General features: G+C 55.2%; 5 protein-coding genes across 11 annotated transcripts in view; 3 read left to right on the top strand and 2 right to left on the bottom strand.

Annotated features, from left to right (window-relative positions):
- The first annotated feature begins 7,429 nt into the window (after window positions 1-7,429).
- On the top strand, window positions 7,430-28,537 carry CLTB (clathrin light chain B). Of its 2 annotated transcripts, XM_002710407.5 has the most exons (6): window positions 7,430-7,771; window positions 12,731-12,777; window positions 23,814-23,931; window positions 24,128-24,239; window positions 25,918-25,971; window positions 28,097-28,537. In XM_002710407.5, the coding sequence occupies exons 1-6, from the start codon at window positions 7,594-7,596 to the stop codon at window positions 28,266-28,268; spliced, it is 681 nt and encodes a 226-aa protein (XP_002710453.1). In that variant the 5' UTR covers window positions 7,430-7,593; the 3' UTR covers window positions 28,269-28,537. The 2 variants fall into 2 exon arrangements, with proteins under 2 accessions (XP_002710453.1, XP_002710454.1); XM_002710408.5 differs by lacking the exon at window positions 25,918-25,971 and having other exon boundaries at window positions 7,437-7,771.
- Window positions 28,538-31,295: 2,758 nt separating this feature from the next.
- On the bottom strand, window positions 31,296-32,303 carry HIGD2A (HIG1 hypoxia inducible domain family member 2A). The gene is made up of 2 exons (XM_008255443.4): window positions 32,052-32,303; window positions 31,296-31,716 (listed from the first exon to the last, which is right to left on the bottom strand). The coding sequence occupies exons 1-2, from the start codon at window positions 32,203-32,205 to the stop codon at window positions 31,550-31,552; spliced, it is 321 nt and encodes a 106-aa protein (XP_008253665.2). The 5' UTR covers window positions 32,206-32,303; the 3' UTR covers window positions 31,296-31,549.
- Window positions 32,304-32,424: 121 nt separating this feature from the next.
- On the top strand, window positions 32,425-42,944 carry NOP16 (NOP16 nucleolar protein). Of its 3 annotated transcripts, none has more exons than XM_002710440.5 (5): window positions 32,425-32,584; window positions 32,665-32,773; window positions 33,806-33,875; window positions 36,776-36,882; window positions 37,442-37,839. In XM_002710440.5, exons 1-5 carry the CDS (start codon window positions 32,478-32,480, stop codon window positions 37,583-37,585), a joined length of 537 nt encoding a protein of 178 aa, XP_002710486.1. In that variant the 5' UTR covers window positions 32,425-32,477; the 3' UTR covers window positions 37,586-37,839. The 3 variants fall into 3 exon arrangements, with proteins under 3 accessions (XP_002710486.1, XP_051699607.1, XP_051699606.1); XM_051843647.2 differs by having other exon boundaries at window positions 32,445-32,584; window positions 32,665-32,774; window positions 33,773-33,875; window positions 37,530-42,944; XM_051843646.2 differs by having other exon boundaries at window positions 32,451-32,584; window positions 37,530-42,944.
- ARL10 (ARF like GTPase 10) lies at window positions 41,269-48,448 on the bottom strand. Its single transcript, XM_002710439.5, has 4 exons — window positions 48,175-48,448; window positions 47,491-47,692; window positions 44,920-45,095; window positions 41,269-43,384 (listed from the first exon to the last, which is right to left on the bottom strand). The coding sequence occupies exons 1-4, from the start codon at window positions 48,355-48,357 to the stop codon at window positions 43,211-43,213; spliced, it is 735 nt and encodes a 244-aa protein (XP_002710485.1). The 5' UTR covers window positions 48,358-48,448; the 3' UTR covers window positions 41,269-43,210.
- A 12,692-nt stretch (window positions 48,449-61,140) lies between these two features.
- The window catches only part of KIAA1191 (KIAA1191 ortholog), a 13,655-nt gene continuing 7,470 nt past the window's right edge, over window positions 61,141-67,325 (top strand). The window contains exons 1-4 of one of the 4 annotated variants that reach the window (XM_002710431.5): window positions 61,141-61,444; window positions 62,357-62,461; window positions 62,739-62,820; window positions 65,878-66,056. In XM_002710431.5, coding sequence (XP_002710477.2) covers window positions 62,793-62,820; window positions 65,878-66,056 — 207 coding nt within the window. In that variant the 5' untranslated portion in view covers window positions 61,141-61,444; window positions 62,357-62,461; window positions 62,739-62,792. The remainder of the gene's footprint in view (window positions 61,445-62,356; window positions 62,462-62,738; window positions 62,821-65,877; window positions 66,057-67,325) is intronic. The other 3 variants (XM_008255440.4, XM_008255442.4, XM_070076430.1) reach the window with 3 other exon arrangements.

Below are 67,325 nucleotides of genomic sequence, written 5' to 3'. Positions count from 1 at the left end.
CTGGTCTCCCATGGGGTGCAGGGCCCAAGCACTTGGGCCATCCTCCACTGCACTCCCTGGCCACAGCAGAGAGCTGGCCTGGAAGAGGGACAACCGGGACAGAATCCGGCGCCCCGACCGGGACTAGAACCCGGTGTGCCGGTGCCGCAAGGCGGAGGATTAGCCTAGTGAGCTGCGGCGCAGGCTATGCTCCATTTCTGATCCAGCTCTCTGCTGTGGCCTGGGAAGGCAGTAGAAGCTGGCCCAAGTACTTGAGCCCCTGCACCTGCATGGGAAATCTGGAAGAAGCTCCTGGCTCCTGCCTTTGGATCAACATAAGCTCTGGCAGTTGCTACCATTTGGGGAGTGAATCAGCAGATGGAAGACTTCTCTGTCTTTACCCCTCTGTAACTCTGCCTTTCAAATAAATAAATCTTTTAAAAAAAATGTATTCCAGCACAGGACAGCATATCCAGGATCCTAACTAAATAAAAACATCAGCAAATAGGGTACCATCTTGGTCTGTGAACAATGTTTTCTAGAAGGGAATGAGGGTAACACAAAGAGGCCAGTGGTGAAAACTTCTCTCTGATATATTTCTAAGACACCTGTGAGTAGGTTTAGCATAAAACTGATCGAAGGCGTTGTGTCTTTCAGTAGCTTTTAGAACAAAGCCACTACTTGATAGGAATATTCAGCTCAGCACTCTGTGTTAAAACACAATTGTAGGGGCCAGTGCTGTGGCGTAGGCGGTAAAGCCCCAGCCTGCAGCGCCGGCATCCCATATGGGCGCTGGTTCTAGTCCTGGCTGCTCCTCTTCTGATTTGGCTCTCTACTATGGCCTGGGAAAGCAGTGGACGATGACCCAAGTCCTTGGGCCCCTGCACCCACACGGGAGACCTGGAGGAAGATCCTGGCTCCTGGCTTCTGATTGGAGCAGCTCTGGCCATTGCGGCCAATTGGGGAGTGAACCAGTGGATGGAAGACCTCTCTCTCTGTGCCTCTCCTCTCTCTGTATAACTCTGACTTTCAAATAAATATTAAAAAAAGAAAAAACCACAATTGTATAGCATTTTGTAAAATAAGTGTAATTTTCAGAAGCAGTGTTCACCAACTGTGTAACAGAAATAACAAACTTCTCCTAATGTTTGTTTGGGATACTCTTCACCAACTACAATAGGAAGGAGAATGTACCTGAATTATCTCTACTGGTGTCTGTAAAATGTGAGATAGCCTCAGGGGGCCATTGTTTTATGGAAAGGGGCTAAACTGACACTTGCAATGCAGGCATCTCCTATCAGAGGGCTGGTATGAGTTCTGACTGCTCCACTCAATCCAGCTTCCTGCTAACACACCTGGAAAAGCAACAGAAAGTTGCCACTCACATGGAAGGCCCTGCAGTTTTCATGTGTTCTCAGAGGACCTGAGTTTTTTAGACAGACAGGAAGGTCATAGAAAGAGCAAATCTGGGGGCCGGCTCCATGGCTCACTTGGTTGGTCCCCCGCCTGCGGCGCCAGCATCCCATGTGGGAGGCCAGGTTCTGGTCCCGGTTGCTCCTCTTCCGGTCCAGCTCTCTGCTGTGGCCCAGGAGGGCAGTGGAGGATGGCCCAAGTGCTTGGGCGCCTGCACCCACGTGGGAGACCAGGAGGAGGTGCCTGGCTCCTGGCTTCGGATCAGCCGTTTGCGGGGTGGACCAACGGAGGGAAGACCTTTCTCTCTGTCTCTCTCTCATTGTCTAACTCTATCTGTCAAATGAATAATAATAATAAAAAAAATAGAGCAAATCTGTTAGGGAAATTGTAAAATTCCCAGGATCCACAACTGCGGTGGCTTCTTCCTCCTCCCCTGCCTCCTAGAGACACTGGATCCCATCTGGCACCAGCCAGGACGCAACGAGACTGCCAGGGACCTCCACATCCATCTTTGGAGATCTGTGCGTCATCGTCAACCAGAAAGTCCTCCTCCAATCTCTTCTGAGAAGAAACTTTTTTGTTGTTGTTAAAGAAATAGCTCTGTCCAGTTTGAGCTATTCCATTGATTCACATAGAACCACATCATCTAACAGAGATGAACTCTGATTTTTGTACTAAATGACACATATTAAATATTAATTAATTAATTAATTAAATATTTAATTTAATATTTAATTTATTATTTAAATATTTATTAACATTAAAAGTAAATATATTTATTCAATAATTTAATATTGTGTTTATATAAATATACTTATGTTTAATATATTATTATAATTAAATTGTATTATTATTGAAACAATTATATAATAAAATCACTCGGTGTAGTACAGAAGGGCCTGTCCTCATTCTAATAGCTACCTACAGTTTGCAGCCAACATCACAAGAATGAACGGCTGAAAGCTGCTGCCCTCATACTGAGTCCAAGACAAGGATGTCCGCCCCCGTCACATCTCTAGTCGGGATTGGACTGCAGGCCCTAGCCAGTTCCAAAAGGCTAAGGAAAAAGACATTAGAAACAGAAATAGGGGCCAGCGCTGTGGTGGACAGAGCCGCTGCCTGTGATGCCAACATCCCATATGGGCCCAGTTCCAGTCCAGGACACTCCACTTCCGATCTAGCTCCCTGCTAATGCACCTGGGAAAGCAATGGAAGATGACCCAAGGACTTGAATGATTGCCACTCACTTAGGAGACCCGGATGAAGTGCCTGACTCTTGGTTTTGGCCTGGCCCAGCTGTAGCTGTTGTGGTCATTTGGGGAGTGAACTAGCGGATGGAAGTCATCTCTCTTCTGTCTCTCTCTTTCACTGTCTGTAACTCTACTTCTCAACTAACTAAATAAAATCTTTTAAAGAAAGAATATATGATACAAGGTCAGTATACAAAGAGATCTATTGAATTTTTTATGTACTAGCAATGCATAACCAGAAAGAAAAAATTAGGGGGCAGCATTATGGCATCCCATACAAGTGCCAGTTCAAGTCCCAGCTGTTCCACTTCCAATCTAACTCCCCACTAATGCGCCTGAGAAAGCAGCAAAAGATGATCCAAGGGATTGGGTCCCTGCTACTGACATGGGAGACCCAGATGGAGTTCTAGACTATTTGGGAAGTGAATCAGCAGACGGATGATTCTCTCTCTCTCTCTTTTTCTCTTTCTCTTTCTCTCTCTCCCCTGTCTCTCACTCTTTCTCTGTAATTCTGCCTATGAAATAAATAAGTATTCATTTACAATAGCACAAAAACCATGCATAATTTAGATAAGCAAGATCTATCTTTTGGAAGTCACAAAACACTGCAGAAAAAAACTGAAGAAGACCTGCATAAACAAAGAGCTGTACCATGCTTGTTAGTCAGAAGACTCGACATTGTCAATGTGCCAAATCTTCACAAGTTGGCCTGGACTTTCAGGACTTTCAGTTCCTCTCTGTGTCGTTTGTTTGTTTGTTTTGGCTGGGGTAAGAGTAGAAATTGACAAAGTGATTCCAAAATTTACCTGTAAAGGGACAAGAAGAGCCAGAACAGTGTTTTTTTGTTTTTTTGTTTGGTTGTTGTTGTTGTTGTTGTTTTTTTTGACTGGACAGTGAGAGAGAGAGACAGAAGGGTCTTCTTTCGGTTGGTTCACCCCCCAATGGCCGCTACGGTGGCGTGCTGCGGCCAGTGCACCACGCTGATCAGAAGCCAGGAGTCAGGTGCTTCCTCCTGGTCTCCCGTGCGGGTGCAGGGCCCAAGGACTTGGGTCATCCTCCACTGCCCTCCTGGGCCACAGCAGAGAGCTGTACTGGAAGAGGAGCAACCGGGACAGAATCCGGCACCCCAACCGGGACTAGAACCCAGTGTGCTGGTGCTGCAGGCAGAGGATTAGCCTATTGAGCCGCGGCGCCAGCCAACCAGAACAGTTTTGAAAATGAGAAATACAGGGGCCTGCGCTGTGGCATCACAGGTAAAGCTGCCGCCTGCAGTGCTGGCATCCCATATGAATGCAGGTTCAAGACCTGGCTGCTCCACTTGTGATCCTGCTCTCTGCTGTGGCCTGGGAAAGCAGAAGATGGTCCAAGTCCTTGAGCCCCTGCACCTGCGTGGGAGACCGGAAGAAGTTCCTGGCTCCTGGCCTTGGATTGGCCCAGCTCCAGCTGTTGCAGTCATTTGGGGAGTGAACCAGTGGATGGAAAACCTCTCTCTCTCTCTCTCTCTGCCCCTCCTCTCTCTGTGTGGCTTTCAAATAAATAAATAAATCTTAAAAAAAGAGAAATACAGGTGGAGCACTTAAACTCTGTTTAAGTCTCTGACTCCAAAACTGACATAGCCAGTCTAATCAAGCATAATATTGACATACGACAAATAATTCAAAGAAGTAAAATAGAGTCCAGAGGCGTCGGTACTGTGGTATAGCGGGTAAAGCCGCAGCCTGCAGTGCCGGCATCCCATTTGGGTGCCAGTTCGAGTCCTAGCTGTTCAACTTTTGATCCAGCTCTCTGCTATGGCCTGGGAAAGCAGCAGAAGATGGCCTAAGTTGGGCTCCTGTACCCACTGAGAGACCCAGAAGAAGCTCCTGGCTCCTGGCTTCAGATTGGTCCTGCTCTGGCCATTGCAGCCACTTGGGGAGTGAACAAGCAGATGGAAGACCTCTCTCTCTCTCTCTCTCTCTCTGCCTCTCCTTCTCTCTCTGGATAACTCTTTCAAATAAATAAATAAATCTCTAAAAAATAAAATAGAGTCCAGAGATAGACCTACATACATATGGTCAATTACACTCAACAAAACTGCAAAGATAATTTGATAAGGGAAAATATAGTATTTCCAACAAATGAAGTTGAACCACTGGACATGTATATGGGAAAAAAATGAACCTCAATCCTCATTTCACACCATATAAGAAAATTATCTTAAATGGAGTACCATATGGGTGCTGGTTCGAGTCCCAGCTGCTCCACTTCTGATCCAGCTCCCCACTAATGAACCAGGGAAAAGAATGGAGGATTGCCCAAGTTCTTGGGCCTCTGCCATACATGTGAGAGACCAGATGAAGCTCCTGGCTTTTGGCTTCAGATTTGCTCATCTCTGACTGTTGCAGCCATCTTGGGATCAGCAGATTAAAGACTGCTCTCTCTGTCTTTCATTCTCTCTGTAATTCTACCTTTCAAAAATAAATAAAATAAATCTTAAAAAGAATTTGAGTGTATTTTTTTAAGATTTTATTTATTTATTTGAAAGGCAGAGTTACAGAGAGGCAGAGGCAGAGAGAGACAGGGAGAGAGGTCTTCCATCTACTGGTTCACTCCCCAACTGACTGCCACAGCCACAGCTGAGCCGATCCGAAGCCAGGAGCTTCCTCTGGGTCTTCCCAGGCAGGTGCAGGGGCCCAAGGACTTGGGCCATCTTCCATTGCTTTCCCAGGCCATAACAGAGAGCTGGATCGGAAGAGGAGCAGCTGGGACTAGAACCAGCACCCATATGGGATGCCGGCGCCTCAGGCCAGGACTTTAACCCGCTGGTTCATTCCCCAAATGTCCGCAACAGCTGGAGCTGGGCTGATCTGAAGCCAGGAGCCGGGAGCTTCTTCCAGGTCTCCCATGCGGATGCAGGGTCCCAAGTACTTCGGCTATCTTCTACTGCTTTCCCAGGCGATAGTAGGGAGCTGGATCAGAAGTGGAGCAGCAGGGACTTGAACTGGCATCCATATGGGATGCCAGCACTGCAGCTGGTAGCTTTACCTGCTATGCCACAGCACCAGCCCCTCAATTGCATTTTTTATGACTTCCTTGCAGTACCCTCATACACAAAGTTACTGACAGAGGAGTGAAATAGAGTTTGCGTGGGCATTCGTGTGTTCCTCAGTCCTTCTGCTGCCACAGAACCTGGCACTGACATCTACTATTGCTTACCTACACTAACTTTCTAGATCTTTCAGCACCCAGGCCTGTAGGTGGGGACTGAGGAAGAGGCGTGAGATGGTGCTGCATTGGCAGTGGGGGCTTGGAGCACAGTGTGCAAGGCCTTACCTGTCTTTCATTCACACCGCTAATAGACACCTACATTCTCATAACGAGGCTGCACGCGACATCTAAGCATTACGAGGCGAAATGACAAATTCCCTTCCCTCGACTTTCACTCTCTGCTGCCTGAGGGAACCACGACTCACAGCTTGGGGCACAGCTTTGCCTTCTCTGTTCTGGTGCGTAACTCAAAGTCAACCTTCAAGTCTCACATCAGAAATAGAGGGGCTAGCATGTGGCCTAATGTTTTGCTTTGTTTTTAGATTTATTTATTTATTTGAAAGGGAGAGTTACAGAGACAAGGGATGGACAGAGAGGGATCTTCATTCACTGGTTTACTCCCCAGATGGCTGCAGCTGCCAGGGCTGGGCCAGGTAGGAAAGCCAGGAGCCTGACTTCCACATGAGGGGCAGGGAGCCCACTTTCCTAGGCTCCACCTTCCCAGGGAGCTGGATTGGATGTGGGGCAGCCAGTACGAGAACCAGCGGTTTAACTGCGTTGCCATAAGGTAGGCTCTTGGCCTCATGGTTAAGCTGCTGCCTGAGATGTCTCCATCCCACATTGGAGTGCCTGGATTCAGGTCCTAGCTCTTCCGGGGTTCCAACTTCCCGCCGTGTGCACCCGAAAGGAAGCAAGTGATGGCTGAAGTAGCTGGGTCCTTGCCATCCACCTGCATTGGGTTCCCCTGCTCCTGGCTTCTGCCTGCCCCTTGCCTGCTGTTGCATTTGGGGAGTGAACCAGCTGATGAGAGATTTCCCGCTCTCTGTGGTTTTCAATTTAATAACAATGATGATGATAATGATGATGATGTTGATGATGATAAACAACCGAAATTCCATGGTGCTGCTCTGGTCTCCCAAAGTCTTGTGTTTAAAAGTCTGCCTGCTTTGCCGTGAGTCCGTCTGGCTAGCCTGGGATCGCCCTGGTACCTGGCAAAGCAGAGGTAGAGAGGTGACATTCAGGGACAGATTACCGAGCGTGGCCCAGTAGCCTGCCTGGATAAATTAAGTGTGCCTTTCTCCAGCACTTCTTACCCAAAGGCCGTCGAAGGGGCCGCGCTGGTCCTAAGAGCGGGCGCCTCCTCCAAGGAAGAGACACGGAGGGCAAAAGCACGAAAGCGACACGGCCGTGCTGGGAGCGACGCGGCGAAGGCTTTGCCAGCCTCCTTCCCAACCTCCAGGCGCAGGTGGTAGGGTTCCCAACACCGACCCCGCCGAGGCTAGAGGGCTTTGGCCGAACGAGTCCTGAGCGAACTCTGCGCAGGCCGGCCGCGGCCCAGCGCGCCCTGCGGCCACTTTGCGCCGTGCGCCCCGCCGACCGACCCCACCAGAGCGAAACGCGCTCGCGGCCGGCCGAGGAGCCAGGAGCCAGCCCGCCGGGCCCCCAGGCGCTCCGGCGCCGTTCTGCTGCCGCCCTCCTGTGGCCGTCGCGAGGCGACCTCCGGGCCGTCCCGGGCCCCCTCCCTCGGCCGGTGACATCACCACATTCCCGCTCCCGGCTCCTCCCGCCGCGGCGCCTGCAGCCGCAGTGACAGGCGCGCCGGGCCCGGTGGCGGAGAGAGGAAGTCGGGGCCGCCGCGCCGAGGCCGGTCCCGCGGTGGCTCGGGTGACAGCGCCAGGTACGGTTGCAGCAGGCACCGGGGAAGATGGCTGAGGACTTCGGCTTCTTCCCGCCGTCCGAGAGCGGGGCGGCTGAGGAGGACCCGGCGGCCGCCTTCCTGGCTCAGCAGGAGAGCGAGATCGCGGGCATCGAGAACGACGAAGGCTTTGCCGCACCTGCCGCCGGCCAGGTGGCCGCGGCGCCGCCGGGACCCGCGAGCGGGGGTGAGTCAGCGCCAGGGCCCGGGAGCTGGGGGCTTGGGGCTGGCCCCCGGGGGCCCCTGGCCTAGGGCCCCTGCCGTGCAGTGAAGCGGGCCTGCGGTAGGCCCGCCAGGGGCCGGCCGGGGGCCGTGCGTGGGTAGGGAGCGGGCCTGCGGGAAGTGGGCAGGCATTTCCCTGGAGGTCCTCACGCAAGACCTCAGGGAGGGGCAGGAGCTGAGCGCTCTCCCGGGACTGTGGGTCGGGTCTGGTGACTCTCAGAATCCGGCATGACATTTCACCCCCCAGGCCAGCTTCGCCGCCAGGCCTGGCTCTGGAATCCAGTTCCTCCCGAGCCTTCTAATGGCCTGGCCGTCCCAGGCTCCCCGGTGAGTGGTGCAGATGTGGGCGGAACCAAGCCACCTCCTGGCCCTTCAGCATAGCTCTGGCCCACAGCGGGGGAAGCCAGGGACACTAGTACTCCAGGAACTCGCAAACCTCCTCCGCCACCCTACAGTCCCTGGGGGCGGACAGGGCAGTCCCGGTGAATCATCTCGCAGGCACTGCTGAGCCCATTTCCGAGCCAGCTACACGGAGGCGCGCTATTGAAATGACTAAGAAGTGGCAGATGAAGAATTTGAATCTGTTTCTGTCACACTCCAAAGCCTCTCCAGCCGACCCTGCTGTCCCCAATGTGCACCCCCTGGGGTTGGGGCAGGGGCACCCCTCAGCTTTTTCCTGCCCTTCAGGAATGAGTACTGGCAGTCCAGAGCTGCTGTGGTTGGCTCTGGGGCCTGGACCCTGGGGTATAGTATTTATCATTGGTGTTCTTGCTCTGATTTTAGTTTGAAATTTTTTTTTCTCAAAAAACTGAATAAGAAAGTAGATGGCATCTTTGTGAATACATCCAAAACATACGTTGCTTCTGCTAAAGCTGTCTTTCTGCAGGAGTTTGTGGGGCTGTTGGGATAAGTGCTCACATGGATCCCTACATGCAGCGGCTTTCAAAAAGTTGGTGGAAAATGGAATTTAAAGAAAAGAGTTTTTTGGTGCAGAAAAAAAAAACTGAAATCCAGCCATAGAATTTTCATAATACGCATTTTCCACCAACTTTTTGAAGACCCCTCATATGCATGCATTTCACATTTTTTTGCACCCAAATAAACATTTCTTTGAAATTTCTGCAGTATTCTCATATATAATGTTTACAAAGCTCTTTACAGTAATATGTGTGATTATTTGACTGTTTGCTGAACACCTAGTGTGTGCCAGTCCTGCCCCCACCATCCCAAACCTGGGGGATGTAGAACTAGGCAGTTTCTGTGACCCAGGAATTAGAAGCAACCCTTAGGCCTCCATGTAAGAAATGTAACAAATCTTTTGTAACACGTGAGGCACTGGAGATCTCGAGAGCCTGCCTCTCTTGCCAAAGCTGGGCTGCTTACCTCTGGGCTCCATGCTGTGGCAACCTCCCTGGGAGACCAAGAGATGTGGAAATACCATGGGCAGGTGTTTCCTTACCTGAGCATGCCAGCCTCAGAGGTCTTCGGAAGCAGCAACTCCCAGCACCTCAAGTTCATGAGCCAAACATTCATTTATCCAGCCTCCTCCCTGATGAGCCCATTCCTTTCCCCCAGTCTGGCTCAGCCCTGAGAGGCCCTGCTGGGCCCAGCAGTTGTCAGAGAGAGAAGGGCAGGTGGGATGCAGGCCCAGGGCAGCCAGAGGCACGGGAGAGTTGAGGAGGTTGCAGCCTCTCCCAGAACAGTGGGGCTCCACCGACCTGCAGGCCTGGGGTACCGACTGGCCCCAGATCCAAGGTGACAGGGAAAGAAACAACCAGGGACTTACAGGGAGCTGCTGGGGACACAGCCCTCGGGCAAGCAGGCTCACCCACTGAGGCTGCCTTCCTGGGTGGCTATGGGGATGGCGGTGGTGGGCAGCTCAGCGGGCGGCTTCACTGGGGAGAATTGATCTGGCCCCTCTAAGCGCAGGCAGCACGGAACAGACAATCCTCCCCAGACCTGAGATGAGGCCAGGGCGCCTGGATGGGGCAGGGGAGGGTCTGGGCCTCCCCGGAGCTGAGCGGAAGCTGGCTCCAGCCTCAGCAGCTGCCACTTAACACCTCTGCCCCGCCTTCTCTTAGATGAGGGGGTCGCTGTCTGAGCAGTGCCACTGTTGTGTGCTCTGATGTTGGGCTTCCAGTGCCCCTGGGGACAGAGGTGTCTGGGGTGGGCCTGCGCCCTGAATTGAGTCTCTGCTGGGGATGGGGCGGGTGGGGCTGAATCTGTAGCCAGCCTGAGCACCGGACACTTTGTTTCCATTCATCAGCCTTGGGGAGGTCCCAGAAGGTTTACATTTTCACACCCAGCTGTCTAAGCAGCCAGCCTGGCTCTGACTTGCCAGTCAGTTCTGGGCAAGCCCAGTTTCCCTGCTGGGTCTGGGTAAGCTTACAGGAATGTTCTGGTCCCTCTCTGCCCTTGTTGCAAAATGGGTCAGACACACATGCCCGGGGTTTATCCCCGGGATGGAAACATAGCGATGGATCAGACAGCACTGTGGGAACGCTCCGGTAATGCTGTGTGTGGGTGTGTGTGGGCTCTCAGCGAGGCCAAAACTGCTTCTCTAGAGCAACTAGGGCACAGAGGCTTTCCCCAGGAAAGCGCCAGCAGGGAGGTGTCTGAGACTGGGTCTGTCAGGGCGGAGTGGGGTGGTGCACCTGCTGCCGAAGGCCAAGTGCACAGACCAGCACCACAGTGGGTGAGATCCTGCTAACACAGACCCTGCAGAGATGTCCCAGGAGAAGCAGCCCCTTTGCAGAGGACGCCACTGAGACACCATTGGTCCCACCATGATTGAGAGGCCAGGTCACCATGGCAGGAGCAGGTGGAGGTGACAGGTGACCTTGTGGGACCGAATCAGTCTCTGCTTCACCGGGAAAATATAGTCCATTCTAATTTATATCCACCAGTGAGTCTGCGCAGGAGATCAGGTATCCCTATCTTCGGGCCCCAGGCAGAAAGCACTGTCCCTGCTGCTCACAGCCCTCTCTGGCTGGGACAGGGAGAGTGGTGCACTGGTGATTTGCTGGGGCCCCTCGAGCTGTTGCTAGGAGGCCATGCAGTTTCTGCCAGGCCATAGAGGGAGGAGTGGGCCGAAGCAGCAGTTCTGCTTGTCTGGGCCAGTGGTTACTGCTCACCAGGTCTGCACAGGAGTCCCCAAGTGCTGAAGCGGATGCAGAGCCTGGTAAGGCAGTGCGTGGTCCCTGGGGTTCCCGCACAGCGGAATGCTGGCTGCAGTACCATGTTTAGGGGAACCTCCTCCCACTTCAGTGCCTAGGGAAGTAGAGGAAATTAGAGAGGGCTTCCCAGGGGAGATACCTTGGGAACCAATCCTCAGAGAATGAATGAGTCCCCAAAAGCATTCCGGGAAACCGGAAGAAGGGCATGGGGTTGGGAGTGGAGTGGGGAGGTTTGGGCGAGGAAGAAACCAGAATTTAGGGAGGGATTGGGTTGTCAGTGAGTCCGGGAAAAATGGGCGGGGCCAGACGCTAAAGACCCTCAGGTACGACAGTCAGGATTTGGTGAGCTCACCTGGCCAGTACCCACTGAGGCCCTCGTGGGGCCTCACTGTGGATTAAATGAGCTCCCTGTGCTCATGGAGGGTCCATCCAGGCAGGGAAGACAGATAATAAATCGGTGCCCAGGTCAGCAGACGAGGCCGGAGCAAGCGCCACAGAGGAAACTTGCAGAGGGGGGATGAAGACCTCCAACCAGGCTGCGGTGTGTGGGTAGAGGCTGGAGGGAGTGAGGTGGCAGGTGACAGAGAGGCACCTGTGAGGTCCCCAAGACAGGAACAGACCCTGCAGGCCACTGTGGTCCACAGGAAGTGGGTTTCTTTTCCATGTGTTTTCATCTGAAGCATGACCTAGGTAAATGTATGTTTTACAAAGCATCAGCTTTGGCAATTGGTTTGAAAGAGGGGGCAGGGAAGAGCTGGGGAGGGGGGAGGGGGCTGTGCATTCATTCATTCTTTCCTTCCTAACTTACTGATTTGTTTATCCAGCCAGTGGTCATTGAGCTCTCACAGAATCACAGGTGCCTAGCACTGCGCTGGGAAAGCACCTTCCAGGTGTTTGCCTCTGGCTGGACAGACAGACCAAAGCTCTTGTGCAGGCGAGAGATGGTGGGCCCGTGGCAGAGGGTGGGCAGCAGGGAGAGAGTGGAGGGGCACAGAAGCTGCAGGAATTTGTGACTAATCAGGGAAAGGAACAGGAGGAGTCACTGTTGCAGGTAAAATAAAATACCAATGGGAGGGACACTAAGAGGAAAAGTAGGGCAGGCGCTGGCTGGTGGGAACTGTGATTCCTGCTCTCCCAGGCGGGGCAGTTGTCAAGGCGTCACCAGGACAGGCAGAGGTGCATTGGCCCCTCTCTCTAATCCCTCGAGGCCCCCACCCTAAGCCTCCAGCGACTCTGCCTACTCGCAAGGCACAGGCTCTGCAGACAATCAGGCCATTCCCAGCTGCAGCTCCGTGGGTCAGTTAATTTCAGGAGGTAAGGAGCTATTACCGCCTGGGAGATCTTGGGCAATCAAGTCGTCCCTCTGAGCCTCAGCTCGAGAATCTATAAAATGGGTTCGTAACAACTTCATCATAGGGCTGTGGTGTAAATTAGATGTGATAATGGCTGTGAGAGGTTTGTGAATAGTAGAGGATTGAGCACAAGTTATTTAATGCCCCCAATATGTCTCTGTTGAGGGAGGGGCAGTATACAGATAGGCATCTATGGGGGTCATCAAAAAGGTCGTGGAAAAGGTATGTGATAAAAAACCGCGTGGATTTCAAAATGTGTCGCAACAAAACAAACTTCTCTTTTAGTTCCATTTTCTGAGAACTTTTGGAAGTACGCTTGTACAGGGATTGGCTTGGGGACATCCCGTGCCTGCTCCAAACTGAATAATTAGTAATACTGTCTCCTTGTTCTCCTAGCTGGTCCTGAGGACATGGGGACCACAGTCAATGGGGACCTGTTTCAGGTGAGTAAAGCTGTGTCTTAGCAGTGGTGGGGACTGAGTCTGGAGCCCCGTGTTTTACAGCTCCGCCCGCGCTAGGCGGAGGGCCCCAAGGTCTTTTGCTCCGTTGTGTCTGATGCATTAGGATGCGAACCTAGAGAAAGGTCTTGCACCTTTCTTTGTCATGCAGGTGGAAGGGATGAAGAGTAAGAATCACTAGGGATGTGGATGGATGGGAGCAGCCTTAGGTTGCCCAGATGCTGTCCAGCTTCAGAGGACAGATAAAGCGGCCCTCACTGGGATGAAATGTAGGGAGTGCAGGGCCCTGTCGGAACATGCTCCATGGCCCGCAGGCCGAACCGAATAGCCGTCTCCAGCCGGTGTGCGCACTTTAACTGGGAAGGCCCTTCGCGGCAGAGATTCCACTTCTGGGAATTTGCCTTAAGGAAGGAACTGGACGAGGACACCTGGATTCTTTGCAGGATTATTTGTGGTAGCAGGCAAGCTGCAAACAACCTCAGTGCCCCACATCATGGGATTAGATAGATTGGAAAACCATGGTTAAAAAGGTAATCAGGGGTCAGCACTGTGGTGCTCTCTGCTATGGTCTGGGAAAGCAGTAGAAGCTGGCCCAAGTCCTTGGGCCCCTGCACCCATGTGGTAGACCCGGAGAAAGCTCCTGGCTCCTGGCTTCGGATCAGCTCAGCTCCGGCCAATGCGGCCAATTGGGAGTGAACCATTGGATGGAAGACCTCTATCTCTCTTCCTCTCCCTCTCTGTGTAACTCTGACTTTCAAATAAATAAATAAATAAATAAATCTTTTTTTTTTAAAAAGTAAATAAACAATAAAAAGGGCAACCAGAACTTCCCGTCTGGACATGCAAATATGCCCACAACATGTTAAGCAGAAAATAGCAGCTTGCAGAATAATATGCACAGTATGGTCCTGTTTTTTTTTAATTTTAAAAATAGATTTGCACAAAATATCTGACAGGGTGTGCAGCGTAGGCTGACAATGGTGGACCTTGTGGGGCGGAGCTAGGAAAAAAGGCTTTCACTTCCATTGGATTAGAAAAAAATTCCTTTTTTAAAATTTTGTATTTATTTTTTATTTTTTGACAGGCAGAGTGGACAGTGAGAGAGAGAGAGACAGAGAGAAAGGTCTTCCTTTGCCGTTGGTTCACCCTCCAATGGCCACCGCGGCCGGCGCGCTGCGGCTGGCGCACTGCGCTGGTCCGATGGCAGGAGCCAGGTACTTATCCTGGTCTCCCATGGGTTGCAGGGCCCAAGCACTTGGGCCATCCTCCACTGCACTCCCTGGCCACAGCAGAGAGCTGGCCTGGAAGAGGGGCAACCGGGACAGAATCCGGCGCCCCGACCGGTACTAGAACCCGGTGTGTCGGCGCCGCAAGATGGAGGATTAGCCTAGTGAGCCACGGCGCCGGCAAAAAATTCCTTTTTTAAAAAAAGATTTACTTACTTATTGAAAGGCAGAGTTACAGGCCGGCGCCGCGGCTCAATAGGCTAATCCTCCGCCTGTGGCGCCGGCACACGGGATTCTAGTCCTGGTCGGGGCGCCGGTTCTGTCCCGGTTGCCCTTCTTCCAGGCCAGCTCTCTGCTGTGCCCCAGGAGTGCAGTGGAGGATGGCCCAAGTTCTTGGGCCTTGCACCGCGTGGGAGACCAGGAGAAACACCTGGCTCCTGCCTTTGGACCAGTGCAGCGGCCATTGGAGGGTGAACCAACGGAAAAAGGAAGACCTTTCTCTCTGTCTCTCTCTCTCACTGTCCACTCTGCCTGTCAAAAAAAAAGAAAAAAGAAAGAAAGGCAGAGTTACGCCGGGGTGGGGGAGATCTTCTATTCACTGGTTCACTCCTCAAATGGCCACATGGCCAGGGCTGGGCCAGGTCTAAGCCAGAAGCTTCTTCCAGGTCTCCCGTGTGGGTGCAGCAGCCCAAGCACTTGGGCCATCCTCTGCTGCTTTCCCAGGCACATCAGCAGGGAGCTAGATGGGAAGTGGAGCAACCAGGACTTGAACCAATACTCCCATAGGATGCTGGCACTGCAGGCAGTTACAAATACAATGCCGGCCACTACCCAAATTCTTTACAGTAATCCTATACCACAAAGCTGGGGTGGGGGGAAGGGTAGGTAGTTTATTTCTAGTTGAAGAGTGCTTCTCTTTAACCCCCAAACCCCTCCTCTGTCACACACAAATCCAGCTTAGGCTGCTAGAACGCAGCTTGCACGATCTGGGCATGCCCAGGGCCCCACCAAGGAACAGTTCTTCTCTGCTCTGCCCAGCCCATGCCTGGGTGGGGCACGGCTGCCGCTGGACAGGCCTGAACTCTCTCTTGGATTGGGTTGGAGAGCCTTGCTCCCTGCAGGGGCAGGGGCAGGGGCAGGGCAGGGGCAGGGGCAGGGGCAGGGGCAGGCTCTCCTGGGCCCTGCCCTGGGCAGGAGCTGGCCCCCCGCATCCCCCGGGAGAACAAACAATACTTGGTTACGTAAGCGGGATGGGCTGGTACCTGACGCGGGGAAACTGGCCAGATCCTGGTTCTGGAAAAGTCCTCAACAGTCAGCAAGCTAGAAAAGTCAGCGTCGAGGGCTTCAGCTGCTTCCTGTCTAGTTGGGCCTGAACAGACTCCAAGAAAGAGCCGTTTCTTCCTGGGCCGCTTGGCAGGGCACCGGGGCCCTGGGCTGCCTGCCACGCCTTGGGCATACTCAGAAGGACTTTACTTGACCCCAGAGGCTCTAAGCGCACCTGAAGCTGCAGAGACACCTGGAACCGTAGACGTCTCTAGAACACACTGGGCGAGATAATTGTCCTTTATCATGGAGAGCTCAGGTGGCACGTGCCGAGCCACATGGGGACGTGGGCCCTCGTTTCTGCTTTTTCTCCTCTGCCTGATTGGCCCCCTTGCCTTCTCCCTCCCTGCCGCGACTCCCCAGCCCTGCTTGGCATTTGGTACCTCTGATAAACCTTGGGTTCCTTCCTAACATCAGGAATTCTTGTTCTCATTGTTATGAATAGCCACAGCCATGCTTTTTTTTTTTTGACAGGCAGAGTGGACAGTGAGAGAGAGAGACAGAGAGAAAGGTCTTCCTTTGCCATTGGTTCACCCTCCAATGGCCTCTACAGCTTTCCCAGGCCATAGCAGGGAGCTGTATCGGAAGTAGAGCAGCCGGGTCTCGAACCGGCGCCCATATGGGATGCTGGCACTGCAAGCTGCGGCTTTACCCGCTACGTCACAGCGCCAGCCCAGCCTTGCTTATTTGTAAACTAGTTCACACTGCACCCCGTGCAGCCTGGAGAGGGCTCACTCAGGAGTTTGTTGACAAAGCTCCTGCTCGGCTCCCTCTTCTGTTCCTGGGTCCCCTCTTTTTTTTTTTTTTTTTTTTTTTTTTTTTTTTTTTTTTTTTTGACAGGCAGAGTGGACAGTGAGAGAGAGAGAAAGGTCTTCCTTTGCCATTGGTTCACCCTCCAATGGCCACCGCGGCCGGTGCGCTGTGGCTGGCGCACCACGCTGATCCGAAGGCAGGAGCCAGGTGCTTCTCCTGGACTCCTATGCGGTGCAGGGCCCAAGCACTTGGGCCATCCTCCACTGCACTCCCTGGCCACAGCAGAGAGCTGGCCTGGAAGAGGGGCAACCGGGACAGAATCCGGCGCCCCGACCGGGACTAGAACCCGGTGTATCGGCGCCGCTAGACGGAGGATTAGCCTAGTGAGCCGCGGCGCCGGCCTGGGTCCCCTCTTTTTAAAGAGATTTATTTTTTATTTATTTGAAAGCCAGAATCACACACAGAGAAAAAGATCTTGTATCTGCTCTTTCGCTTCCCAAATGGCTGCAATCATGGGAGTTGGGCAAGGCTGAAGCCAGGAGCCGGTATCTTCATCCAGGTCTCCTACGTGAGTGCAGGGGCCCAAGCACTTGGGCCATCTTCCACGGCCTTCCCAGGTACATTAGCAGAGAGCTGGATCAGAAGTGGAGCAGCTGGAACATGAACTGCGCCCATATGGGATGCTGGCATCATAGGCGGCTTAATCTACTATGCCACAGTGCTGGTTGCTGCTCCCAGATAACTTGATCCGTGATGCGCTAGGTACCTCCCCCTGTGACTCCTGGAAGCTCCAGTCATGGTGGCCGGGCTGTGGGTGGAGTGCCTGGCAAGCTCTCTGGAAGACTGAGCATAATAGGGTCTTCCCTGAACGTTCAGGGCGAGAAGCCTTGGCGTTGGGTGGCCGAGGCATTCCAGCAGACTGGGCAGAGCTTCCATGCTCTCTTTCCTCCCTCCCACCTCCCTTCCTTCTTCTTCTTTTTATTTATTTATTTATTTTTCAGTTTTAGTTATATTTATTTAAAAGTCAGAGAGAGAGAGATCGTCCATCCACTGCTTCACTCCCTAAGTGGCCACAGCAGTCAGGCTGAGCCAGGGTGAATCCAGGTGCCAGGGCTTCTTCCTGGTCTCCTACGTGTGTGGTGTGGATCCAAGCACTTGGGCCATCTTCCGCTGCTTTCCCTGGTGCATTAGCAGGGAGCTGGTTTGGAAGTGAAGCAGCTGGGACTCAAAGCAGCGCTCACATGGGATGCCGGCACTGTGGGTTGGGCGGTGCCGTTCAACCCGCAGTGCCACAGTGTCAGTCCCCACTCTACTTGCTACTCATTTCTGCAGCCTGCAGGCTACTAGGGAGTCCAGTTACAAACCTGATCCCCAACACGGGGAAGCCCATGTATTCCAGGCCCATTTGGTCATGCCAGGGGCAGGGACAGAAGGTCTGCCAGAACTGTCTCCTCCCCTCGTTATGCCCCCACACAATTTGCCTCTCCCTTCCCCCCGTGCTCCCATCCTCCTCCTTTGAGCTATTTAAAGGGATCAGCGGCTCAGCTCAGCTTAGCTTTAGCTGCTCAACCCCAAAGACGGATAGACTTGTCCTCTCGGAGCCGGCACACGCACTGCCAGCTTGGCCTGTTGCTGTCATGGCAGTGCCTGGCAGAGGGGCCCTGCAGGACAGCGGTGTGCCACGGAGCTGGGCCTGACCTTGGCGGTGGCCTCCCGCCGTCTAGTTCTGCCCACTCCTGATCACTTCCTTCTCTGGAGCTTGAGAGGGGGCTCAGAGCAGTCCTGGAGCCTCTGGTGAGCCCCTATGGGGCAGCCAGCCCTCCCAGCAGAGCCCCTGTCTCCCCTTGGGGATGCCCGAGGGGTTACAGATGAGCCCAGAGGGCCCTGATACTCACTGTCGCTGGTAGGGAGGGGTCTGGCCAGGGGATAGGACCTGAGTCCTGAGCAGCCCGGAGAAGAGGAAGCAGCAAACTTGCACCCGTGCGCCACGCTTCTGCTCTATTCCGGGCCAGAAGGTGTTTCCATGGCAGCAGGTGCATACAGGCTTCAGCTCACACCTTGGGCAGGATGTTATCACTCTCATTTCGCGGGTTTAAAACCCAAGCTGCTCAGAGAAGGAACTTCTCAAAGGGCGCACGCACATCCAGTGGGCGGCACAAGGGGCGCTTTAAGCCCAGTCCCACAATGCTGTGTCCAGTGCTTATCCTGCGCCTTCCATATCACTTTGGTCACTCAGGTAGCACCAGGCTCTGTGCTCAGGGTGGGGGAGGCGAATCTGGGAGGGAGGGCAGACGTAGTGGTGGCCAGGGTAGGGGTTTGGATGCCGGGGTAGCAGTTAGGGTTGACGGTCTGGGTTCCCGCCCCATGTCCTCCGCCACCTAAGAGCACCTTGAATCCCCCAGCACCATGTGTGGCAGCTGCTGTCATGCCACACAGCCCATTTCCCCCCTGAAGAAGTGTAAAAGCTTCTCTGGTTAAACGGCCAGGAAGAGATGGGACTTGAATCCAGGAGCAGACGCCCAGGCCTGCATGGAATCAGGGAATGCAACAGGGAGGGGCTGCAGGAAGTGGGATTGGAGACTGCCCAGGGGGATGTGGGTGGTCCGGGCCCAGGGAACAGCATGTGCAGACACAGAGGGCAAGACGCTGGGGCTCACCCACAGCTGGGGCCTGCTGCACAGAGGTCTGTGACCATGCCAGCCTGGAGGAGCCAAAGGTACTGAGCTGGTGCCTGCAGCAGGGCGGGGCGGGGCGGGGTAGGGAGCTCTATGCGGGTTAGTGCCTTTGGTGCGCACATGGGAGAAAAGCAGACTTAGCTTGGGCAGAATCTGCACCCTGTGCCTAGAGGGGGCCGGCTGAGGAAGATGCCGAGCAGTGCCCTGGATGTGCAGCTCAGCTGTTCCAGGAGACAGAAACCCCCGCCCAGGCTGTGGGCTGCGGGCTACAGATTGAAGCAGAAGACCAGGGCTTCCTTTCCTGCTTTGTCCCAGCCTGGCGATCTTGGACCAGTCACTTAATCACCTGAGCCTTAAGTCTCTCATCTGGAGAAATGGGATTGGAGGCTCCGCCTGCTGCCCCCACCGGGCTGTTGAGAACAGGGCTTTGTAGAAATCTTAGACCCAGCTTCTTAAAACTCTTGACCCAGCCACCGTGTGAGTGGAGGGGAAGCCTGTGTGTGGAGACACAGTCTCCACCCCTGGGAAGGCAGACTCATCAGGGGCACAGAGAGGAAGCCCCACTAATCCTGGGATGCAGATGTGACTGGTCCCCCTTGAGCTACTTCCTCTGGGACAAGGACGTTCACACCGAGTTTGAAATCTGGGTTCTGCCACTTCCCAGCTGGGTGACCTTAGCACTTTGGAGTTTAGGGTTCCACTACCTGTAAAAGGAGGCTAATAAAACCGGCCACGTGGAGCTGTAAAGATCAGAGCCAATCATTTGCGTGCAAGTTCTCTGGAGTCATAATTTTAGGGCAGGCTTTATGGAGACGGTGAGCCCTGAAGGGCACCCTGGGAAGTGACCCCTTCTTCAGTGCCCCTGCCCTAGCCATGGAGCATCTATAGGCTTAGTGTGCAGCAGCGGCACTAACCCACGCGCTGTCTCTGGAGCCACCAGCTCCCCTGCCCCACCCCGCTCCCCTGTCCCGCTCCCAGGAGATAGGCTGTCCTGTTCATCCTTGTCCCCAAACCTGCCATCTGTGACATCATTCAGGAAGCATTCCTGAATCCTGCCCCGGGCCCTCCCTGTCCAGAGCCTGTGTGGAGCCTGCAGGCTGCTGTTGCCCTGGAGCTTGCTTACTTAGGGGCAGGGCAAGGCAGGCAATAAGCTGACAAGTCATTTCGCAGAGCGCTAAGGGAGTAAAACACAGTCATCCTTGTGGTATCTGTGGGGCATGGGTTCCAGAAACCTGCAGATAATGAAATCAGAGGATGCCCAAGTCCTCTACGTCAAATGGCACTGGATTTGCCTGGAACCTAGGCGCACCTCTCCTCTACTTTAAATCATCTCTCCTAATCCAGTGTAAACGCTATAGAAAGAGTCGCTACACTGTGTATTTTTTTTTTTTTTTTTTTTTTTTTTTTTTTTTTTTTAAGAAATAGTGACAAGAACTACAAGCCTGCATCCAGGATGGATGCAGTCCCTTGGTGGGTCCACCTACAGGGCGCCACCCGTGGTTGGCTGACTCTGCAGATGCATGGAGACCCTGGGCTGGCTGCAGGGCAATTGCTAGACAAGTGGTTACGGGGAGGTGAGGCTGCTGCAGCCAGGGCCGGGGCGGTGGGGGGAGGTCAGCAGGCCTGGGAGCAGGGGGCTTAGAGAAAATCTCAGGGCTGAAGCCTGAAGAGACGGGGAGCCCTTGCAAAATGTAGGTCCTGGAATCTGTGGGCAGGAAGTTCAGACAGAGACCCTGGGCGGGCACATGCTGAGCTTGCTGCGGCACCAGCCTGCTGGAGAGGCTGTAGCCCTTGGGCTGCCCGCTGGCCGCAGGGAAAGGCCTGTGGACACTCTTGAACTTGTGGTATCATCTAGTGTGGGCTTTGAACAGGTCACGGTGGCGTTGTGTGGAGAGGGAGGCACAGTGGCTGGGTCTGCAGGGTGGCTGCTGGGCGGAGGCAGCAGGGGCAGAAGACAGGAAGTGATTCTATCATGGCAGCCTCATATCTGAGCCATTGCTGATCGGTGGGGTGCGAGCTGGGAAGGAAGGGGAGATCTCGGAGGGCAAGCGTGAGGCTTGGGCCTCAGGCAGGGAATGGATTACAGTGCCTTTTACCAAGATGGGGGAAAGAGGAGAGGAGCGAGTCTGGGGAATGGAAACTCATATGAAGGCGGAGATGCCTGTTAGACTCGCACTCGGGCCAGGGCGGGGATGGGGAGCGCCCCTTCAGCCTGTTTGCTTCCAGCGATCGGCTGGAAGTCAGGTGGATGCCTCTATTTGATTGCTTCCTTTGTTTCATACTTTTGTGACCTCATGGGGGTAGCTTTCTTGGAGCGGGATGGATAGTCCACACAGCTACAGGGCTGAGCAGGGGATTGAAGGGAGCATTGGGACAAAGCCACGCACGCAGCCACTGGGCACGTCTGCAGAGGGAAGGTTACTCATGCATGACTGGGCAGGGCCGGGGCAGGGGGAGGCCCCAGGAGCCAGGGCTCAGCAGACTGGGGCTGTTTCTAGCGAGGGTAAGGGAGTAATCAGCCACCCACCTGCGTTCTCCTCCTATGGCCCTGGCAATTGCCCACTCACTGGAAGTTGTGGGAGAGGGGTCATTCTGCTTTGTGTGGGAGTCAGGTAGTATCCCAGGTGCCCCACCCCTGGGCTGGGCCTAATCAGAGACTCCCTGCCCGAGCTCGCCCTTCCCTCGATCCCCAGACATCAGAGACGGAGGCCAATGTTCCCTGTGCCCCTTCGTCCTGGGCACACGCCTTGGGCAAACACTTCCTCCTGGGAGCCAGCACCAAGCTGGCTCTGCGGGTCCTCACGGATTCAGTGTGCTGAAGACAGAGGCCATGCCAGACCTTGTCCCATGTGCAGAGACAAGACGACCAACAACATGGGCAACCAGGGCAGTTTTGCTAAGTGCCTGAAGGAGGAGGATTGGGGGCAGGGTGCCACGAAAGCACAGGACAAGGGTTCGGGTGCAAATAGTGCCCCCTGAGAGCCCCTGATCCAGCCAGGAAAACTCCAGTAGAAGGTAGGAAAGGCAGGGCGTGTGGAGAGGAGGGGGCCGGGCACATGCCTGGGGGCTGGGAACTAGCCCAGAGTGAGTTCAGCGGGCAGAGAAGGGCAGAGAGATGGGCACAAACTGATCGTGCCAGCAGGCCCTGGGCACTGCGGGCTGCCAGTGTGTGGGCTGCATGCAGACAGGAATGCCCATTGTCTGGCGCCCCAGTGGGTGTGGCAGGACCCAGGGCTCCATGCTTCAGAAAGGAATGCCAGATCGGGGGGTGGAGGGGCGCCCCATCCTTGCTGGGCTGAGCTTGGAGTCCCCCTCTCTGGAAGGCAGTGGGGAGAAATGGGCAGACCCCAGGCTGGGAGTTGGAGGCCTGGGCTCGGGCCCTGGTTCTGCCATTTTATTTTTTAAAGATTTATTTATTTATTTGAAAGGCAGAGTTACAGAGAGAGAGGGAGAGACACACAGAGAGGTCTTCCATCGGCTGATTCACTCCCCAAATGGCCACAACAGCCAGGACTGGGCAGGAGCTAGAAGCTTCTTCTGAGTCTGCCACGTGGGTGCAGGGACCCAAGCACTTGGATCATCCTCTGCTTCTCTCCCAGGTGCCATCAGCAGGGAACAGGATCAGAAGTGGAGCAGCCAGGGATCAAACCGGCACCCATATGGGATGCGGTGCTGCAGGCAATGGTTTTAACCCGTTGTACCACAACACCAGCCTCTCTGCCACTTCCTTTTTTTTTTTTTTTTTTAAGATTTATTTATTTGAAAGTCAGAGTTACAGAGAGAGGTGAGGCAGAGAGAGAGAGGGAGATGCTTCACTCCCCAATTGACTGCAATGGCTGGAGCTGTGCCGATCCGAAGCCAGAAGCCAGGAGCTTCTTCTGGGTCTCCCATGTGGATGCAGAGGCCCAAGGACGTGGACTATCCTCCACTGCCCTCTCAGGCCACAGCAGGGAGCTGGATCAGAAGTGGAGCAGCTGAGTCTTGGGGGCTGGCGCTGTGGCACAGCAGGTTAACACCCTGGCCTGAAGCGCCAGCATTCCATATGGGCACTGGTTCAAGACCCAGCTGCTCCTCTTCCAATGCACCTCTCTGCTATGGCCTGGGAAAGCAGCAGAAGATGGCCCAGGTACTTGGGCCCCTGCACCCACGTGGGAGACTGGGAAGAAGCTCCTGGCTCCGGATTGGTGAATTTCTGGCCGTTGCGGCAAACTGGGGAGTGAACCAGCAGATGGAAGACCCCTCTCTCTCTCTCTGCCTCTCCTTCTCTCTCTGTGTAACTCTGACTTTCAAATAAATAAATAAATCTTTAAAAAAAAAAAAAAAAAAGAAGTGGAGCAGCCGAGTCTTGAACCGGCGCCCATATGAGATGCCGGCACTGCAGGTGGTAGCTTTACCCGCTACCCCACAGCGCTGGCCCCTAAATAAATATTTTTTTTTTAAAGAAAGACAGAGTGAAAGAGAGAAACAGACAGATTTCCCATCCACTGCTTCACTCTCCATGGCCAGGACCAGGCTGGGCTGAAGTAGGAGCCAGAACACAACCCAGCTCTCCCTCATGAGTGGTAGGAATGCCATGATTTGCGGCATCACCACTGCCTCCCAGGGACCACATTAGCCGGAAGCCAGAGTCAGGAGCTGTGGAGCTGGGCATGACACCCAGGCGCCCCCAAATGGCACGCGGACATTCTAACCAGTGTCATACTCTCTGGGTGGGGCGATTGCTTAGCCCATTGCATGTCGAAGAAGGTGGCTGCCGCGTGGTTTCCTGAGTCTCCTGCTTGTGGGGTGTGAATGAACGTGGCCGACTGGGCACAAATGTCAGGCACAGAGAGGTTGAGTAGCTTACCCAGGGTCGCCCAGCAGTAGGAGTGGCGCCGGCAGGGAACAGCAAGTGCAAAGGCAGGGGACGGTGGGTACGAGGGGTTTGAGGCTGTCTGGCTGTCCAGATGTGAGAAGCACTCTGATGCTCGGGTTCCCCAGCAGGGCAAGCAGAGATAGTGGGCAGGTGTGCAGGTCCCTGCACAGCCATGTGTCTGTGTCCTAGGAGGCTAATGGGCCTGCCGACGGCTACGCTGCCATCGCCCAGGCTGACAGGCTGACTCAGGAGCCCGAGAGCATCCGCAGATGGAGGGAGGAGCAGAAGAAACGGCTGCAAGAGCTGGGTGAGGACCGGGCCGAGCCTGGGGCTGGGCTGGGATGCGGCATGGGCGGACTAGGGAAGCAAAGGGTGTATAGGACCCGGTGGTGTCTCCGTGTGGGAGCTGGCGGAGGGCGGGGGTCCTGGGGCTGCAGGGAGGGGCAGCTGTGCCCTGGCATCCCACCGGAAGAGCTGCCACTCATTCTCCTGTGGGGTCCTAGATGCCGCCTCTAAGGTGACCGAACAGGAGTGGCGGGAGAAGGCCAAGAAGGACCTGGAGGAGTGGAACCAGCGCCAAAGCGAACAGGTTGAGAAGAACAAGATCAACAACCGGTGAGAGCCTGTGGGGACATGACAGGGGCCCAGGGACGCAAGGGCGCTGTGGGGACATGACTGGGGCCACAGGGACGCGAGGGGCTGTGGGGACATGACGGGGGCTGCAGGGACATGAGGGGGCTGTGGGGACACGACGGGGGCCACAGGGACACAAGGGGCTGTGGGGACATGACGGGGGCCACAGGGACACGAGGGGCTGTGGGGACATGACGGGGGCTGCAGGGACACGAGGGGCTGTGGGGACATGACAGGGGCCACAGGGACGTGAGGGGCTGTGGGGACATTACAGGGGCCACAGGGACGCGAGGGGCTGTGGGGACATGACGGGGGCCACAGGGACGTGAGGGGCTATGGGGACATGACGGGGGCTGCAGGGACACGAGGGGGCTGTGGGGACATGACGGGGGCCACAGGGACGCAAGGGGGCTGTGGGGACACGACAGGGGCTGCAGGGACGCGAGGGGGCTGTGGGGACATGAGGGGCTGTGGGGACATGAGGGGCTGTGGGAACATGAGGGGCTGTGGGGACGCGAGGGGCTGCAGGGACGCGAGGGGCTGTGGGGACATGAGGGGCTGTGGGGACACGAGGGGCTGTGGGGACACGACAGGGGCCACAGGGACACGAGGGGCTCAGATGCAATAGGCGCCCACTGTTTCTGGCCCTCAGTCTGCCTCCCTCTGTGTGGGCTTCAGTCTTGGGCACACGCTGCTGGCGGGGGTGGGGGGGCAGAGATGGCCACCAGCAGCTCCAGGCTTCTGTGCTGTGCTCTCGGAAGCCCCCTGAATGCTGCATCTGGCTTCAGATGGCTCCTGCCGAAGTCCTTGCCCCTGTCCCTGACCCACGGCAGGCCCAGTGACTTGCCAGGACGAGGGGCGCTCCACTGGGCCCCCCTCGGGGGTGATGGTCATATTCCTTGGTTGAGGTATGGGCGTCTGTGCCACCCAAACCTTAGGGACTGAAGTGGGGGCAGCCTGAGGCTGCCGAGGACAACAGGTGCCATTCTTAAGGAAGGGGGTGCATGCCCGCAGGTGAAGCGGCAGGGCTGCACCAGCCAACACCCCGAGATGCCCGCGGGCTGGGCCCCTCCAGCTGCAGGCTCTCTCAGGAAGGGCAACACCACGTGGGGAGCTGCCACACTCTGTTCAAGAAACTGCCCATGGCAGGTATGGAGCTGGGTGCACACACAGGAGGCCCTGTGTGTCCTCGGAAAGCTGAGAGGAGAGAGAGAGGCATGCACTGCCGACCTTGCAGGGCCCTCAGTGTGGTGGCCATGGAAGCAAAGGAAGCGAGAAGCGCTGGGTGCGGAACCTCAGGGCCTGGGGCCTTGGGCTTTGGAGGATGACTAGGAGTTCTGGGGAAAAAGGAAGCAGGGGTTATGGGAAGGCATTCTAGATCCAGGCGCCGCCTGGGACGTTGGGCGGGCCTTGGCTGACCAGGTCCCACAGGGAGCCTGGCAGGACAAGTAACAGGTTCAGGGCCCAGTTTTGGAAGCGGCACCGTGGCCAGGACAGAAGATTGCCCCTCTGCCGGGTGGGGCCGAGCCTTCCCGACACCTCTCCTGCCAGAGGTACTAACGCTGTCTCTCTTTCTCTTTAACCCTCTGCCTGCCTGGCTGCCTACCTTGTCTGTCTTGCCACCCTTCTCCCTGACCTAACCCCTAACCTCGCCCTGAAGGATCGCCGACAAAGCATTCTACCAGCAGCCGGATGCTGACGTCATCGGCTACGTGTATGTGCCTCCTCAGCTGCTTGGCTGCTGGCCGGTGGCTGGCACGGTTTCTGGAGCCCCAGCTTGTAGGGTATAAATGAGCGGGGGCTGGCCCTGGGGCAAGCCCAGGGCAGAGCGGACGCAGGCACCACCCTGCCTCCAGAGCCCTTGCAGGGCAGGGGAGGGGGCCCCGTGGGGCTGAAGGGTGCTGGGGTGGGGGGGTTGTTTTTATCGGGGGTACCCTTGGCAGGCCCTGGTGCTGTCCTGGCTAAGGCTTCTCTCCCAGAGCACAGAGCACAGCAGGCGCCTTCCTTCTACCCGCTGTGCCAGCTGCCTGGCACTTACCAGGCCTGTGTCAGGTCCAACAGGAATAAGGAGCACACAGCCCGTCCCCCTCCCCTTGCTGCTGGTCTGGATCTGTTCTAAGAGAGCGTGGGAGGAGGCCCAGAGCACTGCTGGGGCAGCCGGGGCGGGGACAGGGCTGGAGCTGCAGCTGAGCCCAAGTTGCTGGGTGGGGAGGGTGGAAGGAGGAGAAGAGCGTCTGGGTGGGAGAATCAGCCGGGGCGAGGGCGCAGAGGGGAGCCACCTGGCCCCGCAGTGGGGGAGCGCTGTGCGGGGTGGGGCTGCCTGAGAGGCGGCTAGCTGCAAAGTGCCCGCTGTGCAAGGCTGAGCCGGGATTGATCCTGAAGGCAGTGGGGAGCCATGGGAGGTTCCAGCAGGGGCCAGGGGACCTGCACAGGGGTGCTCCTGCTTAGCAGCCCAGGGAGCATCCAAGCGGGGGAGTCTGGAGCGGGGCTCCCCGCCCCCCTGCTTCCCACCACCCCTGGATGACTGCAGGATCAGATGCAGCTGCAGCTTCTGATTGGGGGCACTGAGGCGAGGCCCAGGGCTCTGCATTTGCAGGCTCCATGGTGAGGGTGACACGGCAGGACCGTGGGGCGCCGAGGTAGAAGGAAGCCTCTTGATGCTGTAGGGGTGGCTCCTGGGGCAGCTTCCCCCACCAGCAGTCACCCTGCGCCCTCTGTATAGCACACACCTGCTGCCTGGCGCGGTTCTCAGGGCAGGAACCAGCTGTGCAGGGCAAGGCTGGGAACCTGCATTTCACACGCTAGGGGCTGGCCTGGTCTGGTTTGGGGCCAGCCCCTTCCCGCACAGCCCGCGGGACCACCTGGAGAGCATCCTGCCATCAGCCATGCCCTGTGGTTTTGCTTCCCATGCCTGGGGCAACTCCCAGGAGAAAGGGGCTTTCCTGGAACCCTAGCTGCCAAACAAGATGCGGATCCAACTTTCCCCACCCGAGACCCCTTTCTTTTTCTTAATGACTCCTGTGTTTAGATTCTGTCCACTTAACCGTGTCCTCACTGTCCCTTAACCACAACTTCCGGTGAAGAGGCTATTGGTTTTTATCCTGAGTCCTACCGAGAGCAGAGACTCCAGCGGCACACCGCCCAGGCTGCCCAGGCTGGCGGAAGGAGGCTGTGCAGCCAGAGAGACGTGGATACGGACGCTGTCCCCACCACTCGCTTCACTTTGGAGGTCCACAGTGCACACGGGCACACTCAGGGCTTTGCCAGACTTGCTATAAAGATCGTCTTGCTCCGAGTTTTCCACGTGTACCTGGCCACGCTCCTTTTCTGGAGGATATCAGAACATGCAGGCAGTGCTGAACCGGGTGCTTCCGTTAGGTGCTTGGTTGATGTCCTGCCTCTGTGGAAAATAGCTGAGGCACTACATTTGCTCCTCCAAGGGCCTTTAGGTGTCTGGTGTCGCAGGCTGGGAACTCCTTATCCTGGGGCAATGCACAGAGAGTGTTTGGGCAGGGGAGAGCTTTCTAAGGAAGGGAGGCCTGCACTGGGAACTGAGTCGCAAGAAATAGCAAGTCATAAGCAGGTATGAGGGAGGAACACTCCAGGAAGCGGTGACAGCAGGTGCAAAGGTCCTGAGGCAGGACCACACTAGGCCTCCTCTTGGGCCAAGGCTGTTCCTGGGAGGCTGGTGTTGCAGGGCACGGTGCTGGGGAGGGGACATCGGGACAAAGTGGCCCAGAGTAGGCCAGGAAAAGCAGCCTTGTGCAGCTGGAGCAGAGTATGCTTGGCTAGGGGAAGAGCAGCCGGCGATGAACCCTCTGACCTATCTCCACCCGCAGGGCGTCTGAGGAGGCCTTCGTGAAGGAATCCAAGGAGGAGACTCCAGGCACGGAGTGGGAGAAGGTGGCTCAGCTGTGTGACTTCAACCCCAAGAGCAGCAAGCAGTGCAAAGACGTGTCCCGCCTGCGCTCGGTGCTCATGTCCTTGAAGCAGACGCCGCTTTCCCGCTAGGCGCCTGCCATAAGCAGAGCCGCGCGGCCTGGGCTGGGCGCGGGCAGAGGCGCAGCGGCGGCTCTGGCCAGGGAGGGGCTGTCCTCCAGCTGCTGCACAGCCTGGCCCGCTCCTCCCCCTCTGCGGGGGCTGGGACGAGGGCCCCTCACCTCCCCAGCCCCCTCTCCTCCCCAGCCCCCCAGCCCAGCCCCTCACACCTCAGTCTGCTCCGTTGTGACTGTCCCTCCTGATGTATTTTTTTTTTCTTGGCTTAAAGGGTGTGTTGTTAACTCTTTTTTACACTTATTTATTATCACCCTCATTTCTCTGGAAGTGACAGCTGGTGTCAGGGCTCGGTTTGTGCTTAGCACTTGCCCAAGGTCATAGCCTTGGGAGGCGAGGGTGTCCTGGAAAGCCAGGAGCACCCAGGCAGAAGCTGGGACCCACATCCCCAGCAGCCAAGAGCACCCGGAACACCGGGCAGCCTGAGCCTTGCTGGTGTGTTCAGAGGCCTGCGGGGTTGGGATTCTGTTATTCTCACCACACGGTCAAGGACAGCCAAGCTCCCGAGGGGAGGTGGCCTGTGGTGGCCAGTGCTTCCTGGTGGTGTCTTTCTCTGGGAAGCCTCGGCCAGACCTCACCCCCTCAGGGGGCCCCCTGGAGGTGGAGGCCCTTCGGCCATGGATTTGGGATCCACGAGCAATGACCAGACCTTCCTCTTCAGCGAAGGTTGCAAACAGAGCGTTCAAGCCACCCAGGCAACTCGCCCAGTGTTTAAAAAGACTTGAATGATGCTAACAATATTCATTTCAGTGCTGTGTAGCAAAGCACCACACACTGGCTGGCTTGCACAGCAGAGATCTACTGTCTCCTTGGCCCTGGAGGCTAAAGTTTTGCCACCAAGGTGTTGGCAGAGCCAGGCTTCCTGGGAAGGTTCTGCAGAATGGCCTACTCCAGGCTCTCTCCCAGCTGTCCCGTAGCCCCGGGCGGTCCACGGCTGCGGATGCGTGTGTGAATCTCCCCTGTCCGGCCTCCGCCTGCACAGGCCCACCTCCCCAGCATCTCCCTCGTACGTGCGTCTGTCGAGTCCAAAGTGTCCTTTAAAAATTTTTTTTTTATTTATTTGACAGGTAGAGTTACAGACAGAGACAGAAAGGTCTTCCTTCCGTTGGTTCACTCCCCAAATGGCTGCTATGGCCAGTGCTGCACCGATCCAAAGCCAGGAGCCAGGTGCCTTTTCCTGGTCTCCCATGTGGGTGCAGGAGCCCAAGCACTTGGGCCATCTTCCACTGCCTTCCCGGGCCACAGCAGAGAGCTGGACTGAAAGAGGAGCAACCAGGACTAGAACCCGGTGCCCATAGGGGATGCTGGCGCCACAGGCGGAGGATTAAGCAAGTGAGCCACGGCGCCGGCCCCCAAAGTGTCCTTATCTAAGGACATCAGTTGTATGGGATAGGGACTGCCCTGGTGGCCTCATTTTACTTACCCCTGTGAGGTCTCTATTTCCAAACAAGGTCACATGCTAAAGAGCTGGGTGGAGCTGGGGCCTTCAATACATGTTTGGGGGGACACAGGGACACGCTCATACTCTTTCCAAGTGCCACAGTCCTCAGCGCTCCAAGTCCTTTCCTAGCACCTTGAGGCTGAGCGCCACAATGCACTGCTTTACGATTATAATCTCTCTGCTCAGAGACCACGGTGTGGGCATGGGTCACCCAGCCCGCTATGCAGAAACCTAGGCTTGGGCCAGCGCTGCAGCTCAATAGGCTAATCCTCCGCCTTGCGGTGCCGGCACTCCGGGTTCTAGTCCTGGTCGGGGTGCCGGATTCTGTCCTGGTTGCCCCTCTTCCAGGCCAGCTCTCTGCTGTGAACAGGGAGTGCAGTGGAGGATGGCCCAAGTGCTTGGGCCATCCAAATGCATGGGAGACCAGGAGAAGCACCTGGCTCCTGCCTTCGGATCAGCGTGGTGCGCTCAGTGCGCTGACTGCAGCACACCCGGCCGCGGTGGCCATTGGAGGGTGAACCAATGGCAAAGGAAGACCTTTCTCTCTGTCTCTCTATGTCCACTCTGTCAAAAAAAAAAAAAAAAGAAAAAAGAAACCTAGGCTCAGCGGGGAGGGGGGAGTCTGAAGGAGGGATTCGTCTTCTTTACACTCTTTTTCCCTTGTGGCAGCTTCCAGCTGGTGTGGCATGTGGAGCAGTCACAGGTGGGAGGAGCCTCGGTCCCTGGGTCAGCACTTGAGAAGGGCTGGCCACTGGCCAGGAACACCTGTCTGAGACTCCCGGTCACCTTTCTTCCTGAGTTTGCTCAGATCCCCGTCTCCTCTCCCGGGCACACAGACCACTGGGGAGTCTGGGGCCACGCTCTTCCCACCAGAGCAGGCTGCCTCTGTCATGAGACAGGAGCCAGGAGGGTCTGGATCAGAGCAACCCTAGGGGGTGTCAGGAGGGGGGGGGGAGGGGCAGATGCAGAGAGGAGGGCAGAACCCCCTGCCCCCACAGGACCTTGCTGGCCTCATCTGAAGGGGGTTTCCCAGTGGCAGCTTTCTTTTTCCCCCAGATACTGCTACTCTAGGCCTACTGGACTAGAATCTCAAGGAGGGGAACCTGAGAATCTATTTTTTATATATAGACGTATTTATTTCTTTGAAAGACAGAGTTAGAGAGAGAGAGAGAGAGAAAGAGACTTCCATGTGCTGGCTTACTCTCCAAATGGCCACAACATCCAGGCTTGGCCAGGCCCAAACCTGCAGCCTGGAGCATCATCTGGGTCTCCTCCATGGGTGCAGGGCCATCTCCCAGGCACATTAGCAGGGAGCTGGATCAGAAATGGAGCAGCTGGGACTTGAACCGGCACCCATATGGGATGCTGGCATCAGGTGGCAGGTTAACCGGCTACACCACAACACTGCCCAGAGAATCCACTTTTACTAAGTGGCCCAGGGAAGTTGGGGAATTACTACACTACTTGATTTCTGGGGGTCACTCCAGTCTAAAATCTGTTTGCTCCTCAAGTCAAAGACACCAAACCGTCGAGGTGAGAATGAATTTACCAAACAAGTGGATTACAGTTTATTGACTAGGGAGTAAAAGGGTGTGGCACAATTAGGAGGCACCGGCCGAGCTGAGCCGAAATTGGGATTTCTGAAATCAAGCTGTCGGTTGCACAATGGGCCGCATCCTCCCCCAAGGACACTGGGGCCTGACGGGGCAGAGGAGGGAGGAAGGCCGGCAGCAGGGCTGATGGTGGCTTCTGAGCTGTGGAATGATCTCCGCGGAGCTTCCCAGGCCAGGCCGAGGGCTCAAGACCGAGACTTCAGAGCGGATGCAGCCAGACCTAGTAAGATGGCTGCGACCGTGAAGCCCTGGGCGGCGATCCTGGTGCGCATCATAAGCTGCGAGCGCTGGCTCTGGCCCCGGTGGAAGCAGTAGAGGCCGTAGGTGAGGGCGGCCGCCGTGCCCAGGCAGCCTGCGGACGGGACAAAACAGCAGGGGAGCAGTGGGTCAGGCCCTGCAGGTACCTCCCAGTCTCAGGCCTCCCTTCCCAGAGGCCAGGAAAGGGGGCGGGGCTGGTCGAGGTTGGAGCCTCTCCTGCCCCGCCCACTCCTGCCCCTAAGTCCCGCCTCCGCTCACGTCCTAATCAGTTTTCACCAGTCACCGCCCTGGCCCCTCACCGCCCCGCCCCTTCTCCGCCCCGCCGGTCCAACCCTCATTCCGGTCCCCCAGGGCGTCCTTGGTTCTGCGCTATTTCCTCCCCCCGACCTCACTGTCCCCTCCAGGTACAGTTCCCAGGTCCCCACTTACCTATGGGGACCAATGGATTCTCACGGGTCTTGCGAAGGAACTTTTCCTTGAAGCCTTCTGGATTCCTGTAGACACTGGGACTAAAACCCTCAATGACAGGAGGATGTGACGGTTCAAAGGGTGCCTCCGGAGTCACAGGGTCAGGCGTTGCCATGTCTGGGCTAAGAGGTAGGAGAAAATCCGGACGCCGAGCTCCACCTGCTGATGACGTCACTAGAGGGGGCGGGACACAGCGGGCGCTGTACGCGACGCCCGCGCTCGTTGCATTCTGGGAGTCGTGGTAACTTCCGGGGTCGTGCCGCGGAGAGACTACGTTTCCCAGAAAGCCTGCAGGGCCCTGCGCGCAGCCGCCGGAAGGAGTCTGTTAACACGCGGTTCTGAGAGCTAGAGGCGCGGGTTGTGAGCTTCGCTGGGGTGATCGGCACCATGCCCAAGGCCAAAGGCAAGACCCGGAGGCAGAAGTTCGGTTACAACGTTAACCGAAAGCGGCTGAACCGGAATGCTCGGCGGAAGGCAGCGCCGCGGATCGAGTGGTGAGGGACCGGGGTTCGGGAGGCAGGACTAGCTCGCCCGGGACGGCCCGCGACGTCTCTCTCTTTCTCTCTGCCGGTAGCTCCCACATCCGACATGCCTGGGACCACGCCAAGTCGGTGCGGCAGAACCTGGCTGAGATGGGGCTGGCCATGGACCCCAACAAGGCGGTGCCCTTCCGCAAGAGAAAGGTACTGACCCGCGGGGTTCCCGCGCGCTTCCCGGGGTGGGGACCCCTCCGCCGGCGCTGACGGTGGTCGAGGGGCTTCGCCATCTCCCTGGCAGCACAGCACTGGGACCTGGGCTGGAGTCCCCCCTTTCTCCTGCACTGTCTTTTCCGTCTGAAACGAGCCTGGCTGTTCGAGTTCCTTGGCAGCCCAGTGGTACCTTCCAAAGTTTGCCTTTTTTTTCTTAGCCTTAATTTTTCTGGTAAGGACTCTTTAGAGCGTAGGACCTTTACTTGGTCGTTTTGCCATGAGGCTTGCCTCGCGCTAGTTTCTCCTGAGCGCTCTTTCTCTGGCCACCCTTTCAAACTTTCAAAAACAGTACCCTTCTTCACTTAGAAACCTCTCCCAGCTCTGTTTCACAGCATTTGTTAAGTCCGTGATGCTGTATCGTGGGATGTTTGCTTATCTGTTTATTACCCCTCTAACATAATCTTAGTCACAAGAAGTTTGTTGATTTTTTTTTTTCTGCTAAATCCCGAGTGCTTAGGATGTGACAATACTCGATAAATAGTTACTCTCATGAATGGGCTTGCTGAATGAACTTTTTTTAAAGATTGATTTATTTATTTGAGAGGCAGAGTTAGAGAGAGAGAGAGAGAGAGGTCTTCCACCTGCTGGTTCACTCCCTGAATGGATATGACTGCCAGGGTTGGGCCAGGCTGAAGTCAGAAGCGCAGGACTCCATCTGGGTCTCCTACGTGGTGCAGGGGCCTAAGCACTTGGACCTCTTCTGCTGCTTTCTCAGGTGCATTCGCAGGGGACTGGACTGGAAGCAGAGCAGCCAGGACTGGGATCGGTTTCCGTATGTTATGCTGGTGTTGCAGCCAAGAGGCTTAACCTGCTGCACCACACTGCAGGCCCTGTGAATGTGTCCAGTGGAAGCCTAGTTCTGCCTGACCTGGGCAGGGTTTCTTATGGGTAATGTAGTTGTGATGGGATGGACAGGAGCTTCTAGAACTTTTTGTCTTCTGGTCTCACACGCTGTGTTCTCTGCAGGTGAAGGGCATGGAGGTGGACACAGAGGCGAGGCCCAAGGAGCTTGTGCGGAAGCCCTATGTGCTAAATGGTAGGTGTGGTCCATTTTCCTCCAGGTCAGCGTCCTGCACTGTTGGAGCTGCAGGTGTCCTCGATTTACAGATGGGGAAACCCAGATTCATAGGGGAGAAGCAAGCTGGCCCAGGGCTCACAGAGTGAGAACTGTGTCCTTGGAGCTGGTGTTGCGGTGTGGCAGTTCAGCTAAGGCTTACAATGCCTGCATCCCGTTTCAGTGCCAGGGCAAGTGCTGGCTGCTCCGCTTCTGATCCAGCTCCCTGTTAATGCGCCTGGGAAGGCAGCAGAGGATGGCCCAAGTGCTTGGGCCCCTATCATCCACGTGGGAGACCCAAATGGAGTTCCTGGCTGCTGGCTTTGGCTAGATCCAATCCTGGCTGTTTTGGCCATTTGGTGAATGAACCAGTAGATGGAGCCCTCTCTGTTCTACCTTTCAAATAGCAAATAAATCTTAGCCAAACAAAACAAATCCAAAAACTCTTCTTGGCTGGGACATTTTCAGTGTACTGACTAAACTCGAGGGTGTGACCTAAGCTCAGAGGTGTTTAGAGAGGATGTCGCCAGGAGCCTGAGTGGATAAAGAGAAAACATTAAGCCTTAGACGTGGGTTCTGTTCAAGAATGAAATGATTTTTAGGTAAGACCATTTCAGCCGGCACCATGGCTCAATAGGCTAATCCTCCACCTGTGGCGTCGGCACCCCGGGTTCTAGTTCCAGTTGCTCCTTTTCCAGTCCAGCTCTCTGCTGTGGCCTGGGAGTGCAGTGGAGGATGGCCCAGGTCCTTGGGCCCTGCACCCACAATGGAGACCAGGAGAAGCACCTGGCTCCTGGCTGCAGCAGCCATTGGAGGGTGAACCAACGGTAAAGGAAGTCCTTTCTCTCTGTCTCTCTCTCTCACTGTCCACTCTGCCTGTCCAAAAAAAAAAAAATAAATAAATAAATAAATAAATAAAGACCACTTCGTTTAGTGTTTCCAGTGACAGATCAGTTTCATGTGTATTAACCAATTGTGTAATTGTGTCTGACATAGGACTCCCATAAGACTTGAATTCAGCAATAAATATACCATTTACGGTAAAACTTTGAAATAAATATATAGTTGAACTACTCAAAGAACTGAAAGTTTGGGGGTGAGGCTTCAGAGAGAGAGTGAGGAGAGCAGACCCTCAGCAGAGCAGGAATACTCTGGAAGTTTTCATCCGTCCTTCCCCTTACTTGTTGGTGAAGGAATTTGAATAGCCAGACATTTGATACAGAGTCCGTTCAGTTTCTGTCTTTAGTTGATGTCCACGGTTCTTGTAAGAATTACTGTACAGGATCGTATATACAAAACCATGTGTACTGGGCCGGCGCCGTGGCTCAATAGGCTAATCCTCCGCCTTGCGGCGCCGGCACACTGGGTTCTAGTCCCGGTTGGGGTGCTGGATTCTGTCCCGGTTGCCCCTCTTCCAGGCCAGCTCTCTGCTGTGGCCAGGGAGTGCAGTGGAGGATGGCCTAAGTGCTTGGGCCCTGCACCCGCATGGGAGACCAGGAGAAGCACCTGGCTCCTGCCTTCGGATCAGCGTGGTGCGCCGGCCACGGCGGCCATTGGAGGGTGAACTAACGGCAAAGGAAGGTCTTTCTCTCTCTCTCTCTCTCTCTCACTGTCCACTCTGCCTGTCCAAAACAAAACAAAACAAAAAAACACAAAACCATGTGTACTTACTGTAGTCAAAGAGAAATGTGGTTAAAAAAGGTACGTAAAATTTGCCATCTTAACCACTAAAATTTAAAACTTTTTTCTTTTTGTTTTAATTTGAAAGGCAGAGAGACAGATAGATGGCAAGAGAGCTTCCTTCTGTTGGTTAACTCCTCAAATGCGCACACCAGTCAAGACCGTGCCACTCTGAAGCCTGGAACCTGGAACTCCAGCTGAGTCTCCCATGCAGGTGGCAGGGATTCAACTACTTGAGCCATCTTTTGATGCCTGCTAGGAGACACAGTAGCAGGAACTTGATTGGAAGTGGAGTAGCCAGGACTCAAACCGGGAAGTCTGATACGGTATGTGCTTAACTGCTGTGCCAAATGCCTGTACTTATCTTAATGATTTTATTTATTCACTCAAAAAAAAAAAAGATTTATTTGTTTATTTGAAAGGCAGAGTTAGAGACAGGCAGAGAGAGATTTTCCACCCGCTGGTTCACTCCCCAAATGGCTGCAATGGCTGGAGCTGAGCCAATCAGGAGCCAGGAGCTTCCTCAGGACTTCCTCATGAGTGCAGGGGCCCAAGCACTTGGGCCATCTTCTGCTGCTTTCCCAGGTGCATTAGCAGGGACCTGGATTGGAAATGGAGCAGCCAGGACTCTAACCTATGCCCATATGGGATGCCAGCACTGCAGACAGTGATTTAACCTACACAGTGTCTGCCCCCAAATAAATCTTTAAAAAAAGGAAACCACTTTTGGCTGCCTAGCCTGGGTTCTCTCACATGAAGCAGAAGGTGCCTGGGTCCAGCTTCATTCCCTACGGCTCTCATATTTTGCATTTCACATGTTAGAATACTGAAGGAAAGGAGGTTCTCCAGGGGCCCTGCCCTGGGAGCAGGCAGGTGTCTTCATCCAGCTCTCTCCAGGACTTGATCCTAAGTAGAGACGATTAGTTGGGCACCTTCATTTTAAACCCATCTGGGGGTGGAAGTAAAGGGACTTTCTCTTCAGGTGGTTGCGACACAAGTAGATGATTGGCTCGTAAGAGACAGAGTCTAGGATCCGAGGGGCTACCATGGAAGGTTCCAGCGATGAGTTTGGGAGTAGGGAGGCAGGAGACCCCTGGGTGGTTGGTGTAGCATTTCTTACGGTTGCCACTGGGTGGAGGGTAATTAGACAGCTCCACCAAGCACAAAGCATCATTCCCCAACTCTGGCTTGTCTCACCCAAGAGCTGGAGGCAGAGGCCAGCCTCCCAGAAAAAAAAGGCAATACGCTGTCCCGGGACCTCATAGACTACGTGCGCTACATGGTGGAGAGCCATGGGGAGGACTACAAGGTGAGTGGCCCGGCTGGTTGGGAAGGCACCCGAGCCTGGTCTGTTTGCCCTCTCCCTGTTTTCTGAGCCTGCCTGGGAGGAAAAGGGGGAAAGGGAGGCTCTAGGAGCTGGTCCAGTGACAGGGCTGTAACATGCCAGCGCGCTCACAGCAGGGACAGATGGAATGGCCTGCAGTCATGTGCCACGCACAGACCCATTTGGCTTACGTGGTACCATTAAAGAACTTGAACTATGGGAAGGTTCGCCTGAGAGTCCGTAATTCTGGCTGCTTTTAAACATGGAAAGATCTGGCCATGGCGGATCCCTGTGTTCAGGTGGAAGTGGTTGGCTGTGGATGGGGCACAGGCTCTTCAGCTGGACTGTGAGGCCTGCTGGTCCCAAGGGCATCTTGACCCATTTCTTGCGCCCCTCGGTACAAAAGGGCACCACGCAGACCATGCCTTTGGAGGTGAGGAGTTGGAAACTCAGGGAAAGGAAATGGCTGGACCAGCTCAGGCAGGGCTAGGGTTTGCACCTTGGCCTGTCAAGCTCCCGTCTTGTTGCTTCTCTCCCTCTGCAGGCCATGGCCCGGGATGAGAAGAATTACTATCAGGACACCCCGAAGCAGATTCGGAACAAGATCAATGTCTACAAACGTTTTTACCCAGAGGAGTGGCAGAGCTTCATCGATTCTTTGCCAAAGGATAAAATGGAAGTTGAGTGACTGGGGTACACCTGCGCCTGGACCAGTGAAGCAGGAGCTGGGGCTTAAGGCAAGGCGGGGAATGGTGTATGGCTTCAGATGTGGCTGCCACAGTCCACGCAATCCAAAGGTGGCCCACGGACCACCTTTGGAAGGAGCGGTTCTTAGAGGCTCTCATTTATATTCTGGGGGCTCAAGGGAAAGCCAGAGAAGCTGTTTTCAGAGCGTGTGGATTGAATACAATCTGTACATAATAATAAAACAAGGATCTTTGACTTTTCTGATTGTTTTATGTAGCCCTGGGGCTACTCTGCCAAGGCAGGGATTCCATCGGGGTGCCAGCAGGTGCCATGCTCACATATCCTCGCAGGCACGGCCTCCCCTTCTGCAGTGTGCTCTGTGTTCCTGTCCAGCATTGCGTTTCCATCAGCCCTTCTACAAAGCGTGCCTGGAGCCTGGGCGCCTCCCAGGGGACTGCGAGCTGAGGAGGGTCACCTGCTCTGTTCTCAGGGAGCTGGATCAGATCTGAGTGGAGCAGCTGGGAGTCCATACGGAATGCTGGTGTCACAGGCAGCGGCTTTACCCGCCAGCCCCAGAAGTAGGGATTTTTAACAGGAAGTCCTTCCTAGTAGCTCTGAAAAGGGAACTCCCTCCGTTTCCTCCTCTGCTGCCTCTGGAAAATGGGCTCCTCGAGGGACAAGGGGGAGATTTGAGCCTTGCTGCCTCTGCCCATGCCCTTGAACCCAGATGTGAGACTACCTGTGTGTGTCTGTCAGCAGCCGTGGGAGATACAGTCAATGCCGAAACTCTGACGGGGTCGCATTGGCATTCTCATTTGTGAGGGGAGCGTGCCGAGTGCCTGCAGTCCAAGTATGGGGCAGCGGTGCAGGCAGGGTGGTCCCAGGCACTTTGCCGCAATAGTAAGTTGTTAAACAGCAAGTCCCAGCCCCTGCCCCTTCAGCCAGTGTGGAGTTAGGTTGGGGGAAACCTTCTGGGAGGTAGCCAGCCCCTTCCCGCCACCCCTTGGGAGACGCTCTCACTGATGGGGTTGCAGCTAGGGGTGGAAGTGGGAGTTTTTGAGATTTTTTTTTTTTTTTTTTTTTGAAAGGCAATAAGATCTTCCATCTGCTGGTTCACTCCCCAAATGGCTGCAACAGCCAGGGCTGGGCCCAGCTGAAGCCAGGAACCAGGAACTCCATCCAGGTCTCCCGTGTGGTGGCACTTGGTACTGAGGCCATCTTCCACTGTTTTCCCACATGCACTAGCAGGAAACTAGATCAGAAGCTGAGCAGCTGGTACTTGAGCTGGCACTAATTTGGGATGCTGGCATCTCTAGCAGTGGCTTAACCCACAGCACCGCACCAGCGCTGAAGGAAGTCTGACTAGCCATTGCAGAAGCCTTCCCGCAGCAACTGCCGCGGTGCAGGCTGGATTCCAGGCGAGAGCCCAGTGCTTAGCTCGTTAAGCACACAGAAGGCATTTTTATAGTAGTGACAGTATTGCTACAGGAATCGCCGCAGGAGGCTCATGGTGACTAACAGGACGTGGTCTGGGGTTCAGGTTCACTGGCAGTGGCAAGGAACCTTGCTAGGCTAAGCACCTGAACTGGGTAAATGAACACGGGACATCTAGCGGGGGGCCTGAGTTTGGATTCCATTGGAGGGTGGAAGGTACCAGGCCAAGTAAAAGAGCCCCAGGAGCAGCCAGCCCAGCCTTTGCTGGGTTGCAAGGCTGGGTCCAGTGAGTGGGGCTGTAGGACCCTGGCAGCCTGCCTTGACTTGGGATGGATGAGCTGCCTTCAGGGGTCACCAGGAAGACAGCAAACAGGAGGCCCAGGTAAGCTGTGGAAGTGGAGGCTTCAAAGCCCAGTGACACCTTTCCAGCCTGGCTGCTTGCCTATAAAATGAGATTAAAACCCTGTGCATAGGGCTGGCACCATGGTGCAAGTGGCCTGGGATAGCAGTGGAAGATGGCCCAAGTCCTTAGGCCCCTGCACCTGCATGGGAGACGGGGAAGAAGCTCCTGGCTCCTGGCAGCTCTGGCCATTGCAGCCACTGGGGAGTGAACCAATGGACCAAAGACCTTTCTCTCTGCCTCTCCCTCACTGTCTGTAACTCTACCTCTCTAAGTAAAATCTTAAAAAAAAAAAAAAAAAAAAAAAGAAGATGGACCAAGCCCTTGGACTCCCACACCCGTGTGGGAGACCCGGAAGAAGCTCCTACCTCCTGGCTTCAGATTGGCTCAGCTCCAGCCATTGTGGCCACTTGGGGAGTGAACCAGTGGAAGACCTCTCTCTCTGCCAATCAAATAAATAAATCTTAAAAAAACAAAAAAACAACACCCTGTGCCTCACAGGATTCCACATGAAACAATCTGTGTAAAACAATTCAAGAACAGTGAGAAGAGGCTGGCGCTGTGGCACAGCAGGTTAAGCCACTGTCAGCAGCACCAGCACCCCACGTGGGAGCTGGTTTGAGTCCCAGTTGTTACACTTCCAATCCAGCTCTCTGCTAATGTGTCTGGGAAAGCAGTAGAAGATGGCAAAGTCCTTGGGCCCCTGCCACCCAGGTGGGAGACCTGGAGGAAGCTCCTGGCTCCTGGCTCTGGATTGGCCCAGCTCCAGCCGTTGTAGCCATTTGGGGAGTGGACCAATGAATGGAAGATCTGTCTCTCCCTCTCTGTAAAACTGCCTTTCAAGTAAGAAAACCTTAAAAAAAATTCCTACTTCCGAAGCTGTGTGAACCGACCAAGGTGTGCAGGCAGCTGCTCAGGGTCCATGAAGTCGGAGGGCTGGGCCAGGTGTGGGAGGAAGCACACCGCAGGCAGAGCCAGCAGACGGGTCACAGTGCTGGCTGTCGCCCCACCCAGCAGAGGAGCAACAGATTGTTCCCCAAGGCAAGAGATTTCTGGGAATCTGTGGTTGATTCAGGTAGGCTGGTGTCAGGTTCTCAGCCAGCCCCGGAGGAAAACGGTGTGATGGACCGACTTCACCCTCCCAGGCCTTGCAGCTGGGTACCACTTTGTCAGACAAGCCGAGAATCTGCAGGAGTTCCCAGAGATGGCTTCTTGGGATGTGAGTCAGGCCAGCGTGGGGAGCCCAGCAGCCGCAAGAGTCTTCCTGCCCCAGCCTTCCAAATGTCTCATCGCTGGGCCACAGGGCCTCTCCTCAAAGGGGAGCAGATCAGAGAATGGGAAACCAGAAGCCACGCGTGGTTTCATGTAGGTAGCTCTGAAGACCACAAGTCCCCAGTGCCAAGTGGCTGATCCAGGCACGGGTTCAACAGGTACCTGGAGACAGCAGAGGCTTCCTTGGGGTGTGGAGTGGACGCCAGCCAGTGTTGCCTGTTCTCCACAGCCTTCCCTCTGGCCATCTTCCTTAGCACTTGAGAGCTGCCTGCACATTGAACCACATGTCCCCCAGCTGTGCTGGGCTAGCTTGCTTTCCGGGAAGCTGGGCTGGTTGCTGACAGCAGGTGATGTGGGCTCCTGGAGCAGCAAGCAGGCGACAGCACCACGAGCCAGGCAGTTAGGTGAGGCTGTAAGGCCAGTTTCCCCTTTGCCCAGTCCAGGTGAGCAACTGCAGCCTCCTGAGGCACAGGCCAGCAGCACGCCCCCTTCCCCGCCCCAGCACAGAGAGGCCCTGTGCCTTCAGCGTGCCGCTGGCACATGAGGTTGGAGAGTGGTTTTGACAAAAGCAGCTCAGGTACACGGAGTGAAATTCTTTATTCAAACTCACCTCCCCTTGCTGGGGACTTAGAAAATTGTTCTACAGAATGGTATTCATTGGACAAAGGCAGATCTTCATTGGGGAAAAGGGTCCCTCTCAACAAGGAATGCTGGTTCCCAAGGCAACCCTGTGACGCTGGAGCACAAGGCAGAGGTCACTGAACAGAGATCGGTTCCCAAAAGGAAAAGTTGCCAGCAGTCTCACTACTCTAAAACCCAAGATATTCCTTGCACGCTCAATACAAAAGCAGAAAAATCACTTCTGACTGTGGAAAGTGGGTTGGCAACTCAAAGAACAGCATTTCCACTGTGCTGTCCTGCAGCCCACTCCTCCAGTGGTCCCGATGAGCACACTCCCATCCAGGCTTCTGCCCCCCGCCCTTGCCCCTTCTACACTGGCCATGGTACAGAACTGATGCATGCTGGGACAACAGCAAATGAAACAAAGGCACACAATCTCTATGCTCCATCAGAAAGCAACGCAGTGGGACAGCCTGTCCTACAGGAAAAGTCCACTGGGCACTGCTGACTATTCAGGAGGCCCTGACAGACCAAAGGCTCCTGGCTGCCCCCACGAGAACTGTCAACAGAGACTGGCCTTCCGCTGAGCATGGGAGCCATGGGATGTGCACTGGAGAGAACCCCAGCGATTCAGTGCAATTCTGCATCTGCTGGGGACTGAATGGGTCCAGAGAGGCTCTGGTACGTGGTCTACTGCTCGTGTCCTTTGGGGTCACCAGATGGAAACATTTTCATGGTTTTTTGGGCATAACAAAAATTTCCTCTCCCACAGTCTCCAAGAAGGGATCTTCAACATACGGGGCCAGGTCGGGAGTTTAAGTAAGGTCAAGTGAATCCATGTGAAATATTACGGTATCAGTCAAAGGCTCAAAGGCCAGGGGTCTAGGGTGGGATGCTACAGCTCTGTCTCCATTGGCGTCTGCAGGTTATCTCATTGTCATTCGTGCTTCCAAGGTATTGTCTGCAAAGTCCCACATGTTCTGGGGTCATCTGGGGTTTTGATAACAGCACCTAGAAACAGAACCTAGAACTTTGGCCTGTTCCTTTTATAAATAAATAAATAAAACGCAGTTCTGAGGCCAACCCCAGCTCCAGCCGATGATCTTCCCGGGACACGGGCTCCGTCTTACCCCAGACTTGTGTAAACATGGCACTGGCACAGTTAGCACAAAAGCAGCAGCTTGTCTCCAGACTGGGGGGGAAGGCAGCCCTCTCCCGTTCCGTGTCGTGGGTGAGTACCACTCGTTCTGTTATCAGGGGAGGCTGGCAGGCTGCGGAAGCAAGGAGGGTCTCCCCAAAGCTCCTGGCCGGGGTTTCCAGGTTCATCCTAGCACTGGCTGGGAACTGCATTTCCAAGTTAGGAAAAACTGGAAATCACTCTCCTTTAGCAACGATGGCCCGAGGGCCAGAGAGGCAGCAATTGCACAAGGAAGGCCACAAGCCACTTAGGCAGAGCAGGGCGGGAGTACAGCGTGGGACCGGGAGCAACGGCTCATTGCGCAGTGCCTAGAGCCTGCCCGCGGGAGAAGGCCAGAGGCCAGACCAGGAGATCCCGAGCCTCCAGGAGTCCCTCCCGTACTGCTGCTGGGAACTGCCAGGGGGAGCACTGCCCCCACCCCCACCCCCGCATCACTCTGCACAGGAAAGAGAACGAGAGGCTGATCTGTGCTGGCGCAGAGAATGAGCCAGGCACTCTCCTCTCCCAACGATGGCTTCACCCACCTCCCTGCTTCAGCCTCAGGGCAGGAAGGCTTCCGCTTGATTCTTGGCCTCGCTCTTAGGAGTGAAAGGAGGGAGAAGGAAAGTGCCCCAGGCCTGGACTCTAGGCCTGAGCTGGCGAGGAAGCAGCAGCAGCAGCACTGTGGTCCCCAGGTGGGCAGCGAGCAGGTGGGCTCCGGCCTAGGAGAGAAGCTCCAGGAGCAGTTTCCAGATGTGCACAGTGCCGGGATTTTCAAAGCCAGGGCCTGCGGGAGCTACGCTGGCCGCCAAGAGGAAAACTTCCCGCTGGGTGTCGATGGCCTGCAGGCCCAGCTCCTGCTGCAGCTCCACCACGCTCAAGGCCTCGCTCAGGTCCTGGGGTAAACACAGCAGCCTGATGGAACACGGCCACAGCGCATTCCCACGCGCTCCCGCCGCGTCGCCCCAGAGACAAACCGTTCTTTGGCTATCCGAGGACCCTAGTTCCCAGACACTGCCCGGAATCCCCTCCAGGCTCCACGGCCTGCCTCATCTCGGACTCGCCTTTCTACACAGCCTCTCGTCTCTGCATTGTCAGCGTCTGCGCTAACAGCTCTTCCTTCTAGCCATGACGGGCACATGCATACCCAGGCTTATTTCATTCTCGCGGTCCACACTTAACTGATGAGCAACTGGACCAGGGAGGGAGTTCATTCAGCCGAGGTGTCCTAACTCAGATAACCAAGCTTCTGACTCTCAGCTCAGTCTCCTAAAATTGAGCGTGGAGAGACGGCTGCGGCAGGCTCGCATCCAGCCAAGACCTCTGGGAACCAGCTGGAGGAGAAAGGAGGCCGCTGCCCACCGTATATTTTATTTTCAACCTAAAATGATTCTTCCTGCAGCAAATACTAGAATGCTGGGACCTTAGATGTTGCCTCCTGTAGGCTCAAAACTGTTCCATTTTTAAATAGGATGATGATGGGATTCACTGTCCAACCCGGGATCCTTCTGAGGTCACTATTAATAGTTACGGCAGAACAACGTGCACAATTGGGACTGTTCCAGGTAGATGGAACATAGGGGCCCTCTAGGGATACAGCATTACCAGTGTGTCCTGACTGGCAGGGGAAAGTGAAGTCATTATATATACAGCTTCCCTGCAGGCCAGGTTGGAAACATGTCCACGGCTCTGAGACTCACGGGCACAGGCCACAGGAGCCATGGCAGGGGTGTGCCATGGCAGGTTCACCTGGTTTTATGAATGCTGGTACTGAGGGCTGCTGGGCCCAAGGCTGCTCTCTGGCACAGAGGAGATACAGGGTGCCGGGGTTCATAGCAGGAACTTGGAGGCAGAACTGAGTTCAAGTCTTAGCTTTGCCACAGTTGTCACCTCAGGGCATTCAGGGTGAGCAGCAGGGCCTGTCACGGGGTTTGTATAGGACTGAGTTGAGGTCTCGACTGTCGAGCACTTAGCACGGTGCCTGGCACGCTGCAGGCACACAGTGAACGCTACTACTGTTTAACCTGTTCTGCTTCCCGTCCCTTCCCAGCACCTGCTCCTCACCTAGAACCACAAGGAGCAAGGGTGTAGCAGAGTGGAAGAGGTGCAGGTGTCGAAGTCAGAACACTCAATCCCACTACTCCCGCGCTATATGGACGTGGGGACGTTATGAAAGCACCCTGCACCTTGTAGGGTCAGCAGAAGCCCAAGAGAAACATCACTGAAAATCACCCCTGGCAACCAGTCGGTGCTTCATTTCTGTTCCTTCCCCCAGAGCGGGAGGAAAATAGGAAGGCGGGCAGAGGGATGGGGAAGGAGTACGGGCAATAGTACCTCGGCCAAGCCCTCTGGGCCATGCGCCCAGGGCCCAAATGCAGGCCTCTGTGGGCAGAAGGCCGATTGGCCTGAGCCAGTCTCCGGCGACACTCACCTGCTTGTTAGCCACCACGACGACAGGCAGGTCGGGGTCCTTGTCCAGCAGCCTGTGCAGCTCCTGGCGGGCCCAGGGCAGCCGCAGCCGGTCAGCCGAGTCCACCATGAACACCAGCACGTCCACCTCGTTCACAAACTCCTTCCAGTAGAAGCGCAGGTTCTGGTTGCCGCCGACTGAGGAGAGGCCAGGGGCCAGGCTCAGAGCTTCCCTGGGCCCTGGCTCTCTACCCACAGCCCCAACCCCGACCTCCCTGCAGCTTCCCAAGGTCCCACCAGCCAGGGGCAAAGAAAGGTTCCGCGGCCAATTAGACCGGGACAGCTGGGCGTCTTGGGGCAAATCATACCTTCCAACAGCAGCCAGGCTCCTCACTGCACTCACCCAACAGGTGCAGCAAAACCTCCAGGTTCCCTAACGCACTGCACTTTTCAAATGACGGACACACAGGTGCGTAACAGATGGAGCCCTCGGTTCTCTCCCCTGGGCCGCAGCGCCTCTGACCCAAGTCCTAGCTTCTTCCACTAGTGGTGACCGTGGTCAGAGGACTCCCGCCATCACTGATGCACAGCCCTGCTCCATTCTGTTTCTCCCGTTCTGTCTCGTCATCCATTCTCTTCTCTTGCCAACGCCACGCTCGATCCTAGCGACACGTGGCTGGCCCACACTGTGCCCCCACCCTGGGCTGCTTTCCTGTCCCCTTCTGCCCCTCTGCACGGGGCCTCTTTGGGGCAGAGGCTCAGCCCCAGGTCATGCTCTGAGAGTCAGGGGCGCTCTCCTCTGGGCCCGCCAAAGCCCTCAGCACAATGCCCGGCACACAGCAGGCACTCACTGAGCGCTTACCAGGGGCCAAGCCCCGACCTGGGTGCTGGGGATGCAGAGGCGTGTAAGGTGGGCAGGACCCTGCTCTCTGGGAGCTCTCCCTCCCAGACAGCACGGACAGGGCAGTAAAAACACAGCTCAGAAGAGGAGGAAATAAGCAGAAAAAGATAGTGCTGGGGTGTGGGAGGGGGGGTGGTGGTGGCCTAGGCTTGGGGTGGGGAGGAGGCTCTGGGAAGGTGTCTCCAGAGGTGGCACAGGCGCTGGGCCTGGACCACTGAGGAGCTAGCCCCGGGCAGAAGCAGAGAAATGGCTTGTAGGCAGGGGAAGGGCAAGCTCTAGGTGCCTGGGAAACAGCCAGATCGCCAGGGTGGCTGCGCCACCGCTGGAGGGCGAGTGGAGACAGGTAAGCAAGGCCGGCCGGGGCTGCACCACACCCAGCCTTTAAGAGCCCCGGGACGCTGTGGGAGCCTGTGAAGGGGTTTAAGCCAGAGTGCTGGGCTCTGCTGTGCACTCCTGAAAGATGCCTCTGCCTGACTCTGGGACAGCAGTGTGATGTGCAGACAGCGGAGGAGGGGAAGAGGAGGCAGCTGCGTGTTGAATGTATTCCCTCAGTCATTATTCATCAGCACAGGGCCAGGCATCCTAGGGGACCACAGTGAGGCGACACTGTGGGATGGACTGTGATGGGGGGACGCAGGTTCGAATGTGGGCTCAGTGACCCCCTGGAGCTTAAGACTTCTATCTGTAAGACCCTCAGGGAACACGAAAACAGGCAGGAGGAATAGTGACTGTGCCAGACAGAGCAGTCTTCAAGTACACAGCCCCTAATTGGTCGGAGCCCTTGGCACAAGAGAGGCCAGAGGAACTGGGCCCATGGAGGTTGGCAGGGAGGTCCCGAGAGCCTAGGACATAACCAAACCGGCTGCTCTTTGTGGTCTGAGTCCAGCTCTCCTAACACCCTCTCCGCCATCCTCTTCTAAAAATCCCAAGGAACCCAGGACTGGGCTGGAGGGGGCTTCTCAGACCCCCTCTGAAGCCCCACTCAACAAGCTCTCCCAAGTACTCCCAGGGACTGGGCCGGAAACCATCAGCCCCATCTGTGCCCAGGGCGCGCATGGTCTAGTCAGGGACACAGGGTGGCACTGGCAAACCCTGCGGCATCAGGGGAGCCCTGGGTGGGTGGGAGGAGTCCTTAACCAAGTCCAGGGGTCAAGGAGGATGTCACAGGCCTGTCCTGTCTGAGCCACATCTTCAAAGTTGGGCAGCAGCTCGCCAAGGGGAAGGTTTTCAGACCCAGGGAACAGGAGTCTGCCAGGTACCCTTTGGAAGCAAGCAATGCGGAGAGGGTGCCTCACGGCCAGGGCCCAGAGCCAGCCCTTCTGCAGAAGCCTGCAAGCCCCGGCACAAGGGACAAGGCCTCATTGTGGGCCTTGGTGTCCCCCCGCAGATCAGCAGGGCCCTAGCCAGTTCAGGCTGTACAGAGCTGTTGGGAGGATTTTATTAAGTAAGCGTGTTCAGGCCAAATGCCCGGCAGGTGGGAGCCCTCGGCTGAAGCACCCCAGATGTCAGGCATGGAGGCGGCTGACCAGGGAAGGCTCAAAAGGCCAGGACAGCTCGGGCTGTTCCTGTGCGTCCCGGGAAGCAGGAGCAAGGAGCTCCCACAGGGGGTGCACTGCTTGGATAGGCGTTTGGTCCACACACACCCCCTCCGCCCCCTAAAGGCCCCAGGCTTGGGGTGGGGTGTCTGCTCACTCTCCAGCAGGTCCACCTCGAAGTCCTTGGTGGGCAGTCGCACGGAGTTGAAGCCCCAGGTGGGGATGTGGCCCTCCAGCGGTGGCTTCCCCGACAGCACGCGCAGGAACGTGCTCTTGCCCGAGCCGTCCAGGCCCAGCACTAGCACCTCGCGCTGCTCCAGCTCCTCCAGCGCCGGCTCCTCCTCGTCCTCCTCCTCGGGCTGCGGGGCGGGGAGCAGGTTGCGGCCACAACCTCCCGCCCGACCCTGCCCCCAGGGAGGACCGAAGGCACACAGCGCCTGTCCCCGCACGCCACGAGTCCAAGTCCCGGGACCTCCAGGACCCCAGAGACCGGGCAAAGAGGAGGCGGAGACGCCTCCCGGCATGCCCTGGGGCTGCGCCGCCGTGCGCGCTGCGCAGCTGCCGGGCTGGACCCTGCGCGGGCCCCGCGGTCGCCCCCGGCCGCGCCCTCCCTTCTCTGGCGCGGGTTCGCGCCCCGGACACGCTCACCAGCGCCTCGGTGCCTGAGCCCCGCCGCCGCCCGGCTGCGTATGCACCTGCGCAGGGCCTGCACGCCGCAGCCGCCAAGCCCCCGGCCCCCGCTCCCCCGGCGCTCCCCGCCCCGCGCTGACAACCCCCCTTGGCTGCACGCGCGAAGGGTAGACCCCGGCCCGCCCGTCCTTCCGCGGGGCCCGGCACTCACTTCCCACTCGTCCCACTCTGGGAGGCGGGCCGGCTCCGCGCCCCACCAGGCCTCGCCCTGGTCCCAGCGCCGCTGCCGCCCGCGGCCGAAGTAGGTCTTCCAGAGGATGAAGAGCACCGAGCCCAGCACGGCCGCGGCGCCTCCCAGCGCCAGCACCAAGGGGCCCAGCGGCCGCGGCGCCATGGGGCCGGGCGAGGGGCGCAGGTGCAGGCTGCACGAGCCGAACCCGCCCGCCCGGCCGCGGAAGATGGCCCCACTGCGACTGCCGCGGCCGCGCCCACCCACCCAGCCCCAGCCCCGCACTACAAGCCCCACAATGCACCGGCGCTGTCGCGACAGTCCGGCCGCGCTGGGGTCCACCAGTCCTGCCAGGTGCGGGGGACTGGGGAAGACGAAGACGCCGGTATCTGCTGGGCCCTTACCGAGCCCTCGCTGGCCTCCAAGAGGTTAGCTCGTGGCTCTTCTCGGTAATCCCTTAGAGCAACGTCTTGCAGAAGGGGAAACTGAGGCCCAGGAATTAAGTAACCCGCCCGAGGGGGCGCCGTAGGGAATCAGTGCAGCCTTGCATTCCAGTCCAAGCGATCTGCTCCTTGTGCACCTCAATACCACCAGGCGGAAATAATTAAAGACGGCTACGGGGTGGCAGAGGCAGGATTACAACCCAGTCCCCCAGTCCCAGCCGCCTCTATCCTCCTTTGGCTGCCTCCTGCATTCCGGGGTCTGTTGTCTTGAGGGCACACTGGTGAAGCAGGTAGGGCTTGGAGTCAACAAGTTTGCCACCACCACGAGCTGCCAAGGCTTCTGGGTGTAGCAAGGAGGAGCAACAGGCGAAAAGGGTCCATGGCTCAGCAGTTGAAGGAGGCACCATGGAGCCAGCCCAAGGCTGTCAGTGCTCAGCAAGGCCGCCTCTTTGGCTCCTCAGCTTCCGGGTTCCTCCCTGCCCTGGCTCTGCGTCCCAGCCTGTAGTCCTCCCCAGTTGCCTCCCCTTTGCCTTTGGCAAGGTAGCTTTAAAAAAAAAGTGTTTCTGCATTAATAATTTTGGGGGACAGTTTGTGTATCTTTGGGAGGTGATGTCTGGAGGCAGGAGAAGGAAATAGGTCTGGAGGCCAATTAAAGTTGCTTTTTGTTTTGTTTTAATTGGAAAGGCAGAATGACAGAGAAACAGATCTTCCATCTACTAGTTCACTCCTCAAATGCCCACAACAGCCAGGGCTGGACCCAGTTCCAAAGCCAGAAGGCAGACTCTACATATGAGTCTCCCACACCGGTGGGAAGAAGCCAAGTACTCGGTGCCATCATCTGCTGCCTCCCAGGTGCATAAGCAGGAAGCTGGATGGGAAGTGGAGGAGCTGGGACTCAAGTCGGCACTCCAATCTGGGGTGTAGGCATTCCACGCAGTGGTCTAACCTGCTGCACCACAACACCATAACACCATAATGTGTACTTAGAAATAAATAAAGCCCTCCCCAAGCCACATGTTGAGATCTCTCCCATTTTAGAAAGCCAGCCTTTCCTTCCGGGAACACCTTAGCTCCTATCTTGCTTGACCTCTGGGCACCATTTGACACTGTTAAATGCTGGGGTCTTAGCTGGTTAATACATGCTTCCTGGGGCCAGTGCTGTGGTATAGCCGGTAAAGCCGCCACCTACAGTGCTGGCATCCCGTATGGGTGCCAGTTCAAGTCCCGGCTGGCTGCTCCTCTTCTGATCCAGCTCTCTGCTATGGCCTGGGAAAGCAGTAGAAGATGGCCCAAGTCCTTGGGCCCCTGCACTCACGTGGGAGACCCGGAAGAAGCTCCTGGCTCCTGGCTTCAGATTGGTCCAGCTCCAGCCTTTGCAGCTATTTGGGGAGTGAACCAGCAGATGGAAGACCTCTCTCTCTCTCTCTCTCCTTCTCTCTCTCTGTGTGTGTGTGTAACTTGACTTTCAAATAAATAAATAAATCTTTAAAAAAAATACATGCTTCCTTTCCCAGATTTAGAGCTAGTTGTGAATAAGATGTAAGAGAGCCAAATGGAGAGAAAAATGCCCGGTGCTTTCCTTCCAGAGCGGGACTGCTTCCCGGGAAGCATTCTGACACACCGGCTTTGTTGGTGGGCAGGGCTGGGGCAGGGCACACCCCCTGCCTTTTCCTAAACTCTGAGCGGGCACTGAGTGAAGGTGAGGGAGGAAGAGTGACTGAGAGCTTGACCTCAGCGCTGTGTTTCAAGATCTTTAATGAGGGGCCGGTGCTGTGGCATAGCCAGTAAAGCAGCCGCCTGCGATGCAATATGGGCCCCGGTTCAAGTCCCAGCTGCTATACTTCAATCTTGTTCCTTGCTAATGTGCTTGGGAAAGCAGTGTGGACCAAGTCCTTGGGCCTCTGCACCCACATGGGAGAATCAGAAGAAGCTCCTGGCTCCTGGCTTCGGATTGGTCCAGCTCCAGCCTTTGCAGCTATTTGGGGAGTGAACCAGTGGACAGAAGACCTCTCTTTCTCTCTCCCTTTCTCTCTCTCTCACACACTTTACCCTTCAAATACATATATAAATATTATTTTATATTATTTATTTTATATTATTTATATAAGTAAATCTTTAAAAAAAGTGGGTAGCAAGTTTCTTATTTTTAACTTAGAAAACAGAAAACAATGGAGTAGAAAATGTTAACATTTTATGAAACTTGTGTGTTGGGACATCGTATAACACAACTTTTAACATTTTTTGGAAGATTTATTTATCTATTTGAAGGCAAAGTTAGAGAGAGAGAGAGAGAGAGATTCCATCTGCTAGTCCAGTCCCCAAATGGCTGCAACTGCTGGAGCTGAGCTAGACCAAATCCAGGATCCAGGAGCCTCTTCCAGATCTCCCATACATGTGACGGGGCCCAACGACCTGCGCCATCTACCACTGCATTCCCAGGTGTGTTAGCAGAGAGCTGTATCGAAAGTGAAGCAGCTGGGACTGGAACCTGTGCCCAAATGCCGGTGTTGTAGGCATGGCTTAACCTGCTGCGACACAGCACTGCTCCTCTTACAACATTTTAAAAAATTATTATTTTTTATTTATTTGGGAGACACACACAGAAATAGAGAGAGCAAGAAAGCACTCTGCTGATTCACTCCCCATATGTCAAAAATGACCAGGACTATGCTGGGGGCAGAGCTAAGAGCTGGGAACAAAATCCAGATCTCCCATATGGATTTCACAAACTCAATTACTTGAGCCATCACCTGCTGGCTCCTCTAGGGTCTGTGTTAACAGGAACTTGGAGTGAGAAGCTGGAGGCAGGAACTGAACCTAGGTATTTTTATGTGGGATATGGGCATCCTAACTATATGGGCATTCCATATAACTATAGGCTAAATGCTACTTCCCTAAAACATATTTTTAAAAAATATTTATCAGGGTCCGGGCCATGGCATAGTAGGTTAAGCCTCCTCCTGCAGTGCTTGGATCCCACATGGGCACCTGTTCGAGTCCCAGATGCTCCCTGCTAATGCACCTGGGAAAGCAGCAGAAGATGGCTCAGGTGCTTGGGCCCCTGCACCTACGTGGGAGACCTGGAGAAGCTCCTGGCTCCTGGCTTCAGATCAGTGCAGCTCCGGCTGTTGTGGCTATTTGGGGAGTGAACCAGCGGATGGAAGATTTCTCTCTCTGTCTCTTCCTCTCTCTGTAACTCTACCTCTCAAATAAATAATTAAATATTTTAAAAAGATATTTATCTATTTGAAAGGCAGAGCAACAGTGTGGGAGAAATTGATATCTTCTGTCTGCTGGTTCACTTCCCTAATGGCCATAAAAGCCAGGTCTGGGCCAGGTTGAAGCCAGGAGCAAGGAACTCCATCCTGGTCTTCCTCATGGGTGGCAGGGGCCCAAGCATTTGGGATACCTCCTGCTGCTTTCCCAGGTGCATCTGCAGGAAGCTGGATCAGAAGTGGAGTCGCCGGGACTCAAACTGGCAGCCCGATATGGGATGCTGAAGTTGCAAGTTGAGGCTTAATTAATTAATTAATCTGCTGCCCCACAACACTGCCCCTAAAACACGTTTGTTACAGTGGACTGTGGTGATTTAAAAGAAGTTTGAAAGTCCCTGCTCCGGTGTTAGTAGCTCCATGCAGAAACTGGAGTAAGGGAAAGGGTGCAGATGCCTCTCCTCACCTCCACACACTGGTTGGCCTGATCCCTCTGCTTGAAACTTGCTTCCACCACCTGTATTCCTGGGGAGGCTTCTAGATGTCTTCCTAAACCTGTCAGGCTGGGATGGGTATTGTGGTCCTATGAGTTAAGCCTCTGTTTGGTTATGATCCCATTCCATTCAGAGTGCCTGTTCCAGTCTAGGCTGCTTTGCCAATGCATCCTGGGAGGCAGGAGATGATGGCCTGACCCCTGCCACCCATGTGGGAGACCCAGATGAAGTTTCTGGCTCCTGACTTCAGCGGGATCCAGCACTGGCTGTTGCAGGCATTTGGGGAGTGAATAATAAGTGGAAGATTTCTCTCCCTCTCCCTCTCCCTCTCCCTCTCCCTCTCCCTCTCCTCCCTCTCCCTCTCCCTCTCCCTCTCCCTCTTGTTCTGCCTTTTAAGCAGATGAAAGATAAACATTAAGGGGCCAGTGCTGGGGTGTAGTAGGTTAAGCCACAGCATAAAGTGCTGGCATTCCATAAGAGTGCCAGTTTTAGTCCCAGCTGCTCCACTTCCAATCCAGCTCCCTGCTAATGGGCTGAGAAAGCTGTAGAGGATGGCCCAAGTGCTTGGGCCCCAGCACGGGAGACCTGGAAGAAGCTCCTGGCTTCGGATCGGCTCAGCTTCGGCCATTTCAGCCATTTTGGGAGTGAACCACCGAATGGAAGACCTCTCTCTCTCTCTCTTGCTCTCTCTCTGTCTCCTTCTCTCTGTGTGTAACTGTGACTTTAAAAGATAATAAATATTTTTTTTATTTGAAAGTCAGAGTTACATAGAGAGAGGAGAAGCAGAGAGAGAGAGAGGTCTTCCATCCGATGGTTCACTCCCCAATTGGCTGCAACGGCTGGAACTGCGCCAGTCTGAAGCCAGAAACCAGAAGCTTCTTTCGGATCTCCCACGTGGGTTCAGGGGCCCAAGGATTTGGGCCGTCTTCTACTGCTTTCCCAGGTCACAGAAGAGAGCTGGATCGGAAGAGGAGCAGCCGGGACTAGAACCGGCGCCCATATGGGATGCTGGTGCTTCAGGCTAAGGCATTAACCCACTGCGCCACAGCGCCGGCCCCATAAATAAATATTTTTAAAAAAAGAAAAAGAAACATTAAAATACATGCACATGCATACAATGTGGCAGGAGCACCAGCTGAGGTCTTGAGGGATCAACTTCACTGTCAAGACAGGGGACAGGGCCTCCAAAGAGGAAAGATGAGCACCAGTGAATCTATGCAGAGCCTTGCAGTCAGAACATATAACAAGAAAACCAAAACAAACCCCCCAGGGGCCTAATGTTGGCGCTCATGCACATTTTATGTCATTTCCAAAGAGAATACCTTAATCCCTTCAGGGCTGGTGGCTCCTCAAGGTCTCATTTGGGCTTGCCTCACCTGTCCTGCCCCCTGAGCCAGAGTGGGTGGCCATCCTCCGGTATCTCCGACTCCATGTGTGGTCAGTGTCTGCCCGCAGCCATCTCTCTGTGGCCTCTCCGTGGATGGGGGCCAGGCCTTTTCCATCTCGGAGAGTCTGATGTGCTTGGCGTCAGGTGGATGGCCCCGACTGCATGTTTCACACATGTTTGCTGAATGGAGGCTGTGGCCCTTGCTCTGCCCTTACCTTCTACGGTGCAAAATTTTTCTCGTCACCGTTTTCTTCCTCTCTGAGTTTCCACTCTCCTGTCGCCTGCCGTCGGCTGCCCTACCTGAGACTAACTGGACAGGGTTGGCAAGGCATCCTGGAGTTCGCCTCTGTGATAGAGAGCAGAGCAGGGAAGTGGTGAGGAATGGAGCCTCCCCCCACGGGCAGCTGCCCAGTGCTGTCGCCCTCTGGCGTCCGTTTTTACTCCTACATCTGTTTGAACTTGGTGCTGTCAACTTGATGTGATGCAATATCCATCACAAAAACAGAGCCACTTTTAAGCTCCTCCCAACACGATGGGAAGACAGAGTCCCATCAGCCGATGTATCCATTGCTGGACGCTGCTAATTCCTCTTCCGTCATAACCCTACCTAGGTTTTCTATGATTAAATAGTAAGCTACTATATTAAATAGTACTTACTATTTATACTATTATATTATTAATACTACTATATTAAATAGTACTTACTATTTATACTATTTTATAATAAAATATATAAATAGTAATTACTATTACATAGTAAGCTGGTGCTGTGGCATAGCAGGCTAAGCCTCCACCTGTGGTGCCAGCATCCCATGTGGGATGCTGGAGCTGTGCCGATTCAAAGCCAGGAGCCAGGAGCTTCTTCCGGGTCTCCCACGTGGGTGCAGGGGCCCTAGGACTTGGGCCATCTTCTACTGCTTTCCCAGGCCACAGCAGAGAGCTGGATCAGAAGAGGAGCAGCTGGGACTAGAACTGGCACCCACATGGGATGCCAGCACTGCAGGCTGGGACTTTAACCCACTGTGCCACAGTGCCAGCCCCAAGAGCTTTTTCATAATATGCCTTTTCCCCTCCCCACAAATTGTTTGCAAGCCCTTTTTACATATTTTTCCTTCTTTTTAGGAATTTTACTCAACCCTTGGGGCCGGCAGCCTGATTGTCGTACTTGCTGATTTGGTTCTGGGCTCTATCCAATGTTTGGTTCACCTCTTTATTTCATCTGTCATGTTTCCCCATTTCTTCATGATTTCTTGTACCTCTTTCTTTTTTTTTTTTTTTTTTTTTTTTTTTTAATAGGCAGAGTGGACAGTGAGAGAGAGAGACAGAGAGAGAAAGGTCTTCCTTTGCCGTTGGTTCACCCTCCAATGGCCGCCGCTGCAGCCGGCGCACCATGCTGATCCGATGGCAGGAGCCAGGTACTTCTCCTGGTCTCCCGTGGGGTGCAGGGCCCAAGCACCTGGGCCATCCTCCACTGCACTCCCTGGCCACAGCAGAGAGCTGGCCTGGAAGAGGGGCAACCGGGACAGAATCCGGCGCCCCGACCGGGACTAGAACCCGGTGTGCCGGCGCCGCAAGGTGGAGGATTAGCCTATTGAGCCATGGCGCCGGCGATTTCTTGTATCTCTTTCATCTTTCCAAAGCCCCCTCCTTTCTCTGTCTCTTTATTTTTCTGAATAATATTTAGAACATTTGCTCTAAGCCGTTGTCTCGTGCATTCACTCCGCTTTGCCTGGTTAAGGCATCCCTATGCGCTCTCTCTCTCTCTCTCTTTTTTGACAGGCAGAGTTAGACAGTGAGAGAGAGAGAGAGAGACAGAGAGAAAGGTCTTCCTGTTTCCGTTGGTTCACCCCCCCAAGTGACCGCCATGGCCAGTACGTTGCAGCTGGCGCACTGCGCGGATCCGAAGGCAGGAGCCAGGTGCTTCTCCTGGTCTCCCATGCGGGTGCAGGGCCCAAGCACTCGGGCCATCCTCCACTGCACTCCTGGGCCATAGCAGAGAGCTGGCCTGGAAGAGGGGCAACCGGGACAGAATCTGGTGCCCCGACTGGGACTAGAACCCGGTGTGCCGGCGCCGCTGGCGGAGGATTAGCCTAGTGAGCCGCGGCGCCGGCCTCTCTTATAGACTGTGTGTCCCTCAAGTGGCTCTCATCTTCTGTGAACTCACGTTTCCATGGGGACCAGCATCCAGGACCAGTACTGAGTGCCTGGGGCAGGGCCAAAACCCAAGTTGTTGCCCAACTCTCCCCTGGTGAGTCCAGGGTGTGTGTATGGGGGGTCCCTGGCTCTACAACTCCTGGCTTGAACAGCTACAGCTCTGGAGAACCTCTCTGTACCCCTGTCTGCCCAGGTAAGACCCTTATTAGAAGCTGCTGTTGCCAAACTGAGCGCCAGGGGAACAGGGAAGAGGGATGAGAGGGATGGAAGAGAGGCTGCCAAGGTGCAGGGAAGGTCTCTGCTCTGGAGGTTGTCATTGGCTCCCTGCTTTGAGGCTCTAGGCCAGTCCACCAGCCAGAGCCTCCCCAGCCTGCTTGTGCCAACAGCGGCAGGGCTGGCAACATTCTGCCCAGGACAAAGTGGGGGAGAAGAGAGGGCAGATGGATCGGAATACTCCACCAGGGACTGGTTCCCTTCCTCCCACTGCTGCTCTGGGTTGCCAACCCTGGCCCCAGGCCCAGCCCATCTGTTGGCCACAGGGAAATCTCACAGCTGTTATGCCAGCTTCTTAGATCTGCCAACTTCCCTTGTGCTCTCGGGTATCCTCCGAGATGCCGGGAGCTGGCTTGTGCTGGTCAGATGTGCCATCTTGGGATGGGTGTTTGGGGCAGCTGAGATGCCCATGCTCCATATCGGAGTGCCTAGGTTCAGCTTCCGATCCAGCCTCCTGCTAACGCAGATCCTGGGAGGCAGCAGATGATAGCTCAGGTAGTTGCACTGCCACCCACATGGGAGACCAGGGTTGAGTTCCTGGCTCCTGGGTTTGGCCTTGCCTAGCCCTGGCTGTTGTGGGAATCCTGGGGGGGTGGGTGGGTGGGAGGTAAACCAGCATATGGAAGATCTGTCTGTTTCATTTCAAATAAAATGAAAAATTAATGCATAGTTAATTAAAAATATACACATTTCTGACATTTGGATATCTCCCACCCCCACCCCATGCAACCTAACAAAATCTTGACTTCTACACCAGGGTCCATCCTGGCTTCCTTTCCACTTTTTTTTTTTTTTTAAAGATTTATTTATTTATTTGAAAGTCAGAGTTACACAGAGAGAGGAGAGGCAGAGAGAGAGAGAGAGAGAAAGAGAGAGGTCTTCCATCTACTGGTCCACCCCCCGGATAGCCACAATGGCCGGAGCTGGGCCTGTCCAAAGCCAGGAGCCAGGAGCTTCCTCCGGGTCTCCCATACAGGTGCAGGGCCCCAAGGACTTGGGCCATCTTCTACTGCTTTCCCAGGCCATAGCAGAGAGCTGGATCAGAAGAGGAGCAGCCGGGACTAGAACCGGTGCCCATATGGGATGCTGGCACTTCAGGCCAAGGTGTTAACCCACTGCGCCACAACGCTGACCCTTCTTTCCACTTCTTGCCTCTCCTCTCCTCCTGCACAGTTGTCTGCACTGTGTCCGCTTCCCCATGGCCCCTGACCAGATGGCTTTCAGGGGAAAGACCAGAGCGCTTGCCTTGCCCAGAGTGGGCTCTGCCTACCTCGAAGACCCATCCTCCAGCGGCGCTTTCTCTTGGTTCCTCAGGCGCAAGCTTCCGCTTCGCTGCACTTGGAGCACCCTCCCTGCCCGCCTCTTTGCCCTTGTGACTCACACAGTTCTCCCTGCTGTCTCCCCTGCTGTTCCAGACTGAGTCAGGCCCCCGTGACGTCACGCCTGTGCTCCTGTTCTCTGAGACTCAACCCAGCTTTCATTCACTGTCTTCCTCTTGAGACAAGACTGTGGGGCCCTAAGCCGTGAGCCATCACAGAATGCCACACCCTCGGTGTCTTCAACAACAGGAGTTTATCTTCTCACACTTCTGGGAGCTGCAAGTCCAAGGTCAGGGCCATGCAGCTTTGGTTTTCTTCTGAACTTCTCTCCTCAACTTGCAGATGGACGCTTTCTTTTCTTCTTCCTAATTTTAATCTTTCTTTTCAGAAAAGATTTATTTATTTGAAAGGCAGAGTTGGGGGTGGAGGTGGACAGAGATCTGCCATCCACTGGTTCACTCCCTAAATGCCTACAACAGCCAGGGCTGTGCCAGGCTGAAGCCAGGAACCAGGAACACATGGGTGGCAGGACCCTCAGTGCTTGGGCCGTGATCTGCTGTCTCCCAGGGGCATTACCAGGAAGTTGGAGGTGAAACTTGATCCCAGGCACTCCAATATGGGAATATGGGATGCGGGCAACCCAAAGGGTGGCTTAACCCCCTGCACGACAACACCGGGCCCCGGATGCTGTCCTCTTATGAGTTCTTTCCTTCTGGGTACATGCCTGATGTCTCTTCCTTTTTTTTTTTTTTTTTTTTTTTTGACAGGCAGAGTGGACAGTGTGAGACAGAGAGACAGAGAGAAAGGTCTTCCTTTTGCCGTTGGTTCACCCTCCAATGGCCAGCGCGCTGCGGCTGGCGCATTGCACTGATCCGAAGGCAGGAGCCAGGTGCTTCTCCTGGTCTCCCATGGGGTGCAGGGCCCAAGTACTTGGGCCATCCTCCACTGCACTCCCAGGCCACAGCAGAGAGCTGGCCTGGAAGAGGGGTAACTGGGACAGAATCCGGTGCCCTGACCGGGACTAGAACCCGGTGTGCCGGTGCCGCAAGGCGGAGGATTAGCCTATTGAGCCACGGCGCCGGCCCCTCTTCCTTTTTATAATTAAAAAAAGTTTAACAGATGCATAATAATTGTGCATATTTACGGCAAACAACGTGAACTGTCCACCCACGTATATGATGTGCAATGATCAGATCAGGGTAGTGGTGTTAGCCATCACAGCAAACACTGATCATTTTTACTGTTGGGAGCATTCCAATCTCTTTACTAGGATTGACAGCCACTGGCATGTCACTGAGCTCCAAAATGGTAGAAGCTCCTCCTCTTACCCAGCTGTGTCTTTCTTCTTCCTTTTCTCCTATGGGCACTAGTCATATCGGCTTAGGGGCTTTATATAATGTAATCACCTCTTTAGAGATGCTGTCACCAAATACCATTGCCTTCTAATGATCCAGGACTTGGGACTCCAACATAAGAGTTTTGAGAGTAATTAGTTCAGCCCATAACTGTCAGGGTTGGTGCCTTTGTCCCCAGGGTATTCCTAGCACAGGGCCCAACATAAAGAAGCCACGAGAGCATTCTTTTTTTCTTATCAAATCAACTGGCCCAGACTAGCTGTGTGACATTGGCCAGGCTCCTCCTGTTGGTTGCACCTTCTGTGAAAGGAGCAGTTGGTTTCTAAGGACAGGGGACAGTTGAGCCTCTCGCTCCTAGGTCAATTTCTCCAGTGCGCTCTTTCCCCGTCACCACTAGGGGGAGGTGTTTCTTCCTTGGGAACAGTGCCTTCAACCCTCTTGTCCCAGGGAAGTTCAAAGGAGAGAAGCTAAGGCCAAAGACAGCCAAGTGCAACAGGTCAGCTCTTTGCTGGTCACTTGGTCACTGTGCTCAGCAACCAAAGTCTCAGCTGGGTGCTCAGCCCTGGAGTTTGAACCTCAGCTCTGCCACTTCCTGGCTGACAACCTTTGCCAAGATCCCTGTAAGAGTGAGTGCTCCTTGCCTCGGCTGCTGAAGGGCTGTGACTGGGCAGTCCCTGGGCAGTTCTTGGTTGAGTGCCTCATGTGTGTTATGAGACAGAAGTCCAACCCAGAGGTTCCTGAAATGCAAATGCCACATCTATAAACACCCCAATGCCCCAGTTCCTGTCCACTGCAGGGCCCGGAGGGTGTCAGTAGATCTTGCTGAGGCTTGGACTGGCCGGAGAGGGCAGAGGTCTGGAGGAAGGCAGGTGGGTGGAATTCTGTCCCTGCAGGAGCTGAGAGAGGTGACCCGGTCTCAAATGGCTCACGTGGGGTTCATCTTGGGCCCCGCCTTTAGTTGGGTACTGTCTGAGTCCTCCTTCACTGGAACAGGAATTCCACACAACCGAATCATTTGCAGAATAATCCATTTGAAAAAAATAAAGGTTTGTATGGAAGTCTAGGCTTAAAGAATTAGCTCCCCGAAACAAACAAAAAATTACAGAAACCCTTACAAGGTCACCAAGATGAAAGGTTTACTTAGTCTGTTCTTTCTGAAAAACAGCAGCTTTCTCAGATGGCCACAGACACAGGACAAAATCATAAAAATTGAGCCTAAAGCTCTGAACTGGCTTTATTTTGGATTTTAGAATCAGGCAGCACTTTATTCCCTGGGATAGAATAAGTGTTTTCATGAACTGAACGGTGTGTGTGTGTGTGTGTGTGTGTGTGTGTTAGTTTTAGACAGAAAAGAACTTAAGAGAATAGAAACAAACAAACAGACAGACAAATAACCCCCGCCCCCCAAGTGGATCTGGTCATTTCAAAGTTATTTTCCTTGTAAGGCAGGGAGAGCCAGAACACCAGACAAAACGTCAGATTGGTTAGCATCATGTCACTCCAGGTTGCCTCTTTGTGAAAGAGATAAGGCAGAGGGAAACTACGCTCCCGTGCCAGGAAGCTGGCCTGTTAGGGAAATTGGCTGTACGCTCCAATCCCGATCCTTGGAAGGTCACAGTAACAGCTGAGTGTTGGCGTGGTGGTGTGGAACTTGGTGCCAGTGACTCCATTTGCAGCTTAGCCTGGTCTGTTGGGGCCCAGTGCAAGGGTGAAATCCAAAGCAGTGGATGTCCCACGACTGTCTATGATGCCACTTAGACACGGGCACCGTGGAAGTCAGGGGGAGAGTTGTTCTCATCAGGGGCAGTGGCTTCTGGGAAAGGCTTCAGTTTTCACGTACGTTGGCTAAGAACTAAACCGGGTGACCTTGCCTTATGTATTATGTAAGGTGCAGAGTGCCCTTTCTCCCCCTGCTGATGGTGAGAGGTGCTGTGCACCTCCCTGGCACTGGGGGAGGGTCAGGGTGTCAGCTTTGCTTACAGAGAGGTGGCATATTGTAAAAGTTCCAAATTAAAGTAACGCTTTTAACACACGCCGGAAAATCACATTAGCTATTTATAAGCCAGTTGCAGAATTTATAAAAGACCTTGATCCCTGGTGCACCCTAGGCCAGAAATGGCACTCTAGTGGGATGAGCAAAGCCTCAGTGGCCAAATACTGACCTGTGACCCCCATTTCCTGCACCCCACAGCCCTCCGCAGATGAGCTTTGATAGCAACTATGATGCTGTGATGATAGCAAGGATGGCTTTTCCTTCAGGACCTGGCGGATCCCGCCTACCGAGCCGAATCCCACGCAACCCCCAGGGCAGCTAATGGCGTGCAGCCCGGCAGACCCTGAGACTACAACTCCCGGCATGCCCCGAACACCTCCCGGGCCAAGTCTCGCGTGATGTGCCGTGATTCCCGAGAGGCTTTATCCTGCCCCGGGCTGCCGGCGAGTCCGGCAGCTGGTGTTTGATCCCTGGTGCGCGCTGGGGACGTCTGTTGTTGCTTCTGCGCTTACCATGGCTTGGGTCTGGACTGCGCCACTGCCGCTCAGGATAGCTGGGTCCTTGGAACATCTTTAGTGCCGGAGTTCGGGCCGCAGGCGGCTTCGCGGCAGCGGGAGAACAGGTGAGCAGACGGCAGCCGGGCCCACCCGGGCGGCGTCCGCGGGGCATCGGGAGGGGCGCGCAGTCGGCCCCTCGGCCAAGCCGGCGCTGGGGATCCCCGGGCCTCTCCGTCACCCCTGGCCCGGCTCAGATTTCGGCCGCACCGCCCCTGTCTCTGCCGCCCCCATGGCTGGAGTGTCACGAAGCGGCTTCTCTCACCTGATGCCCCTGGGTCCGGCTCAGGGCCTCTCCTGCGCTTCTCCGGGCCGGCTTGGTCCGGGACCCCCCACCTCCGTCTAGTCCTCACACCCCTCGTCCCTCAAGCCCCGCCCTGCCCTCCCCCGAGGGCGCCTCCGGCTTCTGCCAGCCCCGGCCCTGATCTCCTTAGCCTTGGCTTCGAGGGGTGGGGGCTGGCCTTTCTGATGCTGGCGGGACGGTGGGCTCTGCGGGAGGGCGGGGTGCGGGGCAAGGAGCGGGAGCCGCGTCTGCGGTGGGAACGCTCCCGGGACGCGAGGCTGGCTCGAGCGTGCTTTCTAACTGGGCTCTCCCGGAGCTCGGTCAGGCTGGAGGGCAGTGCAGCGCGGGGCGATGAGCAAGCCCCGGCTTTCTCAGGGCCTCTGACTCCCCTGTGCAATGGGAGCGAAAGAGTCTGGGAAACGGGCCGCTTACCCGTGACCTTGGGCAAATCCCTTGATTTTGAGTTCTTTTCTGTTTAAACTTCGGGTGAAATAATGCCTGCTCTGCAGTGTCGCCGCAAGGCTAAAACAAAGCTTTGAATAAAAACGCCATAAATATTAAGAGTGGATTTGAATGCTGTGGCTGCCTGGTCCCTGGTCAAGTGTAAGAGGCAGTGCAGAGAGCGCCTCTTGCAAGGGTTGTTAGGGGCGGGAGGTTTGCAGACAGCTGTACCCATGCTGGCTTGTGACCTTACCAGAACCTCTGGATGGACTCCTGGGAAGCCTGGCTCCCTGGCAGCTGCAGGAAAATGCTCCGCGTTAACATCTGTCTGTCCGCATAGTCATCACGTCATTTCACTGGGGTAAGGTGACTTCACCAGGTGTGGCGTCTCGTTGTCATCAAACAGGTGATAAGCTCATCCAGGGGTGAGAGAAACCTTGGCCTTTATCCCCTCCTCTGCCCTGCCCTGCCCTGCCCTCCCCTCCCCTCCCTCTCCCCTGATGGCATGCGTGTCACCCATTGGCTGTTGTGTGTATGTCTGAGCCTGTCAACAAGCTGTAATACTCTGTGTGCCTGTCATCACTGGGGCTGTTCTGTGGTGTTCACTGAGAGAAATGCCCTTTATTGTTTTTTATTAGGTGGCAGGGACTTGGAATTCTATATAGAGAAAGCACCCGGATCCCAGTCTCTCAATGGCTTCAAGACACCCAGAAATGCCTGGTAAACTTACTGCTTTTTCGTCCAATCATTTTTTGCTCTGAGTGTTGTAAGCTTAGACAGAGGTCTTCATCCAAACCATATGCTTTTAATGATTACTCCTTCACCAGTACTTAGACTCAACTGACAGGCATCGTTTAAATGCTGTCGTATTCTCCACCCAGCCGTGGTGTGAACCCGAAATGTAACTTAAAAAGGAGCAGCCATTTCATTCAAGGGTGGGACCGATTTCTTACCAAAGTGATGAAACTTGGCCTGTCTTTTGGGGAAAGGGGCGGGACGAGGTCTGGACAGAGGCACAAGGTCCATGTAGGGTCTGTGTAGGGCAGTGACTTCCGGGTTACTGACGTCATTCATTCCCCTCGTCCTGTTCCATGGCAAGGGGTTGGAGTTTTTCAGTAGATCTGAATCACTGCATTGCTGATTCTTAGTGTAGATAAATGATGGTCCCTTTTCTTAGAGTCGTTGTGAAGGTTAAGCAAATTTTCTTAAAATGTGAGTTAAAAGTTAGTGATGAGTGTGCATTTATTGCCCAGAACCCTTTTTGTCTACTTATTTGAAAGGTAGAGAGACAGAGAGAGATCGCCTGTCAGCTGGTTCACTCCCCAAATACCCCAAACAGCCAGGGCTGGGTCAGCCTGAAGCTAGGGGCTGGGAACGTGACCTGGATCTCCGACATGGGTGGCAGGGACCCAGCTACTCGAACCGTCACTTGCCACCTCCCAGGGTGCGCATTAGCAGGATCCTGGGATGCGGGCATCCCAGGTAGTGTGTTACCCACCAGGCCAATCTCCCCGCCCACCCTGGGGCCCCAAAGATTATTTGGTCTCTTTGTAGGAATGTTTTCTAGTAAAATGTATTTTTTTAAAAGGTTTATTTATTTGAAAAGGGGAGTTAAAAAAGAGAGAAGGAAAGACAGACAGACAAAGATCATTCACTGGTTCACTCCCCAAATGGTCACAATGGCCAGGATGGGGCCAGGTTGAAGCCAGGAGCCTGGAACTCTATCTGGGTCTCCAATACGGGTGGCAGGGGCCCAGGGACCTTGGGCCGCCTGCTGCTGCCGTTCCAGGTGCATTAGCAGGGAGCTGGATCAGAAGCAGAGCAGCTAAAACTTGAACCGGCACTCACGTGGGATGCAGGCGGTGGCTTAACCCACTGTGCCACAATGCCAGCCCCTGGATGACTCATCATTTTTAGGAAGGCTGTTGATATCTGTTGAGGAGTCATTAAGATATCTTTGAGCTTGGTCCCAGATTAGGTGAATTAATAGAAGTCTCTCCCGTGCCCCAGTGTAGATCCGTGTCTGGTCTCACGTCACCAGCTTGTGTGTCAGTGTTTCACTGTCGCTGTGATTGCCACGAACTCCCTGTCGCGCTCCTGAGCCAGAGGCTTGTGCCCCATAGGTTACTCTTCTACCATGTGAGCAGCGTGTATGTCGCAGGAGAGTGAGGTCTGCTCTCCTGTTCCCACCCCCACCTGCTGGCTGGTACCAGGGGCGTCACTGAAGATCTACGCCTTTGTTTCCTGAGCTGGACAGTGGGAAAAATTTCTGTGTGATGAGGGTTAGATGAGGGGTGTAAGTGCATAGCAAGGAAAATACTAGTCTTATTTATGTGTGTATATATATATTTTTAACATTTATTTTTATTTGAAAGAGTTACAGAGAGAAGAAAGTCAGAGAGAGAGAGATAGAGAGAGAGAGGTCTTCCATCCCATGGTTCACTCCCCAGATGGCCGCAATGGCTGGAGCTGTGCTGATCCGAAGCCAGGAGCTTCTTCCGGGTCTCTCCACGTGGGTGCAGGGGCCCAAGGACTTGGGCCATCTTCTACTGCTTTCCCAGGCCACAGCAGAGAGCTGGATTGGAAGTGGAGCAGCCAGGACTCAAACTGGGCCCATATGGGATGCCTGCATCACAGGCAGAGGATTAACCTAGTGTGCCACGGCGCTGGCCCCAAAGTGTACCTATTTAAAGCGAACAGTTTAGGAGTTTGTGGTACCTTCACGTGGTGGTGTGGTGATGCAGCCATCACCACTAATCTAACTGGAATCTTTTCATCATTCCAGAAAGGAAACCCATTAGTGGGCTCATTTCACTTCCCTACTTAAGCGCCTGGGGACCAGTCATCCTCTCTGTGTTTCTATGGATTTATGAGTAATTATTATTCATGGTAACAGTAGTAACGGTGGCCACTTTGAAGTGGTCCGCTCACTTTGAAGTGAAGTCTTTGGGGTTTTAGATTGACTGCCAGCAGGCTGCTGTCTTGGAGAGTGGTTATATAATCGTCACAGCGGGAAAATGTCACCTTGACTCTGGACGGGAGTTCAGACGGGAAGGGATTAGCAAAGCAAACAACGGGAACCTTGTTCCTCGGCCGGCCCAGCTGAGCTGGCAGCCTGGTCACCACGGGCCCTTCCAGCAGTTGCTTCTGGTGACGTCAGTGTTCCGTGAGAGTGGCTGTCCTCCGTGTCTGCGCTCGGGGTCGGCTCTGCTGCTTAAATCATGCAGAACACCCGAAGCTACAGGGGACGCTGGACAGAGTGGTGTTTGAATCGTTCTTGGGGGGCTGCTGTTTTCGGTGGTGGGGTAGGGGAGGCAGAGGGTTGGCAGTGAGGCCTCGGGCAGACCTGGACCCCAGCGAGACATTTTCTGTTTAACCTTGGGCAGATTACTCGACCTCTTGGTTTTCCTTGTTCTGGGGGGTCAAGAACTTGACATCCTCCTGGCATGCATGGGGGGCCTTAGTCCTGCAGTGAGGGGATGTAGTAGAAGTGGCCCCACAGTCGGATGAGTTTAGGTTTCGATTGCAAACTCCCCTTCCAAGTTGTGTGACCTTGCCAGGTAGATTGAAGTAGAACTTCTGGTTTCCTAGTCCATGATGGGTCAGGGCTGCTGAGTGTGCTGTGTGGAGAACGGGTCGGTAGGGTGCCCTCCTTGGGTGTCCAGGCTGCTCTTGTCATGGATCTACACTGGGGGACGTGAGAGCTCCCGTCCTGCGTGGTGATTGACAGCCGCTGTCGTGCGGCTGACCCCTCCTCACTGCTGTCTCTGTTCTTAGCTCTTGAGCCCAGCGGGCCTCTCGGCAAGATGTCCCTGCCCATCGGGATGTGCCGCCGGGCATTCAGCTATGACGATGCCCTCGAGGACCCTGCACCCATGACTCCTCCCCCATCGGACATGGGCAGCATCCCCTGGAAGCCAGTGGTTCCAGAGCGCAAGTACCAGCAGCTCGCCCAGGTACCTGACCCTGCCAATGGCTTCAGGCACGCCCACCGCCCCTCCTCCCCTGTGCCCGGAGCCCCACAGCCCTGGGCAGCAGCCGCTCCCTCTGGGTGTCTTGTGCCTCAGCCATCGCTGGCGTCCCAGCTGCTTGGAAAGTTGCCCCCCCCCATTCTTCCCTCCCCCCCATCCTGCGCTCTCAGCCCCCGGCCCTGCTCCCGCTGCGTTGGCCTGCAGGTCTGAGCTCAGACGTGTCTCCTGCAGAGGGAGATTTGCCTGACTTGCCGTCCTGATGAAACTGCTGTCGCCTTCCTGGTTGAGTTCTGAGCCACGCACCTTGTCAGGATTGTGGCCTTGCCTGTGCCCCTCTGACAGCCTCGAGGGCCGGGACTGTGTCTGTGTTGTGCTCCGGCCCGGTGTTTGTGTTGTGGCTCAGGGAAGAGTGGGCTCCTTCTCCATCCCCTGCCCAGAGGCCACTCCCTGTCGCCGTCCCCTGCAGGTGCTGTCCGACGCACACCCTGCGCGCAGCCCCGTTGTGCAGGCAGCTGGGACGGTCATCCCAGCCTTCCCTCCTCCACGCTTACGAGAAAGGTTATATTGCTGCTCCCTCTCGGGCAGAGTTGCTTCTCCTGCACCTGCAGTTTCCCCAGCTCCGAACTGCGTTAGCTCGGGCCTCAGAGGAAGTGGAAACTATGAGGGTCTGCTTTAACAGACTGGGGTGTGAACCCCAAAAGGTGGGCGGACTAGCTGTGGCCCTGGGCACACAGCGTTACCCCGAGCCACGGTGTTTCCATCTCAGCCGTGGGAATGCTCCTGGACAGTGGGGGCGGGGTGGGAACGCCGTTTGACGTCGGAGGGGTGTTCGTGGAGAGTCAGAAACCGAAGACCGCAGGCTGGTCCAAGCAGGTATCCTGTAGCTGCTGTAATGACTTCTGGCCCCCAGCCCAACTTCACTGAGGACAGCCATGTCCTGTGTACAACTCTGTTTTTTGAAAGATTTATTTATTTAGTTGAAAGGCAGAGTTACAGAGGAAGCAGGAGAGAGAGAGGTCCTCCATCCGCTGGGGTTCACTCCCCAAATGGCTGCAAAGGCCGGAGCTGAGCCAATCCAAAGCCAGGAGCCAGGAGCTTCTTCCAGGTCTCCCATGCACATGCAGGGGCCCGAGCACTTGGGGCATCTTCTACTGCTTTCCCAAGCCATAGCAGAGAGTTGCATCGGAAGTGAAGCAGCCGGGACTTGAACTGGCACCCATATGGGATGCTGGCGCTGCAGGTGTCGGCTTTACA

The sequence above is a fragment of the Oryctolagus cuniculus genome, chromosome 6, assembly GCF_964237555.1.
Source record: "Oryctolagus cuniculus chromosome 6, mOryCun1.1, whole genome shotgun sequence".
In the NCBI taxonomy this organism is placed as follows: Eukaryota; Metazoa; Chordata; class Mammalia; order Lagomorpha; family Leporidae; genus Oryctolagus; species Oryctolagus cuniculus.
The sequence above is the reverse complement of the archived record's forward strand: the minus strand, read 5'-3'. Positions and strand labels throughout refer to the sequence as shown.

Coding starts and splice junctions, on each gene's coding strand:
- CLTB (XM_002710407.5), top strand. CDS start 7,594: ATGGCTGAGGACTTCGGCTTCTTCCCGCCGTCCGAGAGCGGGGCGGCT. Junction 12,778..23,813: donor TCAATGGGGACCTGTTTCAG/GTGAGTAAAGCT, acceptor TCTGTGTCCTAG/GAGGCTAATGGGCCTGCCGA. Junction 25,972..28,096: donor GCTGACGTCATCGGCTACGT/GTATGTGCCTCC, acceptor CTCCACCCGCAG/GGCGTCTGAGGAGGCCTTCG.
- HIGD2A (XM_008255443.4), bottom strand. CDS start 32,205: ATGGCAACGCCTGACCCTGTGACTCCGGAGGCACCCTTTGAACCGTCA. Junction 31,717..32,051: donor GAATCCATTGGTCCCCATAG/GTAAGTGGGGAC, acceptor TCCCGTCCGCAG/GCTGCCTGGGCACGGCGGCC.
- NOP16 (XM_051843646.2), top strand. CDS start 32,478: ATGCCCAAGGCCAAAGGCAAGACCCGGAGGCAGAAGTTCGGTTACAAC. Junction 32,585..32,664: donor GCAGCGCCGCGGATCGAGTG/GTGAGGGACCGG, acceptor CTCTGCCGGTAG/CTCCCACATCCGACATGCCT. Junction 32,774..33,805: donor TGCCCTTCCGCAAGAGAAAG/GTACTGACCCGC, acceptor TGTTCTCTGCAG/GTGAAGGGCATGGAGGTGGA.
- ARL10 (XM_002710439.5), bottom strand. CDS start 48,357: ATGGCGCCGCGGCCGCTGGGCCCCTTGGTGCTGGCGCTGGGAGGCGCC. Junction 47,693..48,174: donor CAGAGTGGGACGAGTGGGAA/GTGAGTGCCGGG, acceptor CCCGCCCCGCAG/CCCGAGGAGGAGGACGAGGA. Junction 45,096..47,490: donor CGAGGTGGACCTGCTGGAGA/GTGAGCAGACAC, acceptor GCCTCTCCTCAG/TCGGCGGCAACCAGAACCTG.